The sequence below is a fragment of the Papaver somniferum genome, chromosome 3, assembly GCF_003573695.1.
Source record: "Papaver somniferum cultivar HN1 chromosome 3, ASM357369v1, whole genome shotgun sequence".
NCBI lineage: Eukaryota > Viridiplantae > Streptophyta > Magnoliopsida > Ranunculales > Papaveraceae > Papaver > Papaver somniferum.
Window position 1 is genome coordinate 1,039,484 of NC_039360.1, and position 72,089 is coordinate 1,111,572.

General features: G+C 36.1%; 1 protein-coding gene and 2 long non-coding RNA genes across 4 annotated transcripts; all 3 read left to right on the top strand.

Annotated features, from left to right (window-relative positions):
- The first annotated feature begins 10,731 nt into the window (after window positions 1–10,731).
- On the top strand, window positions 10,732–12,223 carry LOC113360838. The gene is made up of 4 exons (XR_003364826.1): window positions 10,732–10,950; window positions 11,086–11,165; window positions 11,486–11,573; window positions 12,149–12,223. It is a non-coding gene; the product is annotated as an uncharacterized LOC113360838 (long non-coding RNA).
- Window positions 12,224–29,116: 16,893 nt separating this feature from the next.
- Window positions 29,117–34,663, top strand: LOC113355120. Its single transcript, XR_003362130.1, has 6 exons — window positions 29,117–29,368; window positions 29,561–29,782; window positions 30,147–30,413; window positions 31,116–31,230; window positions 33,052–33,125; window positions 33,435–34,663. It is a non-coding gene; the product is annotated as an uncharacterized LOC113355120 (long non-coding RNA).
- A 28,484-nt stretch (window positions 34,664–63,147) lies between these two features.
- Window positions 63,148–66,869, top strand: LOC113360840 (AMSH-like ubiquitin thioesterase 3). 2 transcript variants are annotated; one of them, XM_026604286.1, is made up of 10 exons: window positions 63,148–63,318; window positions 63,838–63,981; window positions 64,136–64,263; window positions 64,540–64,864; window positions 65,007–65,096; window positions 65,174–65,236; window positions 65,546–65,620; window positions 65,853–65,915; window positions 66,040–66,092; window positions 66,414–66,869. In XM_026604286.1, exons 2-10 carry the CDS (start codon window positions 63,853–63,855, stop codon window positions 66,586–66,588), a joined length of 1,101 nt encoding a protein of 366 aa, XP_026460071.1. In that variant the 5' UTR covers window positions 63,148–63,318; window positions 63,838–63,852; the 3' UTR covers window positions 66,589–66,869. The 2 variants fall into 2 exon arrangements, with proteins under 2 accessions (XP_026460071.1, XP_026460070.1); XM_026604285.1 differs by lacking the exon at window positions 63,148–63,318 and adding an exon at window positions 63,592–63,725.
- Window positions 66,870–72,089: the final 5,220 nt, after the last annotated feature.

The following is a 72,089-nucleotide window of genomic DNA, read 5'->3' on the forward strand; positions in this document are numbered from 1 at the left end:
TCACATTCACCTTCCAAAGGCCAATCCTTCACTTTGGTTGGTGCGGCTGTGGGTTTGAGTAGACGAACCGCATCGGAATGATACTGTTAAACACACGGCATATTACAAAATAATTAGAATAACCCTTAATACTATTACGAAGAAAAAGACGTTGCGTTAATAAAAAAAGATACGATTATTACCTCGGTTTCATAAATTTCTCAGGCCCAGAAGTCTTTGTATCCAAATAAAAATGCTCCACCATCATCCGATAACCCTGGGATTTTGTCTTGTCGGATACCAAGAATCTTCAAATGAGAGGGGACAAGGTGGGATGCTTTCTTAGCGTTTCCCTTCCTTCTACCTTCTCCTTCCTCTTGGGTACCACTTGGTCCTCATTCTTGTACTCTTGGCACTGGAACACTTGGTTGTATTTCATCTTCTTCTCTAACACCTTGTGGAGCACTTGGTTCTAATCCTTCTTCAGTTTCATCCTTGCTTGGATTTCCTTTATCACTCCTTTCTCCCCTTGCACTGGTTGTTAATTTCTTACCTCCTTCCCGACGAGACCTTAGGACAGCTGTATCTTGGTGTTTCCTACATATCCTTTCCTTAAAAAACAAAATAGAGAACAATTGGTTCGTAAGTTTTTATTTTCTAATTGTATAATCAGGAGTAAAAGTACACAATCAATATCCGAATGTAAACAATCGATAGATAAAATAAATTCATAAAGCCGAATATATATAATCGGTAGCACTGGTTAGTGATTATCTACCGATTATAGCTCATTTTGATTAAAAAAATTCTAAGTCATAAGGAAACATATAATCGGAAGATTATTAAATAAACAATCAAACGATTGTACAACAATCAGACTGTACAAAAAAAAATTGCTTCCGATTATGATGCATTTTAGCACAGAAAAAATCTAAGTTGTCAAAGCAAGAATAATCTGAAGCATATAATCACACATATCTACCAAATACAATGTCGCCCAAAAATGTTTCAATTTCATAGTATTACAGTCGGAAGTTAACTACTATACAATATCGTTTGATTATGTTGAATCTATGTGTCTTTATATTTTCTAATCCTCTAGTATATACGGAAGAAAAAATAAAAACTAACTACCGTTATGCCCAATTTAGGGTTCAGTAACATACACGTTATACAATCGGAAGGAAACATATATATATATATATATAAATATATATATATATATATCTCTTGAATATGGTCAATATTCTTCAAAAATGAAAAACACAAGCATAATAGGGAGTTTAAATTCATAATTAACTTCCGATTCTGGGAAAATAACCGAAAACCCTAGATTTTTTTCATGGATTCATCGAAATGAAGCAATAAAAACTCAAAAAATGATGTTTACTTACCTAATTGGGCCATTTTAAGTTCCTTGAGAGTTTGGTTATCTGATTCACCAGAAGAGCCTACATCAGTGTCGGGTTGTTCTTCGTGTTCTTCACTTTCTCCATCATGTTCGGTAATAATTTCTTTGAATTTTAATCTTTCTCCAATTTTTGGATCGTCACCACGGTATATATTCTTCACTCGATCTCTATGGGGTTCATTAGTTCTAGTCATCTTTACAGAGAAGAATCAACGATGATTTGATTCGTCGATTAACGACACACGATGACTTGAAGTTGATTTGATGGAGGGAATTTTTTTTTTCCTTTGCAGTCAGTCGGAAGTCAAGAAGAATAGGAGAAGAAGAGTTGAAATGAAAATGGTATTTAGGTTTAGGTTTTGTATTTATACCTTGAATAGCTAAAGGGTATAAAGGTATCATAATCTACCTATTTCACAATCGGTAGTTTCGTGATGTTTATTATCTACCGATTGCACAATTGGAAGTTTCAGGATGTTTGTTATCTACCGATTGTGATAATAGCCCCAAATTCTAATTTTTCAAAAGTTAATAAAATTTCGAAATTCTCTACTTTAACAATCGGTAGTTTCATGATGTTTATTATCTACTGATTGTACAATCGACAGTTTCGTGATGTTCATTTACTACCGATTGTGATAACCCCCCCAAATTCAAATGTTTTCAAAACTGATTAAACTTCGAATTTATCTATTTCCACAATCGGTAGTTTAGTGATGTTCATTATCTACCGATTGTTATAGTAGCCCCAAATTCGATTTTTCATATGCTCTTTCGCAATCGGGAGTTTGACAAATTAGAAATCTACCGGTTATGCCTAATTTTATATAAAAACAAATGAATAACACAATCACAGTCGGTAGATAAAACCAAAACTAAACTACCGATTATGAAAGGGCATATATATGGGTATTTTATAAACTAATTAGGACATCCCATAACCAAATCATTGGGATGGGGATAAAAAATCTCCCCCAGTTCTTTTTGGGTCTCCCCTAAAGTGCCAGGTTTTTTAATCTCTATTCATAAGAGGCAATAATTTCATGCAATGTTGTGAAAAAACTTTTGTGGGGGTCGTTTGGATCTGATGTAATGGGCTAATCGCTGGTTTTTAGCGTGGATGATCTTCTTACCACATGTATCATTTTGAACGATAAAAATTGGCCGGCGTAATCATGTACTTTTGCCATATGTTCTCATTGATATGGATATTATCGCATGTCAATTTATTTACTGGGTATTTGTAATTTTAAGTGAATCGATGACTTGTGATTTTAAATTGATGCAAACCCAAATTGGATTTCCACTCGTAACTTCTAAACCGAAGAAGGAAATGTCTCTGGAGAAGATAGAGAGCATGTGGTGTTATTTGAACTGGTTTTTAACTGTATGATTTAACTAGGTAGTGACTCGGGGATTTGGTACTGTTTAACTAGGCCCGAGTCTTATAATTTAGGGGCTTGGATGTCTTTTCTCAGGCCATATTTATTTTCACGTATGCACTAATATTCGTTAGCTGTTTTTTAAATAAAACGGGACAGAAAGGTCAAACCGTGGATATTAAATTAATGTTGAAAAAATGTGGTCATTTTATTAAAAACTCCTATGTTTAATCTCTTTGTTGGAAAACTCTGCTTGACCACTAGTCTGTGGGTGACATAGGGTAACTACTTTGTGAGTAATATATTTCTTCGTCAAGATCCCAAATGGCCAATTACGAAAATATGGTCCTCCACACTAATTATATCGCGGTGTACCAGAACGTGCAAATATGTTATCATTCAAAAACTGGGAAGAAAGGAGAGAGCGATGGCCTGATAGATGTAGTGGCGGCAATAGGGTGTGGTGGGGAGAAAGACGAAAAGATAAAGTTATTATATAATGGTCCCTTTGGCATGCTTAAATCAGACGTAGGTGGAGGATGTAGTACAGTCAAAGAGAATAATCAAGGATTGCATTCAAATGTTGGGTGTTTGGCATGGATCCTACTACTTGACATAGCAACTCCATGTAGTTCCTAGTACCTCCAAAGGACTATATTAAATACATTCCTCTTGAATTGTGCATTGAATGCGATCCTGTATTACCCCTCCAACTACACAGTTAACAACTGTTGACCTTTTGTTTTATTTGCAAAATCAAATATATTTTCATTATATTCATTTTAAACTCTAATCTTCGATTGTTAAATATTCAATTTTAATTTTTTTGTTAATTTTTTCTTTTATTTTATTTCTCAATTATTATAATTATTATTTATTTATTTTATAATATGTTCAGTTTTAATTATTTATTTTTATTCGTTTTCTTTATTATTAGTTTTTTTTATTTTTTTTATTTTAATATTATTATGTTTTTCTTTATTAAATGTTCATTTTTAATTAATTTATTTATTTAATTCTTTTTTAATTTTTAAAAAAGTTCTTTTAATATTATTTTATTATATTTTCCAATATTTAATTATTATTTTATTTAATTTTATCAAATAATTATACAAAATTATGTTCTTGCCATGGAAGCTGTGCATAAACCCTGACTAAGAAAGGTAGAGCTGGATCAGTCCCGCAAGGATTTTCGTTCCATTTCAGATAATTATACAAAATTGTGAAAAAACATGGTCTCTATGGCGACGAAACTGGCGACTGAAAACCAGTCGGAATCACCATGATTTCTTCACCTGCATTTTTCACTTTTCTTCTTTTCACTGTTTTTCTTTTCGCAGTTTTTCAAAACCCTTTTTCCGTTGAGTTTTCTTTCATCCGTGTTTTTCAGTTTTAGGGCACAAGTTTTTTTATTTAAGGTTAAAGCACAACTTCCATGGCAAGAACAACCAGGGCTTCTTTCACTCGCAGTCAACCGCTATCACCATTCTCTTCACAGATGCAGCCGTGTACACATTCCTCTTATGAAGAACTTGTGCTTGTTGATGGTCATTATCATTGTCCATTCAAGAACTTTGATAGATGCCATGATGGAGTTAACGACAGGGGGTATGTCAAAGGCTCTCTTCTGAAACATCAGCAAGACAAACACCTCTATTCCAACGAAAACAAGACTATTTGCAGGGATTCGATCTCTAATAACTTACACATTTTCCTTGCTTGGGAAAGAATTCTCTGCCATCTGCAAATGTGATTGTGCGGTAGTTATGTATGCAGCTTCATGCTTTGAAGAATTCATGTAAGGGACAAGATGGTACGGTGCATAATGATGTTATTTCAGGACTTGGAGCAACTGAAATTTTTCACATCTATGGTTTGGTTAAACCATCTGATGTGAGTGATGTTGGGAGTACTACAGGGGAGGCAGTTTGCGAGTCATCTAGAGACGGTGTTTGTGATGATGTTGCGGGGGAGTTTGTGGTTTCCCTTTCAACATAATTGCTTAATTGCTATGTTCCAGCGGCAATTCACTACTGTAACATGTATCCCTGATCAATGCAGGCTCAGTTTCTCGAGAACTCTGAAGGCTTGCCTGGATAAAGTTTTCATCAATCCAGCAAATTTAGCTTCTTGGTTGCAGCTTATCCTCTTCCCCATCTGCACCCTGTCCTTATACAAACCAAAAAGCTCAGCTGAAGCTCGGTATGGCAATAGGAAACGACTGCAAGTTGCAGCTATTTTTCAAGCTTTAGATGTTTGGAAAGAACCAAATGGCTGTTTTATTTTGGTGAAAAAATTGCTGCAGCTGCCTATTCACAATGGGAGTAAGAAGGAAGACAAGAAGAGGAAGACAAGAATAAACAAGGGTTAGCTAATTTGATCACCTGCCAAAATAAATTGAGTTGCGGCCATTTTACTGCGGCAATCAGGATATTATATTCAAACGGAGTTGCTCCTCGTGACGAAGCTACATACGCTAAATTACAGGAAAAACACTCGGTTGCGCTTCCACCTGCCTTCCCTTGCGATGTTGTTACGGTTGAACCAATTGTTGTGGATTCACGGACAGTCTTTGGGACATCAAGAGCTTCCCAAAAGGCATATCTTGCGGCCGAGATGGGTTACGTGCAGAACATTTGGTCGACGTGTTGAGTGGGGAAGCAGTAGCAGTTGTGGACGACTTACTCTCCTCAATTATTGGGGTTGTCAACCTTTGGTTGGCAGGCAATTGCCCCAATGGCTTGGGAGAATTCATAGATGGTGCGCCATTAACACCCTTTCTTAAGACCGGTGGTGGTATTAGGCCCATTGCGGTTGGCACGGTTTGACGTAGATTGGTCTCTAAAGTGGCTGATTTCTCCGTTGGTAAGGACATGACATTGCATTTAGGTGAATACCAATTCGGTGTGGGTGTGCCAGCTGGGGGTGAGAATATTTTACATGTTGTAAATGGCCTAATGGAGCTGAAAGGTCACACAGGCAAGATTTCAATGTTGTTCATTGACTTCTCCAACGCATTCAATATGGTGAGTAAATCTCAACTCATCAAAGAGGTTCAGCTTCATTGTACATGTATTTCTCGATGGGTAGAATTTTATTATATGCGGCCTGCCATACTTTACTATGACCAATTTATTTTGTCTTCTGCACTCGGTGTCCAGCAAGGTGATCCTCTCAGTCCTTTACTGTTTTCTTTGACACTTCATCCCTTGGTAAAGTCTATTGCTTCTTGTTGCAAGCTTGATTTGCACACTTGGTATTTGGATGATGGCACAATTGTTGGTGATACACTTGAGGTGGCCAAGGCTTTGAGTATAATAGAAACTCAAGTGCCAAGTAGGGGTTTACATCTCAATATAAAGAAAATAGAGGTTTTTGGACTTCTATTGATCCCAGAAGTGTTACTGAGGGTGTATTCCCTCCTGATATTGGTAGACCCACTAATTTGTGTTAAACTTCTGGGGGACCTGTGAGTTTGGATTTGAACTTTATTAGTGACATGATGTTGAGCAGGGTGAACAAGACCATTCAACTTATGTTTGCCATCAAAAAGCTCAAGGATCCTCAGAGTGAGATGCTATTACTTCGCAATTGCATCGGTGTGTCCAGATTATATTTTGCAATGCGTACTACCAATCATGTGGCCCTACAGCAGGCTACTCACCTCTTTGATGACCACTTGTTCAAGTACTTGAGACTTTTAGTCACTGGCGATGGCGTGGTCTTTGGGCCTTTACAACATAGATTAGCTACTTTGCATATCAAGGATTGTGGACTTGGTATTTCCACCATGGAAGACACTCGCGCCTACTGCTATCTTGCTTCTCAGATTCAGAGTGCTTCGGTTCAAAATATGATCCTTGGTGACTTATTCTCAACAATCAAAGGTTCTGTTTATCAAGTGGCTCTTCAGAACTTCATCCAAGTATGTGGATTACCTTCTACCTTTCGCATCAATACTACTGCCCCCCATCTATGCACTCCTTGGCAGTTATGTATTTTGATGCAGTTAAGAAGCAAATCCCCAACCAATTTTCTATGTCTGCAAGGGATTCCATATTGTGGCAGTGTAACCAGGTTAAACATGCACAAGACTATTTATTAGCCGTGCCAATTAGTGGGCTTAACCAATGTCTCGCACCCAGAAAGTTCAGAGCTGTTCTTTGCTATCGCCTTGGCATCATACTGTTTGTTGAGAATGGTTAATGCTCAAGTTGCAACAGATCTATGGTTATCTTTGGGGACCACACGCTTCATTGTGTTAAATATGTTGGAATTAAGTTTCGACATGATCTTGTACGTGATATAATCGCTGATATTTGTTACAAGGCTGGTATGCCTGCGCGTAATGAGGTTTCTCTTGGGTTTCTGTCTGATAATGACAAGGATTTACGTCCTCCTAATATCCTTGTTCTAAACTGGGAGAATGGGAAAGATGTTTGTATGATGTCACAGGTGTCTCGCCTTTCACTGGTGAAGGGATTCGTTCTTTTGTTCCATTAAAAGCTACCTCGAGTGTTGTTTCGCGTAAATGTACTAAATACTTGGACAAATGTGTTTCGCATGGCTATGGTCTGGGTGTTTTAGCTTTCTCTACTTTGGGAGAACTCGGTGAAGATACCTTGTGTTTTTTTAAGTGTCTGAAAAACTGTCTAGTTAGTAATGATGCCAATAGTGGTTTTGGTAGGTTTATTTTTCATACACTAGGTGTTGCTATTCAAAAAGGTGTTGAAGCCCAGCTTGTTGTTAGGATGCCCACCAAGGCGTTGTATGATTGTTAATTTTATCAAATGTTTTGTTTTAATTTTTTATTAACTTTTTTTTCTAATTATTATTATTTTCATTTTTTATTTAGTTTATTATTAATATTTAAAAAAATTATTTTCTTTTTATATTTTTTTTACATTTTTTTATTATTCTCATTATTTAGTTATTTATTTATAATTTTTATTTTTTTCTTGTTGTTAGATTTTAAAGTTAGAAATTCATCGTTGTATTACATTCACCTTATTTTCATGCACTAAGCATTGAACTGCATGTAGTTCTAATGCATGACATTACAACTACATGTGATTGGGAGTGTCATGCATTGCTAATACTGACATGCCAAACAGACCCTAAATGTTAGGAAAATGAAGATTATAATAGTAATTTCGTCTAGTAATTTTTATTTTTATTTTATTTACACCCTCCGTTCCAGTTTAGATGAAGGTATTATGCTTTTTATAAGTCTCATATTACTTGAAGGTTTTCATATTTTTTTCCAGAAATTTCCTTGTTTGCCCTGCTTTGGAATCATATACAAACATAAAATATAATATAAGCTCAATTTCTCAAATGAAATTTTAAAATAATCACTAAATTCCAAATTCACACTGGAGGCTAGGAATTAAAAATTAAAAACTTAAATGTTTTAAGAGGTATTAAGGGGGTAGATTTGGAAGATATACATTCTCTTTCTTTTTTCTCAATATGTGTGAAAACACCTAAATTTTCATCTAAAATAGGACGGAGAAAGTAATAATTTCTAAACATAAATCAATATTTAACCGAGTCAATACTAGTCAATATGAAGTCCAAGTATCGAACCCTAAATTGGGCTAAAGTTAGACCAAACCCTATATCAAAAACCATTTAACATTTTCATGTAATAAATCTGATCCTCTCTTAACGTAATAATTTCTCCGTCCCATTAGATGAAAGTTTAAGTGTTTTCACACAAAATAAGAAAAAAGAAACAGGACTAAATATATTTTTCAAACCTATCCTTATTAATATTTCTTAAATTTTTAAGTTTTAGTTTTTAATTCCAGACTAGTGATGGATTTTAGTGGATAATTAAAAAAAATTCATTTCGGAATTTGAATTTATATTGTATTTAAAATTTTTGTATGATTTAAATACAAGGACAAATTAGTAAATTTTCGGAAAATATAGAAAAATCTTTAAATAATTTGGGACTTATGAAACCCTAAAATCGACAAAAGGAGTAACATTTTTTTATCTCTCTCATCAGTGGATAATTCACAATCGGCGGCCTCTTCTATTAAATCTGATCCAAACACATCAACAGTTCTACCATCACCGTCTTCATCAAGCCAAAATTTATATTCAATTCTAAACAATCCCGGTGAATCCACTTCCATTTATGGATCTGATTCTTCTTCTTTCTTTACTAGTTGGTTTTCTTCTTCTACCAGCTCTTCCATTGATTTCTCTTCAACTCCATTAGTACTTAAACAACAACCAGGTTCTAAGATTTCAAATCTTATTAGATGTAATTAATGAACCGTATGCTAGATTCGAAGATATTCGAAATCACTCAAACAAACAAAATATAGAAATCGATGAGAAAGTTGAACAAGGAGAAGCGTTAGTGAATTGTTTAAGAGAGGTTCGATCACTCTTTTTTGAAGAATATTTTACACTAGAAGGACCCTAAATAGTTCGATAAAGTCTCGTGAAGTTCTATAGTTAAGTTAATTTGAAATGTTAGTGAATTGTTTAAGAGAGGTTCCATCACTCTTTTTTGAAGAAGATTTTACACTAGAAGAAGGACCAACATTTCAAGTTGCATGTCCATTTAAATCAAAATGGGAAACTATAGAACTTCATGAGACTTTATCGAACAATTTAGAGTTGACTTAAATTTAGTGAAAGAGTTGTCTAATCCGTTTTCTAAAGCTCAAGAACAGTTGTATGGGTTAAATAGTGAGATTGATGAAGCTCATGAACTGATCCGTGAGTCAAAAGAGGCACTAAGACTTGCGAATAAGAAGTTATCTGAAGATGTAGCTGCTAGTAATAAACAGCTTCAAGATTTGAATTGGAAAAAGAGAGATTTGGTTGCTCTGCAACAGAAACTTATGCTTATTTCAGATGTTAATGAAAAGCTATCGGACTAAATATCGGTACGTTTCTTTTTGTTTCTCACTGTCGTTCTTTAAATGAATTGAATTATATTTGTGAAGTAGAATTAAATCTAGCAAAACAAATTTTAAACAGTCTAATGTAGCATGATGGGTGATTTAGCGAATAATGTGCGTTATGAAACATGTTTTAAGGTTAAGAACTGATAGGTATATATATTAGTCAATAGTTCTAGAATATACGTATTATATTTCTTGTGTAACTTGTATGTGTGATCCAATTTTGTGTTGCTAAACATGCACCTTAATGCTGATATTTGGATGAAAACTATTTGTGAAGGTCATAAGGCTGCTGAGTATATCGAACAATGTGGTTATTATTGTTGTTAGCCTTACACTTATATTTCTCTTACTTAACATACATTTTGGATGCCATGGGAAATTTGTGCTGATTATGGAGTCACTATGTATCTGTCCAAAAAAACTACTCATAATTAAACTCAAGTTTACTTGTTGATTAGTAAAACATTGTTGAGAAGTACGTAAATAAAACTCTTAGCTACTTCAACGACATTGCTAACAAAGAGCAGAATGTTTAAGACAAGCCGAAATATTTGCAGCATTGTGGAAACCGACACCACACGGCCGACTCTATTCCCTTTAGGTTGCTTTCCTAGCTAGTATTCAATGCGGCGGCACTCCTCATTACCACTGTGCAAACCTCAGATAATGAGCATGAACTGGTACTGGTACTCGATGTTAAGTGCCAAACCTGTATAACTTAATAGCAACTGCTGATAAGGAGCAGATTTCAATCAGTTCATATAGTCCCCTATTCTCAAAATTTATCAAACAAAAGCTGAGAAGAAGCTGTGTCCTGCGGGAACAACTCTGTGGATACTTCTTAAAGTTTCCGTCAATTCCTTCATCTTTTCATATATCTTTGTTATTTTCTTCCCAACACTTCTTAGGCTGGAAATTATTGTGTGAATACTCAAAATGATCACTAATGGGCCTTAAGATGTTAGAGGTTTGCAATATTCCAATTTATACTACTAAAGGTTCTCTGAGATTATCTTAATATGTTCTTGTGCTAATAATGCATGTTGCATTTTTGTTTTCTTGGTGCTAACAAAGTTGCTTCCAACACATATCAGTTATCCAGCATGCTCAGATGTTTGAATAAAAAACTAGACTGCAACTATTACACCTGTGTGAATGAGCATGTTTTTTATGTCTTTTACAGCTAGTTGCAGCAGCAGATTGTGCAAGAGCTTTGGATGTAATCGATTACTTGCGCAATTTACTGGTAATTTTAGCTCACCATTCGAACATGAGATAAAATGTCCCAGTAAAAACATAGTTATAGGAAGTGCATGTCCTAGATCCCCTTTTTTATTTTCTATTGGATTTTTCTTATTTCGATCTTCTTCATCTATGTCAGGATACTGACAAGCTTGCTGGTCTCAAATGCTTCTGTCATCTGCATGATCAGTTAGCAAGATCCATCCAGGATATAAACAGGTATGTTTACTGAATCTCAATGTAGTCATTATCGATTCCAATATCTGGATGCTCTTACTTTTTGACTGCTATTTGTATTATTTAACTCTCTTCCTTAATTAGCCTAGGTCTGCCAGTTTGTTTTGTGATGTTTGTATTTTCCAATCAATCATGTATCAAGTGCTAATTCAGTTGTCAGCTTTTACTTTTACATTATTATTTTGTTGTTTATTTTGTTTCACAGTATTCTCGTTTATCAGATTATACTGTCTCTTGCTTTTGTTGATTGTAGGGATTGCATATTCCTTCTAGCTTGTAACTTGTGAAATTCATTCTTGTAGCATTCTTTCAGCAGAGTTCAGACGTGCTTCCATGTACAATGTCAAAGATGGCATGCCTATTATTTTGGCTAGAATAGAAGCAAGGAATGTAAGTGTGGTTTTTAAAATTTTCATTTTCAGGTTTTAGACATAATGTTTTTGGCCCTTCTTTGGCTTGTAAAATTTGACCATTTTAGTGTCATTTAACTTCTTTGGCTCAAGAGTCAGCATTTTACTTATTGGCCCATCTCTGCCAAACATTTCATGTGGAGGATGTAAGAGTTGAAAGGAACACCACTACCCTTAAACTGTCATTCAGAAGACATTTTTAAAGGAAAATTTAAGAACACTCATTAGTTATTGCATTACATTGTTATTTGGGAGCAGGCTAGTGCTGATAATCCCGTTAACTTAATCAAATTATTAATTTATTAGACTAGTCTCACTGCAAGTGAAAATCTTTTTTCCTGCAACAAAAATGAAGATTATAGTATCAGCTTGATCCCTTTCTCAAAGCTATGGTTTGACTTTTGAGATAACCAAAGGAGTTTAAGTTTTTTCTCCCAGTCAGTGTTATATAAGTTTAATTGTTGACTTGATCATTTTTTATTATAACTTTAACAATAAGTCAATAAGTTGTATTGTGCAATTATAATTTTCTAATTGGAGCTTACATGGCTGAAGTTTGAGATGGACGAGGAAGAAATGTTTCGCCTTCGTGAACGTCTTCTACCTTCTGTCATTGGATTGCTCAGAACTGTAAGGCCATATCTTTATTATTTCTTTTCGTTTAACTCGTGTTCAACTATTCCCATATTTGAAAGTTCAATATTTTTTAGAACACTGCTTTCTTATCTGTTTGGCATGCACCTATTCAGAAAAAACTCCCTTCTGAGCTAAGGAACTACCATAACACATTAACTCTCAGTATGAAGTCGACACTTCGGACAAATACAAAGGAGTTACGCTCTCCTTTGGTTGACCAACCCATGGAGCCACTCACAGGTTTTCCTAGCCATGAACTCGAAGAATTCATTCAATATGTGTATGGTGCTTCCAAGGTTTTACAGGTAAGATAATGCTCGACTCTTATTTTTAGACATTGAAATTAGTTCACTTAATGTAGCATTAACCATGAGCACTCATGCCTTGATCTGGATTATCAGTAACCCGGCTCAACTGATAACGTAAACTAATAATAATTTTTGCTAAACAATAAAAATGATGAAAACAATAGACTACTGTTTTCTAGGGAACAGAGTAAAAGTAAAAGAACGGCAAACAAAGAAAATAAAACGAAGACGAAAAAAGGAACTGGATGCACATGTAACAAACATAGTACTTCTGTAACCTCAAGAGTGTATATTACTTTGTTTGTCTGCTTTAGCAACTGCATAGTATGAGTAATGTAATTTCTCTTTTTTACTGAATGCAGGTACAATTAGTATGGGCATCTGAAGTTAAAAAGGCTGTTGAGTGGATTGTGTTGAACCTGGATAGTTGCGATGCAGCCTATGCTACTGATTCTATTTCAGTGGCCAATGCGAAAGCATGTCAAAAACTCTCACCTTATTCGCTTCAGGAGAATGCTTCCAAGAGCCCAACTACATCGAGAAAAGCAAATGACATCTCAAGTTTCGATGTGTCAAGCAATTTACGGCAACTATTTTCTATTTATTCCTTAATATTAATAACCTGATCCCTAAAATGGTGGGAAATTTTCTTGTTGCTATTCGGGGTGAACCAGAAATACATGTATTCTAACTTTTAAACCATGCTCCCTCTCTACTTTTCTTCACTCAACAATACCTAAAATTCTCGTACATCCATATGTTTTAATTTTTTCCTTTACTTGTATGCCTCTCAAATTTGTTTGTTGCTTGTATTCAGTCCAATGTCATAAGGATACCTAGGATGTTCTTTTTTCCGTTTTTCATCCAAGGATTCTGGAACTGGCTTAGTGGATTAACTTGATCCATGGGGTAAACTATTACCGGGTTTCGGGGTCAGTTTTTGGCATACCTTCTGCTCAGTCGGCTCCCATGAACTGTGTGAAGTGTAATTGTAGTCTCCAGTTGAAATATTATTTGTGGCTTCCTGGGTTTTTATTTGCTTGTTCATTCTGAACTCTAGTGCCATTCATTGGTATAGAGTCAAAAGTTATGACATTGGACAGTAATTTGAGGAACTATTGTTGTCTACAGTGATGAAGTGCTGCTGGAAAACACCAACGCTGTGATTTTAGCGTGTCAGAGGGCTCATGAAAAATGGGAGTATGTCCTTCTGGTTCGTTATGCTATGGAGAATAAAGTATCGGAAGATTACTGGATCTTTTACAAACTCACCAAGGATGTTTTAACAGCTACAGAGACGGTATTACTTGTTCACCGGAAAAGACAAATTTCTTTTCATAAATTGATTTGAATTTGAGGTTTATGTTTATATGAACAGATTGGTGGTAAATTGACGAATAGCGTATGGTGTCAACTGCGGCTTCTGTCGGCAGACTTCATTTCCTACCAACATGATTCTATGGTCAGAAAGCTGTTTATGATCTTTAGCTTATTTACATTTATTTTTGGAATTTGCTTGTTGCTTATACTTCTCGATTTGTTACGGCAGATGTAGAAGATTAAGGCAGTTCTTGACCAAGAAACATGGACTTCTGTGGACGTCCCAGATGAATCTCAGGCCAGTATCATGTTGTTTCAATCTTCTGAAGTGTTGACTAATGACCGTCAAGGCGAAGCTCTTGGTAGCCCTGATATTTCTTCAAAAGCTGATGGTTCACCTGTGGCGCTACCATCTCAGCTTGTTGGGCAGAACGAGTCCAATGAAACCTTTGTTGGTGGCACAGAAAGTAATAACAACACAAAGGAAAAAGCACAATTTACATCTCAAACCCTCACTTATGGTGCCGTTGGCTATCACATGGTGAACAGGTTAGTTTATTTTTCCCACCCTAGCCAGCCTCTTCTAGTTTTCATTTGGTGTCTTTACAACTGGGCTAGAATCGTACAGCAAATGTTTCTTAATTTTAATGGACATCAACCTGTTTTTCCATCAGTCATCAGCTGTTCGATCTTCAACTGTAGCATATCATGAAATTTCAACACAATAGTTAAATGCTTATGCAGTGAAAAGAGGCTCCTTATTTAGTTATTTTGTTTTGAACCATGTACAGGAGGATCTTTCTTCTGCAAAGCTGTTACGGATTGATGCTTTATTTTTTATTTTAAAAAAAAAATAAATAAATTCTTTATAATAGTCAGCAGTCATGTAGAGCTAGAACCTATAAAAAGTCTAGCATATTTTTTCCTTCCCTATTTCAGTGAAGATTGTATTCTCGGGAAAACTAACTTTGATGGTTGTTTGGCTTCTTTTTTCAGTGGTTTAATTCTTTTGAAGATGTTATCTCAATACGTTAAAATGGCTAACTTTTGGCCAGAAGTGACACTTGAAATTACCTCACATGTTGGGAAACTTTTAGAATTTTTCAACACAAGGACGCGCCAGCTTGTTTTAAGAGCTGGTGCCATGCAGGTATAGTTGGTCGTTACGTACTTTTTATGAAATTAATGCACTTGTGTTTTAACCTTTTAGGAATTTATAAGTGGTTTTCATGGTTCTGTTAATTTGCATGCAGGTGTCAGGGTTGACGTCAATAGAAGATAAACACTTGGCTCTAGCAAGTCAAGTGATCAGTTTTGTGCATGCGATTATTCCTGGTAAATTTATAATTGTGGTCAATTAATTGCATATGCATAATTTACTTGATAAAACAGAAGGGTATCATGGTTCCATACTGACATGGTTCTTTGTGTGTGGAATAAAGAAATCGAAATGTTTCTTTTTCGGAAACGGGGATTAAATGAGCTTTTCAAGCCATCAGCAATGTGTGATGTTGGTCAAGTAGCCGAGGTATGTTGTCCTAATTTATCGTTATTATCTTTTTAAACCATGCTGTCATTTCTAGTTGGGAACTTTTTAAGTTTATTTTTATAGCTCACATATTCTGGTGTTGTTGTTAGCAGTTCTTATATACTTACGGATGGGTTGGGGGGTGGTATCACATATTCTGTTGTTAGCAGTTCTTATATACTTACGGATAATGAAGATTAGTAGTCGATACTATTCAGATGCATATTTCATGCAGTATCTTACAAGCCAGCAACAAGAGGGCTGGTGCAACAAGTAGAGTTCTCGTTTTTATATAGTGTGTTCATTTGTACTGCGGAGTCACGATGCGAGGTAACTTTTTGTGTTTATCGATTTTATGTATTGGTTCATGGCACAATTGTAGGTATAAATTTGTTTCTTTACATTTAAATCGCGTAAATATTGAAGTTGTTATATTAGACGAATCTGTGATGCAATGGTAGCACAACTGGTTCCCAGTCAGATAATGCGTGTTCGATTCACGTCAGGTTCACTCAATCGAGTATGTCAATTTTAGTTGTGGACACTAGATTTTGATATTTATCCATGGTACGCTCTGTGAAATAAAATGTCTAGAGTAGTCATGAATTGCATGTCTGACTTAAGTACTAGTTGATTTTCTTTTACTTCCCTTGTTTAGTTGGACTATGCACCTGATTCTGTTAGATGCAATTGGCTTTCCAGCATATGACCAAAAGCTTTACAAATCCATATGATTGATTCCTAACTATAATTCATCCAATGGTTTAGCTAATTTCTTGATCGAGACATAACTAATGCCCTGTTCCTCTTTCTTGTGGTCATGTGCCCCCAACGCTGCAACTGCTGTTTGGCAATCAAGAAGTGTCTCTGTCCGTCTGTTTTAGCTTTTTCCAACTCTTTCCGACACAAAATCCTTGACTTTTTTTTTTTAATTTTTTTTTCCTTTTTAGAGTATGTCAGCTCCTCGGCCTTACAATCCCATTGGTGTTTATTTGTAATCATAGCAGATTCGGTGGTCTCAAAACCCCAGTCAGTATAAACCACCGCGAAATACACTTTATTCAGTGGTTCTCCTCACGTGACGTGGGTTTCACTCCTGAGAAAGAGTCTTTTTCTTGCAGTAAATTGGACGTACTACTGTATTGATATGGACATAAAAGAGGGATTAAGTGGAACGAAATTGACGGGATGGCAGAGTTGTGGAAAGACTTGTTTCATCCATATTTTTGATCTTAGCTACATGGAACAATATGCTAATGCTGAAAGATAGAAGAATTGAAATCTTAGATCAAAACACTATGTATGAATGGTGTATGAACTGCCTAAACAAGAATTGTTGAACGACTAAACAACCGGAGCCTATTACTCGTTACATCAAAAAAATTCCATTAATGAAATATGTAAATCCATTGGAAAATAAAAAATACACATGTCTGATGAAATGGTTCTTGCTATCTGCTCCAATAATGAATCATTTCATTGGTTTAACAGAATAACTAACTAAAGTTGATAGACCTTTCTCTTCGTCTCAAGTCAACGGATCTTCTCAATTGAAAGATCTCTTATATGGCTAATACACATTCCAGTTGACCGAGCCTAATTCTAATTGTTTTGCTCCAAAGCAAAGATATTCACGGGGCCGGTTCGTCCTATTCAGATATTCACACGACCAAGAGGTATTGGATTTTCTTGCCCTGAAAGGGTAAGAAAGGCTAGGTATTGGATTTTCTTGTCCTGAAAGGGGAAGAAAGGATGGAACGCCAACATACGTCTATCATCGAATTCATCCGAACTGATAGTACCCATTTTGGGAACGTCCAGTGCCAAAATAATTGGATGGGTAAGTCGCCAATCCCTAGAACGGACTATGTAATTTACTTTATCTGTTGGGTTATGGGCGGGCCTTTTATCAGAGGTTTTTATTGTATCAATTTATCCTTGTGTGATTCCCGTTGAAGCATATACTCGGGGGATAGTGCAGGGCGGACGATCTCAAAGTGGACTCCCCATTCATTAGATAGAGAAGATCTCCAAAATTTAGTGATACACTGCCGAACTTATTCCAATTTCAACAGCTCGGACTCGGATCATAGGGATCGCCGGAATACTTCATATCAACAGATACTCGGTCTATCAATATCGATTCGATCCGAAATCTCTTATATAATTGCTCATTTAATGAGCATTCTCAATATTATTCCTTAAAGAAGACTCGAACCTCCACGCTCTTCAGCACGAGATTTTGAGTCTCGTGTGTCTACCGTTTCAACATCAATGCATTTTGAAAGTGAATCGTATTCCATGAATATGATATCTATCTAGTGTGATGTATGGGGATATATGACAAGGGTGGAGTGTTGGAGTATTTCTATCGATCGGTCATGTTATATAGGCCCGGCTCGGACATCCAATTGCTTCGATTTGAATTATCCGGAGGATACCTTAGATATATCAAAACGATGTACAATCAAACCTACTTCTCGATTCAATAGAAGCCCCGAAAAGTGAATATGATAGCCAAATAACGAGAAATATGTAAAAACCAGGTCCGATTACACCTATTCTAATCCTAAATGGAATGTAACGACGCGGGTTTCCTATGTAAACATAGTATCTATTTACATACGCTCGAATTCCCCCTTCTCATAATGAGAATGTACATAACCCTATTTCGATCTGGTCCAATTAATCCATGATATATATCTGCCGTGAATAACAAAGGGCTATCACAACAGCTTAATATTGTATAAAATTTAATATAACGTAGGTATGCCTCTTCGTCGGAAAAGGAAACAATTGTTGGGATCTTAAAATTGAATAAGAAGGAAAAAAAGATGATGAATTAGTAAAAAATTTTGACGAGTTTTTAAATAAATATTTCCTGTGTTTCTGAAAAAATGTTATTTTCACTTTTTTAACTTGGCCTATTTTTAGTCTAAAATGAAAGGTGAAAGTATCTCTTCTTCCAAAACGGAGGTAATATTTGATTAGTGTGAAAAAACAGATTCCTTTACCGCCAATTTTAAATTAAAAAATATTTAAAATATGGTATCCCAACCTATTAGTGGTTCTACATGTTAACCATGCCAATGCACCAGTAGATTGAAATTTCACATTATGTACTTAATTCAATTCATCTAAAAACGTCTTTTATGCGAACTATTTTGCCCATCTCCGATGGTGTTTGGAATTTGCATTCACTCTGATTTGTTTCAAGTTAGAGGCATCTCATAGTTACTGTAAAAAATCTCGTAGTTACTGTAGAATAAACAGTTAGTACTATTTTACTGGTTTTGAAAGAACATGTACCAATTGCGTTAGTCTGACTGCTATTTGCATTACAGGTGAGATGCTAATGAGATGTGCGTTTGGTGATGCAAACAAAGCTCCACCCCCGCTTCAAAAACTAACTCCAGATAAAATAATATATGCCTTCTGGAAAAGGGAGGATTGAGGAATTACTTCAGTTAGTGCATGCGTCCTCATGTAGAAAAGAATTTATTAACTGATTTAATGTCCAAGATTCAATCCCGATCCATCAGGTTCTGATGATCTCATGGGAGAACTTCAGAAGTCTCTGTTATGGTATGAAGCACTTGTGTCCATTTTTCATTGCAACCTGTGATTAAGTGCACAGCTTCGCTAATTCTTCCTTTAGTAACATTTTAAGTTGAGTTCCCTTTCCGTATCAGCGCAGCCATGATGCAACAGCTGATTTAATCCATATATACAAAATGCCTTTTTAGAGTGAGTAGTTCTGACTGATCAATTTAAAATTGTTCATGAATTAACAAATACACGAGAAACTTTTTTCTTCGCTATGCTTAATTATCAATGTGTCCACGGGGAATTTGTGGGACTCTTGTCTACATTAGTCCTCCCAAGTACTCGGGTATTTTTGGTTCGGTTCCCAAACATATGTTGAAAACTATTGTTCGGGTCCCAAATCTAATCAAACTATTGTTTTGTGCAACGTAGAGCAGAGCAATGGTAAAAATTTTATGTGTGAAAATAAAAATATACATATTCAAATATTGCTACAGAAGTATGCAATGCATTAAGGGTTTTGCACGTGCTTAATGCGGGAAAAGAGAAAAAAGATGTAGTATAAATTATTTCAGCTCTACAATGTTGACCATAAATCCCACATACTACACCCCATGAATAATTTCTAGATTTAAATATTATTCAACATCAAAATATAAACCAAGTGTTAGAAATATAAAGAGTTTTTACATTCGATCTATAATGAGATCTACATCTATGATTCTTATGGTTTGAGGTTACATTGGATTTACATGAAAACTCTGTTAAAGAGTTTTTGGTGGAAGTTCTAGTTCTAGCTTGAAAGAGGAAGAAAAAGATAATAATAATAATAATAATGAGCCTACCTTCTCTCTCCTAATTTATTTCTTTATATATTAGGGTTGTTAGGAAAGAAAATTACATTTGTATCCTTAAACAAACTAGGCTAAGATGTGATGTATACAATCCTATATTACTAAGTAACTTCGTCTTTCACATTGCGCCACGTCTCGAGTCACATCTTTTGTATCTACATTTTGCCTCTTTTTTCTTGAGGTAGCTTGAAGAACGATCCTTAAGGAAAAGAAATCAACCTTGGTATAGTTCTTGGAGAGAGACGTGTGGTGCTTGAATCGATGGTTGAGAGATTTGTGAACTTTGATCTCCGTTGCTGAAGGAACTGAGCGAAAGAATATGTCTTGTTTCAAAAGTATATATACTTGCCCCTATTCTTACGTGAAGTTCCGATTATGACAGAGATTCAATGATTGTTGTGTCCTTGTATTTGTTGTTGTTGATCTTTAGTTGCGGTAGCGAAGTGATTAGATGTCGTGTCATATCTTGACGAGATAACTTTTGCTTCATATGCCCATACTTTGTTGTTGTCGAAGACTCTCGTTTTTCTCGAGCGAGCTTCTTTTTCTGGGATGATTCTGACCAAGAAGGTAAAGAACACAAATATATTTTTGTTGTAAGGATTCGCAAGCTCGTTAACGCTATTAGACCAGTCAAGAGACGACTTAGTCGCTAATGACTTGATTAGTTTAACACAAACGTTAATTATTAGAAATTCTTGTAGACGTTAACTAATTTGAAGGGTCGTCCGGTAAATTTTTTGAAGTCGTTAGAAAATTTGAAGGGTCGTTTTGTTTTATAAAGTTTTCCTGCCGACCCTTTATATGACACATTGAAATGAATGTCTAATCGGATTTTTTTTTTGGTCTTTGACCTATTGTAGCAAGAATAAAGATATGTTTCCTATGATAACTCCTCCTTCCAAACCTCCCCGCCAAGATAAATACTTAATTGTCGGTCCATTCCACGGAAAAAAACCGTGCGAGGTAGCCTTGTCTATCCACGAACCAAGGGACAAAGGTGATTCGTCGTCGGATTCGTCGGCTTCATCCTCTCCTGTTGTGTCTGCTACTGGAAGTGATGAAGATGAAGTTTCCGAACATGAAGAAATTCCTTTAGGAGGTGAATATGTTGCTGATGATGATGATGGTAATATTGGAAAAGATGGTAATGGTGGTAATGATGGTAGTATAGAGGAAGATGAGGATGAGGATGAAGATGATGCTAATGATGGTACTGAGGGAAATGGTGGTGACAGTGGTGACGAGGATGAGGATGATGCTAATGATGGAAATAACAGTAATGATGAGGATGATGCTAATGATGGAAATGACGAGGATGATGAGATTCAGGAGGAAGAAGAGCCTCATGCTAAACCGACTGTGCAGGCGAAGCGTACAACACCAATTGCACCCAGCGCGAGACACATTCCACTCATTCGTATGCGGCTTACCTGTCTTAGCAGTGGGAAAGCTAGAGGTGAATCTAAGGATGACGACAAGGTTCTATTTGGATATGATAGCACATGGGCTCGCATCATCTACGAGACAATCGTAACAATCTCAACTTTGATTTTCATATGTTGTGTTGATATTTAGTTTCTTTTGTTTGATTATCTACTTGTTTCTCTTTTGTATGATCATAAGAATGCCATACGTCTTTTTAGACACCAATCTTCTTATGCAAAAATGCAAAAATGGTCGCTAGAAGGTGAATGTGCAAGAGTGAGAGATATTGTTGAGAACTCAGGTTTGTATGCTGCGGTTGAGAACTCAGTGATTGCGTATGAAAAGGCTGCAGTATCATGTTTTTGCGAGAGGTATTACGGTAAAGTCGATACATTCCAATTTCCTTTTGGCGATATGGCATTGATTCCCGAAGATGCAGAAAAAATTCTAGGGTTGCAGGTTGAAGGAAAATCCATTGGTGACAAGTTCAGGAAGAACCTTACTTGGAAAGAAATTTATGCACTGACGGAGAAGTTGTTCGGATGGGATGAAGAGACGACTCTTAGTCATTTTGTCATGGGAAAGAAGTACCCAAAGAAAGAGTTTAAACTTAAAACCATTAGAAAGATGTATGCTGGGTCACTTGAGAAAGACGGAGACAATGAACTATTATCTGATTTGGAAGTTCGTGCGACGGAAGACGCATATTTGCCGTATGTCCTTGCTTCGGTTATATTTTTCGATAGCAAAGGAAACAGAGTCAGCGTCAACCTTCTTCATCTTTTGGATACGTTGTAAGAGGTGAGTAGGTATTCGTGGGGGACTGCCATAGTTGCACATTTGAATGCACAACTTGCAAAGGCATCCCGAGAACGAACTTCTCAAATGAACAAGAATTTTTCTCTACTTCAGGTAATTTAAGTGATCAAATATGTTGTGTGTTTGTGATTTCTTTTGTTCTATATTTTTAGATTTATCGTGTTTTCTATTGTTTTGATGGTGTTTTAGGTAGGGTCGTCAAGTTGTAAAATTTAAAAAGAGCGACTCTTTACGAATGGTTGACGACTCTACATGGTTGTCTAACGACTCTTCAGAAACATATGTACAACTTTCTGCATTGTTTTCATCTAGAGTCGTTCGGGGTTATATATCAAACCTGACGACTATTTATACAAAGTTTTAGAGTCTTTCAGGTGTTGAAGTAATTCTCTAACGACTCAAGATGGTATTTGCATTTATTTCATAATTTGAAATCAACCAAATTTGGTTGAGTCGACCAACGGTAAAAAATTCAAAAAATTGTCAGTTGGGTCGTTCAGTTCTATAAATAGAGACTCATATCTTACCTCATACTCACACAAACCACAATTCTCAACCAAGATGAAAAAGAGGAGAATACAAAATGACTACTCCCTACACTCCCGAAGAGAATTGTGCCATTGCGAGAGCTTTGTTGACAATTACAAACCACTTTCAAGATCAAGGAAAAGAAATCGATGAAACTACCGATTTTTGGTGGAACCGTGTATTCATCGTTTTTGTGGCGTTAGACGGAAATGGAAAATCAAGGTCTTTGAAACTTTTCAAGGATCGGTTGAAGGATATATCCTTTGAATGTGAAGTTTTCAAAGGAGAATTGAAGGCCGTGAGGGAAGCCTTACCCAATATGTTGGGTGCTATAAGAGGTAAAACTTATCCAAATCTTTGATCGATACTAACTTAATATGTTTGCTTTTTCAGTTGAGGAAGGTGTATGCCCATTACGAGGTGCTTCGTGGGAAAAAGTTTGAGTTCGACGATTGTTACTTCATCTTGGAAGGAAACATGTGTAATTACATGCTTTATGATTAAGTGTATAAGTGCACCGCTGTTATGTATTGCGTTTCATTTCCTTCAAAGTAATCCTATGAAAGATGTATTCCTTTTATTATTCAATGAAATGATTCTATGAAATCAACAATATAAAAAAAATGTGAAAGAGTCGTTTGGTTCTAAACATATTAAGTTGACGACTCTCACTAATATATGAAGTGGCTCAAAAGGGTCGCCAGTATATAGGAATGACACATTAACGACCCTAAAAGTAACTTCTTCAGTGAGTAAAAGGTTTTAGAGTCTTTCGTATCTAATCATATTAAGTTGGCCACTCTAATTAATCTATAAAGTGGCTCGATAGGGTCGTCATTATATAGGAATGACAGATTAACGACCCTAAGAGTAAGTTATTCAGTGAGTACAAGGTTTTAGAGTCGTTCGGATCTAAACATATTCACCCAATGACTCTAAGTTGGAGTCGTCAAGTATGTCACACTTGGTTGACGATTTTTCATAACCTGCAAAAGTTACAGGATAGAGTCGTCAAAGATTTCGTCAAATCATTGCCGACCCTTTAGGGTCGTTGGTTTATTACACTATTGACCTAACAACGCTCACTCTGAGTAGTTGCATGGGGTTCATGAATCGACCACTTGGAGAACCATTCATGCAATTTGAAGAGTATAGGAAGTTTACCTGATTGTTTTGAGCTCCGGGTTTTTCATATGGAGGATTGGTTCCTTCATTTTGAGCAATATGATCTTCATTTGCATCATTTACCAAAGCTTCTTCTATTAACATCTCTTCATCAAACATCCAATCCATATGATTAGTTGAGACAATCTTACCATCAACACAATCATGTATGTTGTTAGAACATTCACCAACATCACTTCCTCCACTAAAATCACTCATTTCAAGTAACCCTAATTTCCCCCCCTAAAAGTCACCCTCTTCTTCTCCACAACACAAAAACAAAAAATTTCTTTTATCGAAATTTTATCCCTAAATATGATTTTAATCCAACTAAACTATTTAACAACTTAATAAACCTAATTATTACTAATGATATTAGAGTAGTTTAGCCATTTAAAAAAATTTGGGATAAGGGATAAGGCTAAGTCCTATGGGCTAGATTGGCCAAAAAGTGTTGCAAATCATGAAAAAAGTGTGGGAAAAAAGTTAACACTCTTTATGGCTACTTCTCTCTCCTAGCATTTGCTCGCAGTCGAACTATCAGCGAGATTGAAACGCTGAATGGTGCGGCGCTCAAAAAGTAACCAAAACTCCGAATGGTTCGGCGCTCAAAGAAATGTTGAATGGTTCGGCGCTCAGGGATGACGTGTCTTGCTAATCTAGCAGCTAGATATCTATCCCATAAGACTTAGGAGGTTGCCCAAGCTGACTGAATGTCCAATCTAGCAGCTAGATATCTAGCCCATAAAACTTAGCCTAACCACCAATTACTATTTCATGACCTTTTTTGTCCTGTAGTGTGAGGTCTCTTATTAAAATTTGGGGCCCCCAAATGATTTTTTTTTTAAAACCAGGGGTGTAAAATAATTTTTTATTCCCATTAATATCAGGCTTGCCATTCAATGATGTTTCCATTGTTCTGTTTTTAAGTCGGGAACAATTCGAGATGGTTATGGTACTGTAGAAAGGATGGCAGAAAACAGAAAAAAGCTTATTTTAGTTGGTTTCATTGTTAGAAATAATTTTATTGCATGTGGCAACACAATTCTTTCTTTACTTCCTAAACATGTCCTGGCAAATTGGATATTGCTGGGTTTCTTCATTTCTTTCCCATTTCTCATCGTTATTCACCACAGATTAGTTCTCTTACTAGGGAAGAGTTGTCATTTATCAGGTGTACTAGACGCTGAAGAGTTATTTTTTATAAGTAATGGAATGAGGAAGGCATCACCAAGCATGTTACGGGGAATCCACCACAACAACAACTTCAATCAATCAGGTATCATCTCTGGAAACCCATAATGTTTGCACGTCTCTGTTTAATTAATATGCATGTAGATGCCCTTACTGGACTAGAGAGATCACAAAATTGTGGCCTATGTAGCTGCCCGTTATATATAAAGAGGAACAATACAAATTGTCAAGTGGAGGGAATAGAGTTTCGTGTGTAAAAATTGCAATAAATTTTGTTTCATCCTTTTACTGGTGAACTAGTGTTTTCGGATTTTGGATATGTTGGATAAATATCTGTGTTACTGATTCTCCAATAATAAAACTCGTATATTATCCATCGATCCGTTACAACTATTTGTAACACGGTTTTCACTTATGTATTCCATGTCGTAATCCCAACAACAAAACAAGAAAAGAATGATAGAAAAGATATGGTCAATCACAAAAATTAAACAGATTTACTTGGGTGTATTGAGGCGAGTAATCTTCTTGCTTAAGATATTTGATGCCCTGTATATGATGTTGTTACAAGTTTAGCGGAATATGTCTCCAACATTCAACAATATCTCGATGTTTTTCACAACAATTCGATAACACTGAACATCGAATGCGAATAAATGTAGCACAAACACTTCTTTAACCCGTGAAGACACATGCAAACTCTTAAATTTCTAGTACTAGTTTTATGACTCTAAAAACACCCTTGCAATGGAGAATGGGTGGGGTTTATATAGGTTTAGAGGTGACTATTGGAGAAATCCTTTCATGAAGAGTCACAACCCTTAGTGGAGAGTCGCATCCCATGAGATAAGACATTACATATTGAAAAGATTTAAGTGAGTATACACATCCGTTCATAGTAACTATCTAACTCATATTTTTATTCAAAATTCCAACAGGGTAACAAAAATGAAAATTGTCCATTACGAGAGCCTGGGAGGGCAAGAAAGATGCACATGAAGAGATTTATTCCCACATCCATTCACGAAGAATGTTGCTATTATGATAGTATGCCACATTAGTTATGCCACGGGTCTACAGTTCTTGTCTGTTCCAATAGCGAAGCCAGGTTTTGAGATTAGTGGGAGCTAAAAATATTTTTAACAAATTGTATGGACTAAACACTCAAACTTTCTTTAAAAGGGGGACTAAATTCTAAAATATGGAGGGTTGCACATAAAATATTAACGTATTTAAAGGCTACTTAGAGATTATTATGTGTGTGTGTGGGGGGTTGTACTTGTATTGTCTAGAACATTATCAAGGCAATCTTGGAATCAACAAGCATGTTCGTGGACAAATTATGTATTTGTATTATGCATCGACCACATTTTTTTAAGACCATCATACTAATAAAAGTCAAAATAAGATTTCCCAGTTTAGAAAACAGAAACTATGAACTGCCGATGCTTAGCACCACAAATATAAGAAAATGATGTACACGGATGATATAGATAACTTATCAATTCAAATACATGTGTATAACATATGAATTATCCAGCCAATGACATCCCTAGAATTCGTGCTAAATGATACCAAATAATTGCAATAATCAAGCTTACAAGAAGAATTGTGAATAAAATCAATAGCAAGATATTGTACCCCATCGATGAATAAATCCCTAGGGTGTGGTTCTACCACTTTTTGTTATACTAAACTTTTAATAGCCTGCATATCAATTTAAACTAGTTAAATCCTTGAACTTGACAAATAAATAACAATTGATTGAAATATCCAAGAAACTCTTATGAGAAAGTATACCTTGTTTATGCATCCATCACCGAGATATTTTTCTTCTTACTCGCTTACATATACTATGTTCTCGTTTTTCAGAAATTGTCTCATAGAGATCGTGAAGGATTAGGTCATAAAAATCATACTTATCAATGATCATTTTGCCGAAAAACCTACATCGCGTTTAAAAAATAGATAAAACCAACCTAGATCTTCTCCTTTTTAAGAACCTCCCTTTTGGGGAGCGGCACATACACTTGTTTTTCATGATCGGTTTCTTCTGAAAAGCTTTACTTCTCTGATCCTTGTCACCGCTTTATAATTATGGGAACTTTTCGCAACGCTTTTAGGGGCTGTGATCTTTAGTCTTGAAATTTGTGCGTATCTATTCTCTCTGACTCTTTGCAACAGTTTTGGACACTGTGGTCTTTTCTTCTGAACTTTTCCTCCACGGTTTTTCTACTCTTCTGGAACCTTTTGTGATGCTTTTTTGGATGATTTCTCTAGGGTTTGCAAGAGCCTAAAGATGTGGGCAACTAGAAAACCCTGCGAACTTCACAGTAGAGATTTTGACATCTTATAAACTCGATTTTGATATCTTGTAATGATGCAGTTCCAGTGCCTTCCGAAGGTCATGGATTCATGAAACCTCGAACATCGAATCTGGACTGCAGTAGTTGCGATCAACTGGACTGCAGTAACTGCGATTATCTGGTCTAAAGCAGCTGCGATCAGCTGGACTACAGTAATTGCGAAAAACTGGACGGCAGCAATGATTTTTGACGATGTCCAAACTGCTTTCCCACAAACACGATTTTGAAGTTTTTTATGCTACTTTTCTCAATGGGAAAACACGATTCCTTTTCTCGTATTCCCCTTAGTCGGCGCCAATGTTTGTAACCAGAAATATTTCCAGGCACTAAACACGATGATTTTAGTAATGATAATCAGAGCTAGAAATTTAAGAGTTTGCATGTGTCTTCAAGGGTTAAAGAAAATTTTGTGCTACATCTATTCTCATTCGTTGTTCGGTGTTATCGAAGTGCTGCGAAAAATATCGAAGTATTGTTGAATGTTGGAGACATATGTCGCTAAACTTGTAACAACACTATATACAGGGCATCAAATGTCTTAAGCAAGGAGATTACTCTCCTCAATACACCCAAGTAAGTCCGTTTAAGGTTTATGATTAATCATCTCTTTTCTATCATTCTTTTCTTGTTTTGTTGTTGGTATTACGAGATGTAATACATAAGTGAAAACCGTGTTACAAAGAGTTGTAACGGATCGATGGATAATATTAGTTGTATTATTGGAGAATCAGTAACAAAAATATTTATCCAACATACCCAAAATCCGAAAACACTAGCTCACCGGTAAAAGTATGAAACAAAAGTTATTGCAATTTTTACACACGAAACTATTCCCTCCACTTGACAATTTGTATTAAGAGTTTGCATGTGTCTTCAAGGGTTAAAGAAAATTTTGTGCTACATCTATTCTCACTCGTTGTTCTGTGTTATCGAAGTGCTGCGAAAAATATCGAGGTATTGTTGAATGTTGGAGACGTATGTCGCTAAACTTGTAACAACACTATATACAGGGCATCAAATGTCTTAAGAAAGGAGATTACTCTCCTCAATACACCCAAGTAAGTCTGTTTAAGGTTTATGATTGATCATCTCTTTTCTATCATTCTTTTCTTGTTTTGTTGTTGGTATTACGAGATGTAATACATAAGTGAAAACCGTGTTACAAAGAGTTGTAACGGATCGATGGATAATATTAGTTGTATTATTGGAGAATCAGTAACAAAAATATTTATCCAACATACCCAAAATCCGAAAACACCGATAAAAGGATGAAATAAAAGTTATTGCAATTTTTACACACGAAACTCTATTCCCTCCACTTGACGATTTGTATTGTTACCCTTTGTAGATAACGGGAAGTGACATATGCCACAATTTTGTGATCTCTCTAAAGTATCTAAATTGGTAATGACCCATGCATTCATTCACTAAATTTTCATTCTGAGCTCCCAAAAGTGCAACAAATGCATTATGCAGTACCGGAGCAATCCATGAAATTAATATATTTCCTAATGTTAAAACCAAATTAAGCGATGAAACTGATTTTCCGGAATTAAAACGTGCATCATAAACCCAATATTGTACCCATCAAATTATAGAAACTCCATAAGTTTATTTTCCTTGACCATGTTGATACTAGAAAACCTGGCCTAAAATGAAGTGAAAATAAACACTTGCATCCGATTCACATATTGTGTACTAGTGATGTAAACCAAGTGTAATAATAATACAGCAGGGGGTCACGTGGTTTTGGGGAACTCTGGGATCCTACGACCTGGAAGGGTACTTTCAAGGTTACATTTGATTCAATCACTCACTTAGTTCTTTTTCTCTCCCTCATCTTCAGCGCTTCTTGTTCACGCCGCCTCTAAACAAAACAACCTCAGATCAGATCATCATGGATTCTGATGATCACCAACATCAACAAACACACGATCGCACAAAGATTTATAATACCTTGCTTCTCTTCGTCTCCGTTGGGGTAGAAACCCTTCAAGGCTTTACCACTCGATGCAACCATCCACGGATCACAGAATCAGTGCTTTGCTTTACTTAGGAAATGCAACCTCTCATTCTCTGTTGATGTAAGATTTAATTACTGAATATCTTCAACTCAATATGATTAGTAGATAGAGGATTCCATAGACTCTCTGAATCTTAATAGCATCTTCCTCAACTGTAGGAGAAAGCTTTTGTGATCTTGCCTTAGAAGCTTAGAGCACAACAAAATATTATTGTTGTCTTAATTAAGATAATTTCATATTTGTCAATTGCAGAGTACCTTGAATCGAGGCCAAAACATGGGCAAAAGTACTTAAAAAACATGGGCAAGGAATTTGATGAGGCAAAACAAAAAGGCTAAGAACTAAGAAGAATCCAATTTCGTGAATCAATATGACATTTTTTGCCGAATCATTGAATTTGAAGTTCCATATATTTGACAGGGGCGAAGCCAAATTGAGAGGTGGGTGTGCAATTGCACTTTCAGCCCCTCAAATGTGAGCTCTCAATCCTAATTTGAGCTATTTTATCCAATTTTTAGTCATTTTAACCCTTTTGCACCCCCTCAAACATGCGTTATAACTTGCCCACCCATTTCTCGAATCCTGGCTCTGAGATCTTTCAACTCAGGACTTTCATATTTCAGTCATTTGTTTTAGGTCTTACATTTTTTCCAAATCATTGAATTTGAAGTTCCATGTTTACTAGACCACGTAAATTTTGACACTTGGGTGCTTAACTTGAAATAAAGAGTGCATGAATATTCTCAAAGAATCACCCTCTGTTAACATTGGCACGAAATCACTACTAGTACTTATCTTGCTTCGTCTAATGATGTTTTTGTGCACAACTTTCCCACAGGAAATGACCATAAAAATGTACATATTACTCTAGTGTTGCTGTCAAGAACGACCATGAGATTCATAGTAGATGTTATCGAGACAGTACTATTTACATAGATTTGTTTGAGAATGTATATCGATCAACTAAGTCACTCGCTATTCTCCTGTACAAGCCGGTGACTCAACGAGAGAAAAAAGGCAATATTGAAAGAGGAGATGCAAAAATTGAGCTAATCCAGCTTGAATTTTCCAAACTGTGTAATGAATAAACAAGGCATAAGAAAAGGTAAAAACTTCTGTTTTTTGTTTTGCCTATCTTATGGTGAACGTCTACAGTGAAGCATTTTCTTTTCCTTGTGCTCTTGACCTAAGCTAAAGGTGCCTATCACTTTTTCTTCAAAATGATATCAATATTTGTATAATTTCCATTTATGAGGTACCGTGTTCCTTCATTTCTCTGGTTCCCCAGTCCGCTGATAAAAAAGACTCTTACATGCACACATCCATTTTTATAGATCATTTTGTTACATTTGCAGTGCTAAGCCTTGACAGTCCATAGACTATAGACACTTATTCAAATAATGGAAAAACAGTGCAAGTATGAATACGAGAATAATACACTCATTCACACAACTTTGCAAACATGCTTTTATATGGTTCCACACATTGAACATTAAACCAATTAGACAAGTTGATTTGTTTGAAGAACACTATTTTTATCCCCTGAACCATCGTTTTTATTTCCTTCAATGTCCAACCACTAAGGTTTAGTTTACTTGTTTCTTCTTCTTTTCTTTTGAATTTTTACCACATTAGATGTACTCGATATAGTTTGTAGTAGAAACACCTTATATGTCTGGAGACTCTCTGAATCTTAGTAAAACCTTCCTCAACTGTAGGAGAAGCTTTAATGTTAGAAGCTTAGTGCAGAAAAAATAATTAGTGTGGTTTTAAGACTTGTTTTGATTTTCGTATTTGTCAATTACAGGTACCTTGAATCGAGGCCAAAGCATGGACAAAAGTGCTTAAAAGGACATTTAGAAGAGATAGGAATTTGACTGCGAGGAAAACAAAAAGGCTAGGAAGAAATTTCGTGACCAATGGTGAGTTTTATATCCATATGACCGTCTATGAATCAGATTTTGAATCTGGTTGATGGTAAACCATAAGACAAGATAAGATGTACATTTGAAATGAAAATTTGACTTGGTACTGTATTTGATACCAAATGAATGTCTTGCCTCAGCCAGCCAAACAAAGCATAGATGATGATTAGCTTCCAATTTAAGCATGTATTTTCTGGAGTATCATTGTGTATTTTAATGTAGTCTATCAATTATAAGGAACTAGTAAAATCGACAATATTCCGTAAATAAAGGATGAGAGTGTTTTAATTTTTATTAGAATTATTTTGAAGCAATCAATTAACAACTGAAAGATAGATTAGGTAGACGTCGTACCTGTGTTTCTTGCCAAATGTTTATTTGTGGGGATATTTCTTGTTTCAGCGCAACTCTTGATTTTTTTTTGAAGCATGCGCAACTCTTGATGATTATCATGTTACCATTTGCTAGTCATGTTTTTATAAAGCCTGGATTCTTGGTCCAGTGAGCTTGGTTAGCATGGGTTTCATCCAGATGATGTGGGGAAATTTAAGATGTTGGGTAGCAGAGTTTGGATTAGGAGACTGGTTGTTGGCATGTCAGTTTCCAAAGATCCCACATAGCGTGAGCTATATTGTGAATAAGGTTTATATGGATGATTTTGTAGCTTACATTTCATAGGCTGGTAGGCCTACAGTCTGCAGCTGTTTATGGATGTAAACGCTTTAGGTATTAGAATTTGATATGTATGATTTAGGTTCCTCAGCAAGTATGAACATCATGTTTCTCTATAAAGCCTGGATTAGGAGAGATCCAGTGAGCATGGTTAGCATTAGCAGCACTTATAGGAGTAAATGCAGAATTGGTTTCATGCATGTAAATAATGTGAGGAAATTATAAGAGGTAAATAATACGAAGGCAGAGTTGGAATTGTGTCTTATATCCAGCCATTTTTACCTGTAAACTCCCAAATCGTTATGCATACAGTACATGTTCATCGAATATGTTAGTCCCTTAATTCCGTCCTAGACTGATATTCCTTTCAACTATTCTACACTATTTGTTGTTAGTCTCATACTTCACACATGTTCTTGATTACAACATTCTCTCACTGGCATGAGTGATGATAATCTGTAGCTAGCTTTGCATGGTTCTTGTGCAATAATGGTTCTTTTAGCTAACCTCTGTTGATCTCTTAATGTGCTTTTTGTTGGTATCTGATTTCATTGCAATCTGAGAATGCAATGCATAGTTTCGTAACTTGTCTTGGTTGTAAAAATCATAGTCAAGTAAATTTCATAGAATTGGAAGTCTGAATAGGATACAAAACTAGAATTTTCTCATTATTAATCAGTAAACATTGTTAGGACAACAAGGCAGATTTCTGCCTCATCGCAACACTAGAATTTTCTCATTATTAATCGTAAATTGTTTTGTGTTGTATGTGTGGTAGCGGATAAGTGTTGTGCACTGATTCCATTTAATATAAGTCTTTTTGAATCTTAGTAACACCTTCATCAACTGTTGGAGAAAAAGATAATGGACCGCCCAAGGAATGATGTGATGCCCTTCGAGCTACCACATGCATGCAGTTGTACTCACTTTAGTTGGTGAGGAGATTAGAGAAATAAATAATCCACTTCAAGTACAATAGACGGCCCCTAAAAAGAAGAAAACAGTGGTCCCATCGATCATTAATTCACCTCATATAACAATCTTAGACTAATATTGGACCTCCACATAAATTAAGATCATGTTATATCGTTGTTCACTGTCTATTGTGTTGTGCTTACATTTTTTTTTTTGGAACAACCGGGATAGTAGGACTGGTCTAATTTTGGGACAAAGGGGAATGACTGAGATTGGCGGCAGGGTGGAGAGGAGAATGATCAAAGGTTTGGATTCATTGTCCCATGTTTAGCCCATATTAATTGTCTAAGCTTTAACATTTTTCTATTTTCATTCTCTTTAGACTTAGCTAATTTTAATAACAAGGTTGCCAATAGAGGGTACTAACCACATATTTGCTTGGTCTCAATGGCAAGGTGGGTGACTTATTTGTATAAGAAAAAAAACGATTCTGAGTATAGTTCACATTTATTTACTAGACACTGGAATCCACAATTATATGTTAGTAGGCTTTTTATCGAAGGTTAAATATGAAAAATGATAGATTCATTTTTTTGTATTGTATTTTATCGAAGGTTTATAGGTGCACTAACAAAAGTATCGGTAGGCTCATGGTCAAGAGCAACCAATGGCGGCTGTTTTACATTGTGAATTTGTGATATCCATCGGCTGGAGCTGGGTGATATACCATAAATATGGTGTGCATGGTGTACATGACAGTGACCATGAGCAAGTGGACGTACTAAACAATCTCTTGGTGCGCACCTATTACGTTTGCAATCCATTTACTAAACAATTTCGGTTTGTTGTGAGTGGATCTCAGGGAAAAGAAAAGGGTTTTGATGCCTTTTCTAGTGTAGCTTGGCTTACAATTCACGTAATTCACCCCACTACGAAGTTGTTTGCATTTGGTTTACGAAACAACCACAAGATGCTGACACCAATTGGAGATATACTCATCTGACACTGCTACTTGGAAGCTTTCTGGAGATGTTTTTTCTGCACCTCGTCGTAGCTTCCTCTATAAAAGTGGAGTATTTTGGAAAGGTTGGTTGCACTGGATTGACCCATCGATAGAAGGGAATTCTTTTTATTTCAATGTTGATCAAGAATTAAGAATGAAAATGCCAGACTACCGTTTTGTTCCTAATGTAGAGGATAAAATGATGGTTAGATTCTTCGGGGAGTGTAGGGGTCACTTGCATCTAATTGTCAGTCCTGCTTCACTTTCTAGTTTTGAAGTTTCGGAATTGGAGACCGACTACATGGGATGGAATGTAAAATATCATGTTTCTCCCCAAGAATTGATAATTTTGTATCCACGGCCCCCTGACTTTGATGTATTGCTGGTATAGGAAGTAGAAAGCAATTCGTCGAAGATGGTATTACTAATCCAAGATAAAGTTTTTTCTTATGATATACAGGACAAGAGCTTCAAGGAAATTCATAACCAGTTTGGTCGATCCAATTTTTCTTTTCAATACATAATTGCAGGCTTAGGTGTGTACAAGCACATCTAATTATTTGTTCTGTGTGAATTTTATCTTTTGCTTACTATCTTCATGAGTGCTAGTTGTTGCATTAGCATTTGAATTCTCTTATTTGGGGTTTGTATTACCGTCTGTGTATAAGTGATGATTGTTAGTGCAGTAATTTTCAACGGATGCTATTATGAAATCAAATGTGAACCTTGCAGAAAACCTCTACAATAGTTTTTCTTCTTCATGTAGCTATTCAGTAGTATCACCTTGTTTCTCTGGTGGGCATGGTGATGGTTCTTTGTGTCTAATCAGCCTCCTTGATGTTTTCCCCTATTTCATATAATTTCTGAAAAATTCTTTTCTTCCTGTAGCTATTCAGCTGGGTCTTGTGTGTAATCTTGGTCTGAGGTTTTTTTTTTAGAGACTGCAAGATGAGCCTGAGTTGCATAGTGGTTCTTGAGAGTTTTTGGAGAATTTTCAATTTAAAGTGTGGGTATTTAATGATTCTCTAATATGATTCCCAACAAAAGATTTCACCTTTCATTTCCATCCGTCTCCTCCTGTAATGGTTTCCTATGAGATGGTAGTTACTACTATCTTATATGGGGTGAATTTTGAATTGCATAACTTTCCTGTGCTACGGTTTTGCCAATTTCAGGTGTGGAGGGACAGGTATTTCAGACCCTTTGGAATGATTTTCCTAGCACTTCTGAAGATTAGACTATCCCCTAAAAAACCAGTAAATTACAATAATATAAACATAAGTGTATCAAGTTGACATCAGAGCCTATGAGCTCGCATTTTGGTTTTCATTTCATCTTTTTTGTTGTTTGTTATTGTATCATCTTTTAGCTTGCTTAGATGATACAATAACATTTATTTAGTCTTATTTCCAGTTTCTTTGTGAACCAAATTTTTCTCACTTCCTCCTTTCCTAAAATGAAAAATCTGAGTGTAAATCACCCTGTTATTTGTTTATTACAAGTTCTCTCTGTGGCCTCATTCTTAGTTACTTTTCTATTCTTTTTTAGTGCTTTACTATTTAGTAATCTCAATTTTACTGGTCTCCCGCTGGGCCTATAAATAATCATGAAATTATTCCGGGGCATTGGTTCTTCAATCACTAAGGACTATCTAAATTATCTATGCCAATATTATAACCCAAATATCGTTTTTTTATCCGAAACTAAAGGCCCGTTTTCAAAATATGGATAAAAAAAATCGTATTTTCATGATTGGTTTTGTAGTTCCATCTGTGGGTATAGCTAAGTGGTTAGCGATTGCTTGGCATAACAATGTAGAACTAAAACTAGTTTCATCACACTTAAATGTTTGTCATTTTGAAGCGTCATTGACTGAATAGTTAGTGCCATTGACTCAAAAAAGTTGTAGTATTCATGATTTCACCAAAAAATCAACACACCTAATTAGTTAGTGTATTGACTGAATAGTTAACCAAGTCATTATTTCAGTGTCACCTAAAAAGATAAATAGCTGAATGATCACAGTTCTCACTTGGTTGTAATAATTATTCATCCATATCTCCTTGTATCATCATAAGAAACTTTCTTGATCTGGCTTAAAAAAATGGGGATAGCTGTGACATTTGCTATCTTTGCACGTCTACTAGTAGTGCTGTGTGTTCTTTCTCTAGGTGCTGCAGCCCGCAATTTGAATGACCATACTACTATCAATGGTAATATACGACATTTCACCTATATCTCATGATTGTTTGATGATCAATTTCTCTTCCATATGTGGGTCCAGATCATAATTAATTCTTTTGTTTAGCCAGCAATAAGAATGAATTTGTGTTCTTTTTGTTATTTGTTTACAATAATTCTTTAAAGACAGAGATTTTAAACTCCTTAAAAATCGTTTTCTATGTGGATCTTTGAATTTTAAATTTGCTTTTCGTCGATTATTAGTACTCAAAAATAAAACTGATTCATAGTGTTTACTACTTATGGTTTACAGAAAAACAAAAGTTAAACTATGGTTTTGATTTTAGAAAACCGTTAAAATGAGGGCAAAACTATACTCTTGTTAATTCTTCATCATGTCGGTTGTGATAATTGATTTACTTAAATCGTAAAGAAAATTAGAGGTAAAGACGAAGAGTCGTCGTTTCGTTTAGAGAGAATAAATTTTATAACAAATTTAGGAAGATTTTGGGCTGAAGTGACAGACACACGTGGAAATACGTGAAACAGTTTTGAAGAACTATTAATTTGTTTGATGTTTGTGTTTTGTGGGTCCAGATAATCCCAAGAAGTCAGGCTCCTCATCAAGTATGGTACTGAATCTAGCCTCCATAGAATTGATCATACCTGAATTCAACAAGACCATCACACTTCCTGTACTGGTTTCCTTGCCGGCGGAAGTCATTGACATGTTTGGAGGGAAGAAAGAAAAACATACGATTGAGTACATTTTTTTAGGCGCAACAGCAGCAGGGGCGCTGATAGCGTCACTAGCACCGTATATTACCGGGTGGCGGAAGAGTAAAAAAATCAAAAAGAAAAAAGTCATCAAAGTTAACAACAAAAAAAAAGTCATCAAGGTCGGTATCTATTGGTATATTTAGTTTCTCGTTTTGTCTTTTTTATTTAACGGAAGAAAGAAGACTGAGAACCAGAACGACAAATTGACTATTATGCCCCTATGGTGATGTACACCTACCTTTGGAAGTAGGTGAAATTAAAAATTCTTTTTTACGTTTTATACACGCCATGAACAAAAGTTCCTGAAAAACCAAATATTTCTCTCTGTTCTTCTTCACTGTTCTAGTTCAAAATTTAACCCTAACATTTTTTTTATCATCAGGGCATACGATGGTCCAATCGATTTAAAAGCCAAGACGGAAATATCGATGTTCCACTTCGTGATTACTATCGAACCGCTGGTTCTCTCCTTGAACAGGTTTAATTTTCTTAATCTGTTGGGATCCTAGTCCCACATTGGTTAGATGGGGCTTAACTGGTAGTTTATAAGTTAATGGGTTCCCTCATCGAGTCAACCGGTTTTCGAGTTGAGTTCTACCCATGGGCTTATTTGTCAACAACTAATAGGGTTGCTTATAAAACAAGTGTCAGAGGGTCAAATGCTTTTAAAATGGTCAATTGTGTTAGACGTGAGCTTATATTAGATTATTAAAATTGTTGCTCAAAGACTCCGAACAACATGAACTACTCTTTGACATGTGCCTAACAATCCGTCTCACTTGGACTCAACAAATTTATAGTATTCACGATTTCACCAAAAAATCAACACACCTAATCAGTTAGTGTCATTGACTGAATAGTACGCCTGGTGTGGGGAGAGAACTTTATGCACGCCTGGTGTGGGCGGGGACTTTATGCCCGCCTGGTGGTGGGGCGTTAACTATACGTTCGCTCGACTATATTTGGTTTTGGTCTTGGTCTTGGCCCAAATATAGTCTGAGATTTGGTCTTTGGTCCGGAATTTAATCGATAGTCTGTCCGCTGTGTCTCGTTTTTTGACCAAATATTTGGTTATACTCGCCCACTGTGGTTGCTCTAAGGACCATCTAAATTATGTATGCCAATATTATAACCCAAATATCGTTTTTTTTATCCGAAACTAAAGGCCCGTTTTCAAAATATGGATAAAAAAATCGCATTTTCATGATTGGTCTAGTAGTTCCATATGTGGGTATAGCTAAGGGGTTAGCAATTACTTGGCGTAACAATGTAGAACTAAAAATAGTTTCATCACATTTAAATGTTTGTCAGTTTGAAGCGCCATTGACTGAATAGTTAGTGCCATTGACTCAAAAAAGTTGTAGTATTCATGATTTCACCAAAAAATCAACACACCTAATTAGTTAGTGTCATTGACTGAATAGTTAACCAAGTCATTATTTTCAGTGTCACCTAAAAAGATAAATAGCTGAATGATCACAGTTCTCACTTGGTTGTAATAATTATTCATCCATATCTCCTTGTATCATCATAAGAAACTTTCTTGATCTGGATTAAAAAAATGGGTATAGCTGTGACATTTGCTATCTTTGCACGACTACTAGTAGTGCTGTGTGTTCTTTCTCTAGGTGTTGCAGCCCGCAATTTGAATGACCATACTGCTATCAATGGTAATATACGACATTTCACCTATATCTCATGATTGTTTGATGATCAATTTCTCTTCCATATGTGGGTCCAGATCATAATTAATTCTTTTGTTTAGCCAGAAATAAGAATGAATTTGTGTTCTTTTTGTTATTTGTTTACAATAATTCTTTAAAGACAGAGATTTTAAACTCCTTAAAAATCGTTTTCTATGTGGAGCTTTGAATTTTAAATTTGCTTTTCGTCGATTATTAGTACTCAAAAATAAAACTGATTCATAGTGTTTACTACTTATGGTTTACAGAAAAACAAAAGTTAAACTATGGTTTTGATTTTAGAAAACCGTTAAAATGGGGGCAAAACTATACTCTTGTTAATTCTTCATCATGTCGGTTGTGATAATTGATTTACTTAAATCGTAAAGAAGATTAGAGGTAAAGACGAAGAGTCGTCGTTTAGTTTAGAGAGAATAAATTTTATAACAAATTTAGGAAGATTTTGGGCTGAAGTGACAGATACACGTGGAAATACGTGAAACAGCTTTGAAGAATTATTAATTTGTTTGATGTTTGTGTTTTGTGGGTCCAGATAATCCCAAGAAGTCAGGCTCCTCATCAAGTATGGTACTGAATCTAGCCTCCATAGAGTTGATCATACCTGAATTCAACAAGACCATCTCACTGCCTGCACTGGTTTCCTTGCCGGTGGAAGTCATTGACACGTTTGGAGGGAAGAAAGAAAAACATACGATTGAGTACATTTTTTTTGGCGCAACAACAACAGGGGCGCTGATAGCGTCACTAGAACCGTATATTACCGGGTGGCGGAAGAGTAAAAAAATCAAAAAGAAAAAAGTCATCAAAGTTAACAACAAAAAAAAAGTCATCAAGGTTGGTATCTGTTGGTATATTTAGTTTCTCGTTTTGTCTTTTTTATTTAACGGAAGAAAGAAGACCGAGAACCAGAACGACAAATTGACTATTATGCCCCTATAGTGATGTACACCTACCTTTGGAAGTAGGTGAAATTAAAAATTCTTTTTTACGTTTTATACACGCCATGAACAAAAGTTCCTGAAAAACCAAATATTTCTCTCTGTTCTTCTTCACTGTTCTAGTTCAAAATTTAACCCTAACATTTTTTTATCATCAGGGAATACGATGGTCCAATCGATTTAAAAGCCAAGACGGAAATATCGATGTTCCCCTTCGTGATTACTATCGAACCGCTGGTTCTCTCCTTGAACAGGTTTAATTTTCTTAATCTGTTGGGATCCTAGTCCCACATTGGTTAGATGGGTCTTAACTGGTAGTTTATAAGTTAATGGGTTCCCTCATCGAGTCAACCAATTTTCGAGTTGAGTTCTACCCATGGGCTTATTTGTCAACAACTAATAGGGTTGCTTATAAAACAAGTGTCAGAGGGTCAAATGCTTTTAAAATGGTCAATTGTGTTAGACGTGAGCTTATATTAGATTATTAAAATTGTTGCTCAAAGACTCCGAACAACATGAACTACTCTTTGACATGTGCCTAACAATCCGTCTCACTTGGACTCAACAAATTTATAGTATTCACGATTTCACCAAAAAATCAACACACCTAATCAGTTAGTGTCATTGACTGAATAGTACGCCTGGTGTGGGGCGAGAACTTTATGCACGCCTGGTGTGGGCGGGGACTTTATGCCCGCCTGGTGGTGGGGCATTAACTATACGTTCGCTCGACTATATTTGGTTTTGGTCTTGGTCTTGGCCCAAATATAGTCTGAGATTTGGTCTTTGGTCCGGAATTTAATCGATAGTCTGTCCGCTGTGTCTCGTTTTTTGACCAAATATTTGGTTATACTCGCCCACTGTGGTTGCTCTAAGGACCATCTAAATTATGTATGCCAATATTATAACCCAAATATCGTTTTTTTTATCCGAAACTAAAGGCCCGTTTTCAAAATATGGATAAAAAAATCGCATTTTCATGATTGGTTTAGTAGTTCCATATGTGGGTATAGCTAAGGGGTTAGCAATTACTTGGCGTAACAATGTAGAACTAAAAATAGTTTCATCACATTTAAATGTTTGTCAGTTTGAAGCGCCATTGACTGAATAGTTAGTGCCATTGACTCAAAAAAGTTGTAGTATTCATGATTTCACCAAAAAATCAACACACCTAATTAGTTAGTGTCATTGACTGAATAGTTAACCAAGTCATTATTTTCAGTGTCACCTAAAAAGATAAATAGCTGAATGATCACAGTTCTCACTTGGTTGTAATAATTATTCATCCATATCTCCTTGTATCATCATAAGAAACTTTCTTGATCTGGATTAAAAAAATGGGTATAGCTGTGACATTTGCTATCTTTGCACGACTACTAGTAGTGCTGTGTGTTCTTTCTCTAGGTGTTGCAGCCCGCAATTTGAATGACCATACTAATATCAATGGTAATATACGACATTTCACCTATATCTCATGATTGTTTGATGATCAATTTCTCTTCCATATGTGGGTCCAGATCATAATTAATTCTTTTGTTTAGCCAGAAATAAGAATGAATTGGTGTTCTTTTTGTTATTTGTTTACAATAATTCTTTAAAGACAGTGATTTTAAACTCCTTAAAAATCGTTTTCTATGTGGAGCTTTGAATTTTAAATTTGCTTTTCGTCGATTATTATTACTCAAAAATAAAATTGATTCATAGTGTTTACTACTTATGGTTTACAGAAAAACAAAAGTTAAACTATGGTTTTGATTTTAGAAAACCGTTAAAATGAGGGCAAAACTATACTCTTGTTAATTCTTCATCATGTCGGTTGTGATAATTGATTTACTTAAATCGTAAAGAAAATTAGAGGTAAAGACGAAGAGTCGTCGTTTCGTTTAGAGAGAATAAATTTTATAACAAATTTAGGAAGATTTTGGGCTGAAGTGACAGACACACGTGGAAATACGTGAAACAGTTTTGAAGAACTATTAATTTGTTTGATGTTTGTGTTTTGTGGGTCCAGATAATCCCAAGAAGTCAGGCTCCTCATCAAGTATGGTACTGAATCTAGCCTCCATAGAATTGATCATACCTGAATTCAACAAGACCATCACACTTCCTGTACTGGTTTCCTTGCCGGCGGAAGTCATTGACATGTTTGGAGGGAAGAAAGAAAAACATACGATTGAGTACATTTTTTTAGGCGCAACAGCAGCAGGGGCGCTGATAGCGTCACTAGCACCGTATATTACCGGGTGGCGGAAGAGTAAAAAAATCAAAAAGAAAAAAGTCATCAAAGTTAACAACAAAAAAAAAGTCATCAAGGTCGGTATCTATTGGTATATTTAGTTTCTCGTTTTGTCTTTTTTATTTAACGGAAGAAAGAAGACTGAGAACCAGAACGACAAATTGACTATTATGCCCCTATGGTGATGTACACCTACCTTTGGAAGTAGGTGAAATTAAAAATTCTTTTTTACGTTTTATACACGCCATGAACAAAAGTTCCTGAAAAACCAAATATTTCTCTCTGTTCTTCTTCACTGTTCTAGTTCAAAATTTAACCCTAACATTTTTTTTATCATCAGGGCATACGATGGTCCAATCGATTTAAAAGCCAAGACGGAAATATCGATGTTCCACTTCGTGATTACTATCGAACCGCTGGTTCTCTCCTTGAACAGGTTTAATTTTCTTAATCTGTTGGGATCCTAGTCCCACATTGGTTAGATGGGGCTTAACTGGTAGTTTATAAGTTAATGGGTTCCCTCATCGAGTCAACCGGTTTTCGAGTTGAGTTCTACCCATGGGCTTATTTGTCAACAACTAATAGGGTTGCTTATAAAACAAGTGTCAGAGGGTCAAATGCTTTTAAAATGGTCAATTGTGTTAGACGTGAGCTTATATTAGATTATTAAAATTGTTGCTCAAAGACTCCGAACAACATGAACTACTCTTTGACATGTGCCTAACAATCCGTCTCACTTGGACTCAACAAATTTATAGTATTCACGATTTCACCAAAAAATCAACACACCTAATCAGTTAGTGTCATTGACTGAATAGTACGCCTGGTGTGGGGAGAGAACTTTATGCACGCCTGGTGTGGGCGGGGAATTTATGCCCGCCTGGTGGTGGGGCGTTAACTATACGTTCGCTCGACTATATTTGGTTTTGGTCTTGGTCTTGGCCCAAATATAGTCTGAGATTTGGTCTTTGGTCCGGAATTTAATCGATAGTCTGTCCGCTGTGTCTCGTTTTTTGACCAAATATTTGGTTATACTCGCCCACTGTGGTTGCTCTAAGGACCATCTAAATTATGTATGCCAATATTATAACCCAAATATCGTTTTTTTTATCCGAAACTAAAGGCCCGTTTTCAAAATATGGATAAAAAAATCGCATTTTCATGATTGGTTATCAATGGTAATATACGACATTTCACCTATATCTCATGATTGTTTGATGATCAATTTCTCTTCCATATGTGGGTCCAGATCATAATTAATTCTTTTGTTTAGCCAGAAATAAGAATGAATTTGTGTTCTTTTTGTTATTTGTTTACAATAATTCTTTAAAGACAGAGATTTTAAACTCCTTAAAAATCGTTTTCTATGTGGAGCTTTGAATTTTAAATTTGCTTTTCGTCGATTATTAGTACTCAAAAATAAAACTGATTCATAGTGTTTACTACTTATGGTTTACAGAAAAACAAAAGTTAAACTATGGTTTTGATTTTAGAAAACCGTTAAAATGGGGGCAAAACTATACTCTTGTTAATTCTTCATCATGTCGGTTGTGATAATTGATTTACTTAAATCGTAAAGAAGATTAGAGGTAAAGACGAAGAGTCGTCGTTTAGTTTAGAGAGAATAAATTTTATAACAAATTTAGGAAGATTTTGGGCTGAAGTGACAGATACACGTGGAAATACGTGAAACAGCTTTGAAGAATTATTAATTTGTTTGATGTTTGTGTTTTGTGGGTCCAGATAATCCCAAGAAGTCAGGATCCTCATCAAGTATGGTACTGAATCTAGCCTCCATAGAGTTGATCATACCTGAATTCAACAAGACCATCTCACTGCCTGCACTGGTTTCCTTGCCGGTGGAAGTCATTGACACGTTTGGAGGGAAGAAAGAAAAACATACGATTGAGTACATTTTTTTTGGCGCAACAACAGCAGGGGCGCTGATAGCGTCACTAGAACCGTATATTACCGGGTGGCGGAAGAGTAAAAAAATCAAAAAGAAAAAAGTCATCAAAGTTAACAACAAAAAAAAAGTCATCAAGGTTGGTATCTGTTGGTATATTTAGTTTCTCGTTTTGTCTTTTTTATTTAACGGAAGAAAGAAGACCGAGAACCAGAACGACAAATTGACTATTATGCCCCTATAGTGATGTACACCTACCTTTGGAAGTAGGTGAAATTAAAAATTCTTTTTTACGTTTTATACACGCCATGAACAAAAGTTCCTGAAAAACCAAATATTTCTCTCTGTTCTTCTTCACTGTTCTAGTTCAAAATTTAACCCTAACATTTTTTTATCATCAGGGAATACGATGGTCCAATCGATTTAAAAGCCAAGACGGAAATATCGATGTTCCCCTTCGTGATTACTATCGAACCGCTGGTTCTCTCCTTGAACAGGTTTAATTTTCTTAATCTGTTGGGATCCTAGTCCCACATTGGTTAGATGGGTCTTAACTGGTAGTTTATAAGTTAATGGGTTCCCTCATCGAGTCAACCAATTTTCGAGTTGAGTTCTACCCATGGGCTTATTTGTCAACAACTAATAGGGTTGCTTATAAAACAAGTGTCAGAGGGTCAAATGCTTTTAAAATGGTCAATTGTGTTAGACGTGAGCTTATATTAGATTATTAAAATTGTTGCTCAAAGACTCCGAACAACATGAACTACTCTTTGACATGTGCCTAACAATCCGTCTCACTTGGACTCAACAAATTTGTAGTATTCACGATTTCACCAAAAAATCAACACACCTAATCAGTAAGTGTCATTGACTGAATAGTACGCCTGGTGTGGGGCGAGAACTTTATGCACGCCTGGTGTGGGCGGGGACTTTATGCCCGCCTGGTGGTGGGGCGTTAACTATACGTTCGCTCGACTATATTTGGTTTTGGTCTTGGTCTTGGCCCAAATATAGTCTTAGATTTGGTCTTTGGTCCGTATTTTAATCGATAGTCTGTCCGTTGTGTCTCGTTTTTTGACCAAATATTTGGTTATACTCGCCCACTGTGGTTGCTCTAAGGAACATCTAAATTATCTATGCCAATATTATAACCCAAATATCGTTTTTTTATCCGAAACTAAAGGCCCGTTTTCAAAATATGGATAAAAAAATCGCATTTTCATGATTGGTTTTGTAGTTCCATATGTGGGTATAGCTAAGGGGTTAGCAATTACTTGGCGTAACAATATAGAACTAAAAATAGTTTCTTCACACTTAAATGTTTGTCATTTTTAAGCGCCATTGACTGAATAGTTAGTGCCATTGACTCAAAAAAGTTGTAGTATTCATGATTTCACCAAAAAATCAACACACCTAATTAGTTAATGTCATTGACTGAATAGTTAACCAAGTCATTATTTTCAGTGTCACCTAAAAAGATAAATAGCTGAATGATCACAGTTCTCACTTGGTTGTAATAATTATTCATCCATATCTCCTTGTATCATCATAAGAAACTTTCTTGATCTGGATTAAAAAAATGGGTATAGCTGTGACATTTGCTATCTTTGCACGACTACTAGTAGTGCTGTGTGTTCTTTCTCTAGGTGTTGCAGCCCGCAATTTGAATGACCATACTAATATCAATGGTAATATACGACATTTCACCTATATCTCATGATTGTTTGATGATCAATTTCTCTTCCATATGTGGGTCCAGATCATAATTAATTCTTTTGTTTAGCCAGAAATAAGAATGAATTGGTGTTCTTTTTGTTATTTGTTTACAATAATTCTTTAAAGACAGTGATTTTAAACTCCTTAAAAATCGTTTTCTATGTGGAGCTTTGAATTTTAAATTTGCTTTTCGTCGATTATTATTACTCAAAAATAAAATTGATTCATAGTGTTTACTACTTATGGTTTACAGAAAAACAAAAGTTAAACTATGGTTTTGATTTTAGAAAACCGTTAAAATGAGGGCAAAACTATACTCTTGTTAATTCTTCATCATGTCGGTTGTGATAATTGATTTACTTAAATCGTAAAGAAAATTAGAGGTAAAGACGAAGAGTCGTCGTTTCGTTTAGAGAGAATAAATTTTATAACAAATTTAGGAAGATTTTGGGCTGAAGTGACAGACACACGTGGAAATACGTGAAACAGTTTTGAAGAACTATTAATTTGTTTGATGTTTGTGTTTTGTGGGTCCAGATAATCCCAAGAAGTCAGGCTCCTCATCAAGTATGGTACTGAATCTAGCCTCCATAGAATTGATCATACCTGAATTCAACAAGACCATCACACTTCCTGTACTGGTTTCCTTGCCGGCGGAAGTCATTGACATGTTTGGAGGGAAGAAAGAAAAACATACGATTGAGTACATTTTTTTAGGCGCAACAGCAGCAGGGGCGCTGATAGCGTCACTAGCACCGTATATTACCGGGTGGCGGAAGAGTAAAAAAATCAAAAAGAAAAAAGTCATCAAAGTTAACAACAAAAAAAAAGTCATCAAGGTCGGTATCTATTGGTATATTTAGTTTCTCGTTTTGTCTTTTTTATTTAACGGAAGAAAGAAGACTGAGAACCAGAACGACAAATTGACTATTATGCCCCTATGGTGATGTACACCTACCTTTGGAAGTAGGTGAAATTAAAAATTCTTTTTTACGTTTTATACACGCCATGAACAAAAGTTCCTGAAAAACCAAATATTTCTCTCTGTTCTTCTTCACTGTTCTAGTTCAAAATTTAACCCTAACATTTTTTTTATCATCAGGGCATACGATGGTCCAATCGATTTAAAAGCCAAGACGGAAATATCGATGTTCCACTTCGTGATTACTATCGAACCGCTGGTTCTCTCCTTGAACAGGTTTAATTTTCTTAATCTGTTGGGATCCTAGTCCCACATTGGTTAGATGGGGCTTAACTGGTAGTTTATAAGTTAATGGGTTCCCTCATCGAGTCAACCGGTTTTCGAGTTGAGTTCTACCCATGGGATTATTTGTCAACAACTAATAGGGTTGCTTATAAAACAAGTGTCAGAGGGTCAAATGCTTTTAAAATGGTCAATTGTGTTAGACGTGAGCTTATATTAGATTATTAAAATTGTTGCTCAAAGACTCCGAACAACATGAACTACTCTTTGACATGTGCCTAACAATCCGTCTCACTTGGACTCAACAAATTTATAGTATTCACGATTTCACCAAAAAATCAACACACCTAATCAGTTAGTGTCATTGACTGAATAGTACGCCTGGTGTGGGGCGAGAACTTTATGCACGCCTGGTGTGGGCGGGGACTTTATGCCCGCCTGGTGGTGGGGCATTAACTATACGTTCGCTCGACTATATTTGGTTTTGGTCTTGGTCTTGGCCCAAATATAGTCTGAGATTTGGTCTTTGGTCCGGAATTTAATCGATAGTCTGTCCGCTGTGTCTCGTTTTTTGACCAAATATTTGGTTATACTCGCCCACTGTGGTTGCTCTAAGGACCATCTAAATTATGTATGCCAATATTATAACCCAAATATCGTTTTTTTTATCCGAAACTAAAGGCCCGTTTTCAAAATATGGATAAAAAAATCGCATTTTCATGATTGGTTTAGTAGTTCCATATGTGGGTATAGCTAAGGGGTTAGCAATTACTTGGCGTAACAATGTAGAACTAAAAATAGTTTCATCACATTTAAATGTTTGTCAGTTTGAAGCGCCATTGACTGAATAGTTAGTGCCATTGACTCAAAAAAGTTGTAGTATTCATGATTTCACCAAAAAATCAACACACCTAATTAGTTAGTGTCATTGACTGAATAGTTAACCAAGTCATTATTTTCAGTGTCACCTAAAAAGATAAATAGCTGAATGATCACAGTTCTCACTTGGTTGTAATAATTATTCATCCATATCTCCTTGTATCATCATAAGAAACTTTCTTGATCTGGATTAAAAAAATGGGTATAGCTGTGACATTTGCTATCTTTGCACGACTACTAGTAGTGCTGTGTGTTCTTTCTCTAGGTGTTGCAGCCCGCAATTTGAATGACCATACTAATATCAATGGTAATATACGACATTTCACCTATATCTCATGATTGTTTGATGATCAATTTCTCTTCCATATGTGGGTCCAGATCATAATTAATTCTTTTGTTTAGCCAGAAATAAGAATGAATTGGTGTTCTTTTTGTTATTTGTTTACAATAATTCTTTAAAGACAGTGATTTTAAACTCCTTAAAAATCGTTTTCTATGTGGAGCTTTGAATTTTAAATTTGCTTTTCGTCGATTATTATTACTCAAAAATAAAATTGATTCATAGTGTTTACTACTTATGGTTTACAGAAAAACAAAAGTTAAACTATGGTTTTGATTTTAGAAAACCGTTAAAATGAGGGCAAAACTATACTCTTGTTAATTCTTCATCATGTCGGTTGTGATAATTGATTTACTTAAATCGTAAAGAAAATTAGAGGTAAAGACGAAGAGTCGTCGTTTCGTTTAGAGAGAATAAATTTTATAACAAATTTAGGAAGATTTTGGGCTGAAGTGACAGACACACGTGGAAATACGTGAAACAGTTTTGAAGAACTATTAATTTGTTTGATGTTTGTGTTTTGTGGGTCCAGATAATCCCAAGAAGTCAGGCTCCTCATCAAGTATGGTACTGAATCTAGCCTCCATAGAATTGATCATACCTGAATTCAACAAGACCATCACACTTCCTGTACTGGTTTCCTTGCCGGCGGAAGTCATTGACATGTTTGGAGGGAAGAAAGAAAAACATACGATTGAGTACATTTTTTTAGGCGCAACAGCAGCAGGGGCGCTGATAGCGTCACTAGCACCGTATATTACCGGGTGGCGGAAGAGTAAAAAAATCAAAAAGAAAAAAGTCATCAAAGTTAACAACAAAAAAAAAGTCATCAAGGTCGGTATCTATTGGTATATTTAGTTTCTCGTTTTGTCTTTTTTATTTAACGGAAGAAAGAAGACTGAGAACCAGAACGACAAATTGACTATTATGCCCCTATGGTGATGTACACCTACCTTTGGAAGTAGGTGAAATTAAAAATTCTTTTTTACGTTTTATACACGCCATGAACAAAAGTTCCTGAAAAACCAAATATTTCTCTCTGTTCTTCTTCACTGTTCTAGTTCAAAATTTAACCCTAACATTTTTTTTATCATCAGGGCATACGATGGTCCAATCGATTTAAAAGCCAAGACGGAAATATCGATGTTCCACTTCGTGATTACTATCGAACCGCTGGTTCTCTCCTTGAACAGGTTTAATTTTCTTAATCTGTTGGGATCCTAGTCCCACATTGGTTAGATGGGGCTTAACTGGTAGTTTATAAGTTAATGGGTTCCCTCATCGAGTCAACCGGTTTTCGAGTTGAGTTCTACCCATGGGCTTATTTGTCAACAACTAATAGGGTTGCTTATAAAACAAGTGTCAGAGGGTCAAATGCTTTTAAAATGGTCAATTGTGTTAGACGTGAGCTTATATTAGATTATTAAAATTGTTGCTCAAAGACTCCGAACAACATGAACTACTCTTTGACATGTGCCTAACAATCCGTCTCACTTGGACTCAACAAATTTATAGTATTCACGATTTCACCAAAAAATCAACACACCTAATCAGTTAGTGTCATTGACTGAATAGTACGCCTGGTGTGGGGAGAGAACTTTATGCACGCCTGGTGTGGGCGGGGAATTTATGCCCGCCTGGTGGTGGGGCGTTAACTATACGTTCGCTCGACTATATTTGGTTTTGGTCTTGGTCTTGGCCCAAATATAGTCTGAGATTTGGTCTTTGGTCCGGAATTTAATCGATAGTCTGTCCGCTGTGTCTCGTTTTTTGACCAAATATTTGGTTATACTCGCCCACTGTGGTTGCTCTAAGGACCATCTAAATTATGTATGCCAATATTATAACCCAAATATCGTTTTTTTTATCCGAAACTAAAGGCCCGTTTTCAAAATATGGATAAAAAAATCGCATTTTCATGATTGGTTAGTAGTTCCATATGTGGGTATAGCTAAGGGGTTAGCAATTACTTGGCGTAACAATGTAGAACTAAAAATAGTTTCATCACATTTAAATGTTTGTCAGTTTGAAGCGCCATTGACTGAATAGTTAGTGCCATTGACTAAAAAGTTGTAGTATTCATGATTTCACCAAAAATCAACACACCTAATTAGTTAGTGTCATTGACTGAATAGTTAACCAAGTCATTATTTTCAGTGTCACCTAAAAAGATAAATAGCTGAATGATCACAGTTCTCACTTGGTTGTAATAATTATTCATCCATATCTCCTTGTATCATCATAAGAAACTTTCTTGATCTGGATTAAAAAATGGGTATAGCTGTGACATTTGCTATCTTTGCACGACTACTAGTAGTGCTGTGTGTTCTTTCTCTAGGTGTTGCAGCCCGCAATTTGAATGACCATACTGCTATCAATGGTAATATACGACATTTCACCTATATCTCATGATTGTTTGATGATCAATTTCTCTTCCATATGTGGGTCCAGATCATAATTAATTCTTTTGTTTAGCCAGAAATAAGAATGAATTTGTGTTCTTTTTGTTATTTGTTTACAATAATTCTTTAAAGACAGAGATTTTAAACTCCTTAAAAATCGTTTTCTATGTGGAGCTTTGAATTTTAAATTTGCTTTTCGTCGATTATTAGTACTCAAAAATAAAACTGATTCATAGTGTTTACTACTTATGGTTTACAGAAAAACAAAAGTTAAACTATGGTTTTGATTTTAGAAAACCGTTAAAATGGGGGCAAAACTATACTCTTGTTAATTCTTCATCATGTCGGTTGTGATAATTGATTTACTTAAATCGTAAAGAAGATTAGAGGTAAAGACGAAGAGTCGTCGTTTAGTTTAGAGAGAATAAATTTTATAACAAATTTAGGAAGATTTTGGGCTGAAGTGACAGATACACGTGGAAATACGTGAAACAGCTTTGAAGAATTATTAATTTGTTTGATGTTTGTGTTTTGTGGGTCCAGATAATCCCAAGAAGTCAGGCTCCTCATCAAGTATGGTACTGAATCTAGCCTCCATAGAGTTGATCATACCTGAATTCAACAAGACCATCTCACTGCCTGCACTGGTTTCCTTGCCGGTGGAAGTCATTGACACGTTTGGAGGGAAGAAAGAAAAACATACGATTGAGTACATTTTTTTGGCGCAACACACAGGGGCGCTGATAGCGTCACTAGAACCGTATATTACCGGGTGGCGGAAGAGTAAAAAAATCAAAAAGAAAAAAGTCATCAAAGTTAACAACAAAAAAAAAGTCATCAAGGTTGGTATCTGTTGGTATATTTAGTTTCTCGTTTTGTCTTTTTTATTTAACGGAAGAAAGAAGACGAGAACCAGAACGACAAATTGACTATTATGCCCCTATAGTGATGTACACCTACCTTTGGAAGTAGGTGAAATTAAAAATTCTTTTTTACGTTTTATACACGCCATGAACAAAAGTTCCTGAAAAACCAAATATTTCTCTCTGTTCTTCTTCACTGTTCTAGTTCAAAATTTAACCCTAACATTTTTTTATCATCAGGGAATACGATGGTCCAATCGATTTAAAAGCCAAGACGGAAATATCGATGTTCCCTTCGTGATTACTATCGAACCGCTGGTTCTCTCCTTGAACAGGTTTAATTTTCTTAATCTGTTGGGATCCTAGTCCCACATTGGTTAGATGGGCTTAACTGGTAGTTTATAAGTTAATGGGTTCCCTCATCGAGTCAACCGTTTTCGAGTTGAGTTCTACCCATGGGCTTATTTGTCAACAACTAATAGGGTTGCTTATAAAACAAGTGTCAGAGGGTCAAATGCTTTTAAAATGGTCAATTGTGTTAGACGTGAGCTTATTAGATTATTAAAATTGTTGCTCAAAGACTCCGAACAACATGAACTACTCTTTGACATGTGCCTAACAATCCGTCTCACTTGGACTCAACAAATTTGTAGTATTCACGATTTCACCAAAAAATCAACACACCTAATCAGTTAGTGTCATTGACTGAATAGTACGCCTGGTGGGGGCGAGAACTTTATGCACGCCTGGTGTGGGCGGGGACTTTATGCCCGCCTGGTGGTGGGGCGTTAACTATACGTTCGCTCGACTATATTTGGTTTTGGTCTTGGTCTTGGCCCAAATATAGTCTAGATTTGGTCTTTGGTCCGATTTTAATCGATAGTCTGTCCTGTGTCTCGTTTTTTGACCAAATATTTGGTTATACTCGCCCACTGTGGTTGCTCTAAGGACCTCTAAATTATCTATGCCAATATTATAACCCAAATATCGTTTTTTATCCGAAACTAAAGGCCCGTTTTCAAAATATGGATAAAAAAATCGCATTTTCATGATTGGTTTGTAGTTCCATATGTGGGTATAGCTAAGGGGTTAGCAATTACTTGGCGTAACAATATAGAACTAAAATAGTTTCACACTTAAATGTTTGTCATTTTGAAGCGCCATTGACTGAATAGTTAGTGCCATTGACTCAAAAAAGTTGTAGTATTCATGATTTCACCAAAAAATCAACACACCTAATTAGTTAGTGTCATTGACTGAATAGTTAACCAAGTCATTATTTTCAGTGTCACCTAAAAAGATAAATAGCTGAATGATCACAGTTCTCACTTGGTTGTAATAATTATTCATCCATATCTCCTTGTATCATCATAAGAAACTTTCTTGATCTGGATTAAAAAATGGGTATAGCTGTGACATTTGCTATCTTTGCACGACTACTAGTAGTGCTGTGTGTTCTTTCTCTAGGTGTTGCAGCCCGCAATTTGAATGACCATACTACTATCAATGGTAATATACGACATTTCACCTATATCTCATGATTGTTTGATGATCAATTTCTCTTCCATATGTGGGTCCAGATCATAATTAATTCTTTTGTTTAGCCAGAAATAAGAATGAATTGTGTTCTTTTTGTTATTTGTTTACAATAATTCTTTAAAGACAGAGATTTTAAACTCCTTAAAAATCGTTTTCTATGTGGAGCTTTGAATTTTAAATTTGCTTTTCGTCGATTATTAGTACTCAAAAATAAAACTGATTCATAGTGTTTACTACTTATGGTTTACAGAAAAACAAAAGTTAAACTATGGTTTTGATTTTAGAAAACCGTTAAAATGGGGCAAAACTATACTCTTGTTAATTCTTCATCATGTCGGTTGTGATAATTGATTTACTTAAATCGTAAAGAAATTAGAGGTAAAGACGAAGAGTCGTCGTTTAGTTTAGAGAGAATAAATTTTATAACAAATTTAGGAAGATTTTGGGCTGAAGTGACAGACACACGTGGAAATACGTGAAACAGTTTTGAAGAATTATTAATTTGTTTGATGTTTGTGTTTTGTGGGTCCAGATAATCCCAAGAAGTCAGGCTCCTCATCAAGTATGGTACTGAATCTAGCCTCCATAGAGTTGATCATACCTGAATTCAACAAGACCATCACACTGCCTACTGGTTTCCTTGCCGGCGGAAGTCATTGACATGTTTGGAGGGAAGAAAGAAAAACATACGATTGAGTACATTTTTTTAGGCGCAACAGCAGCAGGGGCGCTGATAGCGTCACTAGCACCGTATATTACGGGTGGCGGAAGAGTAAAAAAATCAAAAAGAAAAAAGTCATCAAAGTTAACAACAAAAAAAAGTCATCAAGGTTGGTATCTTGGTATATTTAGTTTCTCGTTTTGTCTTTTTTATTTAACGGAAGAAAGAAGACTGAGAACCAGAACGACAAATTGACTATTATGCCCCTATGGTGATGTACACCTACCTTTGGAAGTAGGTGAAATTAAAAATTCTTTTTTACGTTTTATACACGCCATGAACAAAAGTTCCTGAAAAACCAAATATTTCTCTCTGTTCTTCTTCACTGTTCTAGTTCAAAATTTAACCCTAACATTTTTTTTATCATCAGGGCATACGATGGTCCAATCGATTTAAAAGCCAAGACGGAAATATCGATGTTCCACTTCGTGATTACTATCGAACCGCTGGTTCTCTCCTTGAACAGGTTTAATTTTCTTAATGTTGGGATCCTAGTCCCACATTGGTTAGATGGGGCTTAACTGGTAGTTTATAAGTTAATGGGTTCCCTCATCGAGTCAACCGGTTTTCGAGTTGAGTTCTACCCATGGGCTTATTTGTCAACAACTAATAGGGTTGCTTATAAAACAAGTGTCAGAGGGTCAAATGCTTTTAAAATGTCAATTGTGTTAGACGTGAGCTTAATTAGATTATTAAAATTGTTGCTCAAAGACTCCGAACAACATGAACTACTCTTTGACATGTGCCTAACAATCCGTCTCACTTGGACTCAACAAATTTAGTATTCACGATTTCACCAAAAAATCAACACACCTAATCAGTTAGTGTCATTGACTGAATAGTACGCCTGGTGTGGGGCGAGAATTTATGCACGCCTGGTGTGGGCGGGGACTTTATGCCCGCCTGGTGGTGGGGCGTTAACTATACGTTCGCTCGATATTTGGTTTTGGTCTTGGTCTTGGCCCAAATATAGTCTGGATTTGGTCTTTGGTCCGGATTTAATCGATAGTCTGTCCTGTTGTGTCTCGTTTTTTGACCAAATATTTGGTTATACTCGCCCACTGTGGTTGCTCTAAGGACCATCTAAATTATGTATGCCAATATTATAACCCAAATATCGTTTTTTTATCCGAAACTAAAGGCCCGTTTTCAAAATATGGATAAAAAAATCGCATTTTCATGATTGGTTTGTAGTTCCATATGTGGGTATAGCTAAGGGGTTAGCAATTACTTGGCGTAACAATGTAGAACTAAAATAGTTTCATCACACTTAAATGTTTGTCATTTTGAAGCGCCATTGACTGAATAGTTAGTGCCATTGACTCAAAAAGTTGTAGTATTCATGATTTCACCAAAAAATCAACACACCTAATTAGTTAGTGTCATTGACTGAATAGTTAACCAAGTCATTATTTTCAGTGTCACCTAAAAAGATAAATAGCTGAATGATCACAGTTCTCACTTGGTTGTAATAATTATTCATCCATATCTCCTTGTATCATCATAAGAAACTTTCTTGATCTGGATTAAAAAAATGGGATAACTGTGACATTTGCTATCTTTGCACGTCTACTAGTAGTGTGTGTGTTTTTCTCTAGGTGTTGCAGCCCGCAATTTGAATGACCATACTACTATCAATGGTATATACGACATTTCACCTATATCTCATGATTGTTTGATGATCAATTTCTCTTCCATATGTGGGTCCAGATCATAATTAATTCTTTTGTTTAGCCAGAAATAAGAATGAATTTGTGTTCTTTTTGTTATTTGTTTACAATAATTCTTTAAAGACAGAGATTTTAAACTCCTTAAAAATCGTTTTCTATGTGGAGCTTTGAATTTTAAATTTGCTTTTCGTCGATTATTAGTACTCAAAAATAAAACTGATTCATAGTGTTTACTACTTATGGTTTACAGAAAAACAAAAGTTAAACTATGGTTTTGATTTTAGAAAACCGTTAAAATGGGGGCAAAACTATACTCTTGTTAATTCTTCATCATGTCGGTTGTGATAATTGATTTACTTAAATCGTAAAGAAGATTAGAGGTAAAGACGAAGAGTCGTCGTTTAGTTTAGAGAGAATAAATTTTATAACAAATTTAGGAAGATTTTGGGCTGAAGTGACAGATACACGTGGAAATACGTGAAACAGCTTTGAAGAATTATTAATTTGTTTGATGTTTGTGTTTTGTGGGTCCAGATAATCCCAAGAAGTCAGGATCCTCATCAAGTATGGTACTGAATCTAGCCTCCATAGAGTTGATCATACCTGAATTCAACAAGACCATCTCACTGCCTGCACTGGTTTCCTTGCCGGTGGAAGTCATTGACACGTTTGGAGGGAAGAAAGAAAAACATACGATTGAGTACATTTTTTTTGGCGCAACAACAGCAGGGGCGCTGATAGCGTCACTAGAACCGTATATTACCGGGTGGCGGAAGAGTAAAAAAATCAAAAAGAAAAAAGTCATCAAAGTTAACAACAAAAAAAAAGTCATCAAGGTTGGTATCTGTTGGTATATTTAGTTTCTCGTTTTGTCTTTTTTATTTAACGGAAGAAAGAAGACCGAGAACCAGAACGACAAATTGACTATTATGCCCCTATAGTGATGTACACCTACCTTTGGAAGTAGGTGAAATTAAAAATTCTTTTTTACGTTTTATACACGCCATGAACAAAAGTTCCTGAAAAACCAAATATTTCTCTCTGTTCTTCTTCACTGTTCTAGTTCAAAATTTAACCCTAACATTTTTTTTATCATCAGGGCATACGATGGTCCAATCGATTTAAAAGCCAAGACGGAAATATCGATGTTCCACTTCGTGATTACTATCGAACCGCTGGTTCTCTCCTTGAACAGGTTTAATTTTCTTAATCTGTTGGGATCCTAGTCCCACATTGGTTAGATGGGGCTTAACTGGTAGTTTATAAGTTAATGGGTTCCCTCATCGAGTCAACCGGTTTTCGAGTTGAGTTCTACCCATGGGCTTATTTGTCAACAACTAATAGGGTTGCTTATAAAACAAGTGTCAGAGGGTCAAATGCTTTTAAAATGGTCAATTGTGTTAGACGTGAGCTTATATTAGATTATTAAAATTGTTGCTCAAAGACTCCGAACAACATGAACTACTCTTTGACATGTGCCTAACAATCCGTCTCACTTGGACTCAACAAATTTATAGTATTCACGATTTCACCAAAAAATCAACACACCTAATCAGTTAGTGTCATTGACTGAATAGTACGCCTGGTGTGGGGAGAGAACTTTATGCACGCCTGGTGTGGGCGGGGAATTTATGCCCGCCTGGTGGTGGGGCGTTAACTATACGTTCGCTCGACTATATTTGGTTTTGGTCTTGGTCTTGGCCCAAATATAGTCTGAGATTTGGTCTTTGGTCCGGAATTTAATCGATAGTCTGTCCGCTGTGTCTCGTTTTTTGACCAAATATTTGGTTATACTCGCCCACTGTGGTTGCTCTAAGGACCATCTAAATTATGTATGCCAATATTATAACCCAAATATCATTTTTTTTATCCGAAACTAAAGGCCCGTTTTCAAAATATGGATAAAAAAATCGCATTTTCATGATTGGTTTAGTAGTTCCATATGTGGGTATAGCTAAGGGGTTAGCAATTACTTGGCGTAACAATGTAGAACTAAAAATAGTTTCATCACATTTAAATGTTTGTCAGTTTGAAGCGCCATTGACTGAATAGTTAGTGCCATTGACTCAAAAAAGTTGTAGTATTCATGATTTCACCAAAAAATCAACACACCTAATTAGTTAGTGTCATTGACTGAATAGTTAACCAAGTCATTATTTTCAGTGTCACCTAAAAAGATAAATAGCTGAATGATCACAGTTCTCACTTGGTTGTAATAATTATTCATCCATATCTCCTTGTATCATCATAAGAAACTTTCTTGATCTGGATTTAAAAAATGGGTATAGCTGTGACATTTGCTATCTTTGCACGACTACTAGTAGTGCTGTGTGTTCTTTCTCTAGGTGTTGCAGCCCGCAATTTGAATGACCATACTACTATCAATGGTAATATACGACATTTCACCTATATCTCATGATTGTTTGATGATCAATTTCTCTTCCATATGTGGGTCCAGATCATAATTAATTCTTTTGTTTAGCCAGAAATAAGAATGAATTTGTGTTCTTTTTGTTATTTGTTTACAATAATTCTTTAAAGACAGAGATTTTAAACTCCTTAAAAATCGTTTTCTATGTGGAGCTTTGAATTTTAAATTTGCTTTTCGTCGATTATTAGTACTCAAAAATAAAACTGATTCATAGTGTTTACTACTTATGGTTTACAGAAAAACAAAAGTTAAACTATGGTTTTGATTTTAGAAAACCGTTAAAATGGGGGCAAAACTATACTCTTGTTAATTCTTCATCATGTCGGTTGTGATAATTGATTTACTTAAATCGTAAAGAAGATTAGAGGTAAAGACGAAGAGTCGTCGTTTAGTTTAGAGAGAATAAATTTTATAACAAATTTAGGAAGATTTTAGGCTGAAGTGACAGATACACGTGGAAATACGTGAAACAGCTTTGAAGAATTATTAATTTGTTTGATGTTTGTGTTTTGTGGGTCCAGATAATCCCAAGAAGTCAGGCTCCTCATCAAGTATGGTACTGAATCTAGCCTCCATAGAGTTGATCATACCTGAATTCAACAAGACCATCTCACTGCCTGCACTGGTTTCCTTGCCGGTGGAAGTCATTGACACGTTTGGAGGGAAGAAAGAAAAACATACGATTGAGTACATTTTTTTAGGCGCAACAGCAGCAGGGGCGCTGATAGCGTCACTAGCACCGTATATTACCGGGTGGCGGAAGAGTAAAAAAATCAAAAAGAAAAAAGTCATCAAAGTTAACAACAAAAAAAAAGTCATCAAGGTTGGTATCTATTGATATATTTAGTTTCTCGTTTTGTCTTTTTTATTTAACGGAAGAAAGAAGACTGAGAACCAGAACGACAAATTGACTATTATGCCCCTATGGTGATGTACACCTACCTTTGGAAGTAGGTGAAATTAAAAATTCTTTTTTACGTTTTATACACGCCATGAACAAAAGTTCCTGAAAAACCAAATATTTCTCTCTGTTCTTCTTCACTGTTCTAGTTCAAAATTTAACCCTAACATTTTTTTTATCATCAGGGCATACGATGGTCCAATCGATTTAAAAGCCAAGACGGAAATATCGATGTTCCACTTCGTGATTACTATCGAACCGCTGGTTCTCTCCTTGAACAGGTTTAATTTTCTTAATCTGTTGGGATCCTAGTCCCGCATTGGTTAGATGGGGCTTAACTGGTAGTTTATAAGTTAATGGGTTCCCTCATCGAGTCAACCGGTTTTCGAGTTGAGTTCTACCCATGGGCTTATTTGTAAACAACTAATAGGGTTGCTTATAAAACAAGTGTCAGAGGGTCAAATGCTTTTAAAATGGTCAATTGTGAAAGACGTGAGCTTATATCAGATTATTAAAATTGTTGCTCAAAGACTCCGAACAACATGAACTACTCTTTGACATGTGCCTAACAATCCGTCTCACGTGGACTCAAGAAATTTGTAGTATTCACGATTTCACCAAAAAATCAACACACCTAATCAGTTAGTGTCATTGACTGAATAGTACGCCTGGTGTGGGGCGGGAACTTTATGCACTCCTGGTGTGGGCGGGGACTTTATGCTCGCCTGGTGGTGGGGCGTTAACTATACGTTCGCTCGACTATATTTTGTTTTGGTCTTGGTCTTGGACCAAATATAGTCTGGGATTTGGTCTGTGGTCCGGATTTTAACCGATAGTCTGTCCGCTGTGTCTCGTTTTTTGACCAAATATTTGTTTATACTCGCCCACTGTGGTTGCTCTAAGGACCTTCTAAATTATGTATGCCAATATTATAACCCAAATATCGTTTTTTTATCCGAAACTAAAGGCCCGTTTTCAAAATATGGATAAAAAAATCGCATTTTCATGATTGGCTTTGTAGTTCCATCTGTGGGTATAGCTAAGGGGTTAGCAATTACTTGGCATAACAATGTAGAACTAAAACTAGTTTCATCACACTTAAATGTTTGTCATTTTGAAGCGCCATTGACTGAATAGTTAGTGCCATTGACTCAAAAAAGTTGTAGTATTCATGATTTCACCAAAAAATCAACACACCTAATTAGTTAGTGTCATTGACTGAATAGTTAAACAAGTCATTATTTTCAGTGTCACCTAAAAAGATAAATAGCTGAATGATCACAGTTCTCACTTGGTTGTAATAATTATTCATCCATATCTCCTTGTATCATCATAAGAAACTTTCTTGATCTGGCTTAAAAAAATGGGGATAACTGTGACATTTGCTATCTTTGCACGTCTACTAGTAGTGCTGTGTGTTCTTTCTCTAGGTGTTGCAGCCCGCAATTTGAATGACCATACTACTATCAATGGTAATATACGACATTTCACCTATAACTCATGATTGTTTGATGATCAATTTCGCTTCCATATGTGGGTCCAGATCATAATTAATTCTTTTGTTTAGCCAGAAATAAGAATGAATTTGTGTTCTTTTTGTTATTTGTTTACAATAATTCTTTAAAGACAGAGATTTTAAACTCCTTAAAAATCGTTTTCTATGTGGAGCTTTGAATTTTAAATTTGCTTTTCGTCGATTATTAGTACTCAAAAATAAAACTGATTCATAGTGTTTACTACTTCTGGTTTACAGAAAAACAAAAGTTAAACTATGGTTTTGATTTTAAAAAACCGTTAAAATGGGGGCAAAACTATACTCTTGTTAATTCTTCATCATGTCGGTTGTGATAATTGATTTGCTTAAATCGTAAAGAAGATTAGAGGTAAAGACGAAGAGTCGTCGTTTAGTTTAGAGAGAATAAATTTTATAACAAATTTAGGAAGATTTTAGGCTGAAGTGACAGATACACGTGGAAATACGTGAAATAGTTTTGAAGAATTATTAATTTGTTTGATGTTTGTGTTTTGTGGGTCCAGGTAATCCCAAGAAGTCAGGCTCCTCATCAAGTATGGTACTGAATCTAGCCTCCATAGAGTTGATCATACCTGAATTCAACAAGACCATCACACTGCCTGTACTGGTTTCCTTGCCGGCGGAAGTCATTGACATGTTTGGAGGGAAGAAAGAAAAACATACGATTGAGTATATATTTTTAGGCGCAACAGCAGCAGGGGCGCTGATAGCGTCACTAGCACCGTATATTACTGGGTGGCGGAAGAGTAAAAAAATCAAAAAGAAAAAAATCATCAAAATTAACAAAACAAAGAGTCATCAAGGTTGGTATCTGTTGGTATATTTAGTTTCTCGGTTTGTCTTTTTTATTTAACGGAAGAAAGAAGAATGAGAACCAGAACGACAAATTGACTATTATGCCCCTATGGTGGTACACCTACCTTTGGAAGTAGGTGAAATTAAAAATTCTTTTTTATGTTTTATACACGCCATGAACAAAAGTTCCTGAAAAACCAATATTTCTCTCTGTTCCTCTTCACTGTTCTAGTTCAAAATTTAACCCTAACATTTTTTTTATCATCAGGGCATACGATGGTCCAATCGATTTAAAAGCCAAGACGGAAATATCGATGTTCCACTTCGTGATTACTATCGAAACGCTGTTTCTCTCCTTGAACAGGTTTAATTTTCTTAATCTTTTGGGATCCTAGTCCCACATTGGTTAGATGGGGCTTAACTGGTAGTTTATAAGTTAATTGGTTCCCTCATCTAGTCAACCGGTTTTCGAGTTGAGTTCTACCCATGGGCTTATTTGTCAACTACTAATAGGGTTGCTTATAAAACAAGTGTCAGAGGGTCAAATGCTTTTAAAATGGTCAATTGTGTTAGACGTGAGCTTATATCAGATTATTAAAATTGTTTCTCAAAGACTCCGAACAACATGAACTACTCTTTGACATGTGCCTAACAATCCGTCTCACCTGGACTCAACAAATTTGTAGTATTCACGATTTCACCAAAAAATCAACACACCTAATCAGTTAGTGTCATTGACTGAATAGTACGCCTGGTGTGGGGCATGAACTTTATGTACGCCTGGTGTGGGCGGGGACTTTATGCCCGCCTGGTGGTGGGGCGTTAACTATATGTTCGCTCGACTATATTTTGTTTTGGTCTTGGTCTTGGACCAAATATAGTCTGGGATTTGTTCTGTGGTCCGGATTTTAATCGATAGTCTGTCCGTTGTGTCTCGTTTTTTGACCAAATATTTGGTTATACTCGCCCACTGTGGTTGCTCTAAGGACCATCTAAATTATCTATGCCAATATTATAACCCAAATATCGTTTTTTTATCCGAAACTAAAGGCCCGTTTTCAAGATATGGATAAAAAAATCGCATTTTCATGATTGGTTTTGTAGTTCCATCTGTGGGTATAGCTAAGGGGTTAGCAATTACTTGGCATAACAATGTAGAACTAAAACTAGTTTCATCACACTTAAATGTTTGTCATTTTGAAGCGCCATTGACTGAATAGTTAGTGCAATTGACTCAAAACAGTTGTAGTATTCATGATTTCACCAAAAAATCAACACACCTAATTAGTTAGTGTCATTGACTGAATAGTTAACCAAGTCATTATTTTCAGTGTCACCTAAAAAGATAAATAGCTGAATGATCACAGTTCTCACTTGGTTGTAATAATTATTCATCCATATCTCCTTGTATCATCATAAGAAACTTTCTTGATCTGGCTTAAAAAAATGGGGATAACTGTGACATTTGCTATCTTTGCACGTCTACTAGTAGTGATGTGTGTTCTTTCTCTAGGTGATGCAGCCCGCAATTTGAATGACCATACTACTATCAATGGTAATATACGACATTTCACCTATATCTCATGATTGTTTGATGATCAATTTCTCTTCCATATGTGGGTCCAGATCATAATTAATTCTTTTGTTTAGCCAGAAATAAGACGAATTTGTGTTCTTTTTATTATTTGTTTACAATAATTCTTTAAAGACAGAGATTTTAAACTCCTTAAAAATCATTTTCTATGTGGAGCTTTGAATTTTAAATTTGCTTTTCGTCGATTATTAGTACTCAAAAATAAAACTGATTCATAGTGTTTACTACTTATGGTTTACAGAAAAACAAAAGTTAAACTATGGTTTTGATTTTAGAAAACCGTTAAAATGATGTCAAAACTATACTCTTGTTAACTCTTCATCATGTCGGTTGTGATAATTGATTTACTTAAATCGTAAAGAAGATTAGAGGTAAAGACGAAGAGTCGTCGTTTTTTTTAGAGAGAGAATAAATTTATAACAAATTTAGGAAGATTTTGGGCTGAAGTGACAGATACACGTGGAAATACGTGAAACAGTTTTGAAGAATTATTAATTTGTTTGATGTTTGTGTTTTGTGGGTCCAGATAATCCCAAGAAGTCAGGCTCCTCATCAAGTATGGTACTGAATCTAGCCTCCATAGAGATGATCATACCTGAATTCAACAAGACCATCTCACTGCCTGCACTGGTTTCCTTGCCGGTGGAAGTCATTGACATATTTGGAGGGAAGAAAGAAAAACATACGATTGAGTACATTTTTTTAGGCGCAACAGCAGCAGGGGAGCTGATAGCGTCACTAGCACCGTATATTACCGGGTGGCGGAAGAGTAAAAAAGTCAAAAAAGAAAAAAGTCATCAAGGTTGGTATCTGTTGGTATATTTAGTTTCTCGTTTTGTTTTTTTTATTTAACGGAAGAAAGAAGACTGAGAACCAGAACGATAAATTGACTATTACGCCCCTATGGTGATGTACACCTACCTTTGGAAGTATGTGAAATTAAAAATTCTTTTTTACGTTTTATACAGGCCATGAACAAAATTTCCTGAAAAACCAAATATTTCTCTCTGTTCTTCTTCACTGTTCTAGTTCAAAATTTAACCCTAACATTTTTTTTTATCATCAGGACATATGATGGTCCAATCGATTTAAAAGCCAAGACGGGAATATCGATGTTCCACTTCGTGATTACTATCGAACCGTTGGTTCTCTCCTTGAACAGGTTTAATTTTCTTAATCCCATCTTTTAATTGCTTTGTTTGGTTTGAATTTCACCTCTATTCAATTAATTTTCTTAATCCCATCTTTTTAATTGCTTTGTTTGGTTTGAATTTCACCTCTATTCAATTAACTTTCTTAATCCCATCTTTTTAATTGCTTTGTTTGGTTTGAATTTCACCTCTATTTAATTAATTTTCTTAATCCCATCTTTTAATTGCTTTGTTTGGTTCGAATTTCACCTATATTTAATTTGTTGTTTCAGTTAGTGTTTATTTAATCCTTCCTTGAACTTAGGAACAAACTAGTCTATAGGTTACAGTATGTGTATCCATGTTGGCAAAGGAAACTATTCCATGCCATCCAGATTACCTTGACACACTTGCAATGGAAAGATCTGTTTATAGGAAAGTGAGTTGATTGAAATTCTACACTTGTTTCTCTCTGATTACTTCTTTTTAGGTAGCTCTTTTTCAAATGCATGCATTATAATGCTGCCCATTTGGTATCTGTTTCTTTTCAGAAACTTTCAGCTGTGATGTCTGAGCTTCGATCTATCAAGGCGGATGTTTATCGTGGAGTGACAGAATTGAATAAAGCTTATTATCATTCACAATCTGCTGATTCGACTAACCAGAAAATTACGTCTGACCTGGAGACTAGTCAGGTCTGCTTCCACCGCCCCCACCCCCTTTCCATAAACTAAATTTAGCAATTGAAAGCCTCAATTTTCACTGTTTTTTGAATCATTAGTATCATGTTATTATTTTGCAATGTTTGTTTCTTATTTGAGCTAAAAATTGCCCATTCTTTTTATTTAGCTGTACCCAACTGGCAGAAGCGCATCTCAGGCCTCATCAAGGCACAACAACCTTTTTTCAAGGCACAACAACAGTTTTCAGACTGTTTCATCAAACAACATGCACACTGAGATGCAGTTTCAAAAGATGTATGTATCCTGTTTTACTTTACATCAAGACATGTTTCCCACAATTTTTAGTTAATTGTTTGATTATCCATCGTTTTTGGCTTTTTGCTTGTATAACAAGACAACATTTGTGTGTGCCAATAATAGATTTTCTGAACATTTCTCATACTATTCATTTAACTCTGAAATTTCATGACTTCTTTAGCATGTTTTTTGTGGTTCTTCTCGCCAATCTGCCAGTGATAACATTGCTAAAGTTGGGCCAAGTGCTTTTCTTACTGATGGTTTTATCTCCAGATCATTCATCCTACTTCCTCCAAAAGAGGAAACATTGTCCAGGCGTCCAATTTTTGGCCCAAATGGAGTTGATAAGTCTACAATGGACACGGTTCTTCCCTTGGATGATGGTAGATGGTCAAGATCTGCAGAGGAATCATGTTCTAGTGGTATCATCATAAAAGAGCTTCTTCAAGTGAATAAGATCAGGCAACCTTTGCCACCACCAGTTCTTGCCGAGCTGAAGCAGCATGATCCATCACAAGTTGCTGATCCAAGACCAGGACCAGCAAAATCTATGCAGGATGAGATATTCGACTCTAATTCTTATCAGCATTTACACATCGTAAGACTCAATCCCCTTCAACCTACACCTTCTCTTCTTCCTGTAGTTTTTTCTAAAGTATTGGTTCATCAGCTGTTGGGTAGTTTCATTGAAAGGTTGTTTACTTAATCTTTATAGCGTGAAATAATTGCGCATTTTGCAGCCTGCAAATATGATGGAAGGTTTCTTGAGGTTGGCCCTAGAAAATACAAAGAAAAATTTAGAAACATGTGGAGTTCTTGCTGGTAAAATGGTAAGTTCTTCTGAACGTTGAAGTCAACAAATTGTAATGAATATTACATCTATTCTGACTTTTGCTCCCAATTTCAGGAAAACAGAGTATTCCATATTACCACACTGATAATTCCAAAGAAGGAGGCAACTTCAGATTCCGTAAGTAATATTTTGCTCCTGTGTTCTCTTTCACCAATTTGACAATTTTTGGCAGTGTCGTACTCCAGTTCCAGTCTTCTTTCCAATTAGATGATCTCTGCCAATTTACTTAAATTATTTGACTTGCCTGGGGTGCCAGTCTAACTTCATGTAATCAAGATGAAACTATCCACATAGTTCACTAAATCAAACAAAAACTTATTTTGTATGTTTTGCGTTCTTCCTTAATCTATGGCACCTGCATGTGATTCACTTCTTAGTTAAATGCTATTTAAATATGTGAACGTGAAGTGTTTATTGTTTGTCCAGTGCTTGGCGATGAAAGAAGAATTATTATTTGAGTTTCAAGATAAGCTCTCCCTTTCCCCCCTTGGGTGGATTCATGTAAGTGGGAAAAATCACCTTTCAAGTACTCGTGCTGTTTTTTGTTGAAGGACTTATTATCATCTAATCCTTGTCTCACTTTGGGAAAATAATGTGTCTATCAATACTTCAACTTGACATGAATTGTATGATATCATGCACATCCTTAATCCTTGATTTTTGTTGTACTAATCACAAAATTGTATGGTCACTTCACTCTAAAGCTTAATTAAGTTCCTGGTTTGTTTTCCAGACACACCCTTCACAGACTTGCGCTATGTCTTCGGTCGATCTTCATACACAGTACGCATACCAGGTAAGGATAAGCTATTTTGGAGTTGCTATTATATGCATGTAGACATCAATATACTTCCCATCCCTACTTCATCTTTTGCAGTTAATTTGAATCTAACATGGATCGTACGTGGCTTTTTTATTAGATAATGTTACCTGAAGCTATTGCGATTGTCATGGCCCCTTCAGATACTTACAGGTAGAATTTGTCTCTCCCTTTGTACCTGAATTATTACTATTACAGTGACTTCGCATAGTCTTGCTGAACCCAAATAGCAGTTGGTTACACCCATTACCCACACTGCTTTTCTATCCAACAAATTTTCTGCTCTGTGGGATAGTAGAACTGAAGTAAACAAAAAAAGAAAAGGGAGTTTAAAAACTGGATCATGAAAAATGATTGTTACTGTGTAGTAGTCCAAGACCGCCCGTTCTTCATTATATCGGTCGAACGAACTAACAACTTTGTTTTAAACATTCAAAGATTACAGACTATCACCTACTCAATTATTACTTGCAGACAGCATGGGATATTCCATTTATCTGATCCTGGGGGTGTCTCCTTGATTCGTCATTGTCAACAACGTGGCTTTCATGCACATGAGGAGCCTTCTGACGGTAGTCCTATTTATGAGCATTGTTCACATGTTTACATGGATCCTAAATTGAAGTTCGAGATTGTGGATCTTCGCTGAGGTCAAAGCTCAGTTTTTAGTAATAACAACAGTAAATATTAAATGTTTGTTCTTGACAAACTTACATAGAAAGTGTGAAGTTAAGACACACTTGACACTGGAATCGTGGATCCATTTGGAAACTTCGTTATCAACTCTGTATACACATTCCACACTGAACTGAAGAAATATATAAAACAGTGAACTGATTTTTATTCCTACAGTTTAAGCTGTTATGAACTGCTATTTACTTTCAACATTTTTTTTTGCGTTATATGTATATGCAGCAGGATCATGTACAATCTCATCTACTATAGCTGCTCTTTAACAGTATGTCGTGCACACTCATGGTTTTTGTTGCTTGTGCTTTCATATATACTAGTTGTGACTATTACAGTGACTTCGCATAGTCTGGCTGAACCCAAATAGCAGTTGGTTACACCCATTACCCACACTGTTTTGTTAAGCTGAGACCACTGGATCCATCATACATAGGGTGTCAATGATGTTGCTCCTGCAGAGTAGATATGTTTATTATAGTATCTAAATTGGTCTTTCTCTTCTTTCATGGAGATATGCTCCGCTCCAGATACACCTTTGCAGCTTACATTTTATCAGTCTAATTATGAGAAATGTCACTGCCTAAAGTTTATCAAAGATCACGAAAACTCACCACCATAGCATCAGTCGATGACGCAGGGATAAATAAACTGTCTTTGGTTCCAAGTGTACCAAAGATGATGGGGACAAGTCCACAGACACCACTCCAAAACATGCATAAATCAATGCCAACAAACTTTAGGTGGTTAAGTGCATAGCAAAAACGTGATTTATACAGTAATTTCTATACAGTAGAAACTCTTTTAATTAATACTTGATTATTTAATGAACTTTCTTAAATAATATTTTTAGCCGGTTCCAAATTGGAAACAACGTGTCCAATTAATAATTCGCTAAAATTATAAAATAATACAACTATGTATGCCCAGATGAAATATAAAATAATAATTCATTATATTTTTATTTAAATATTAAATAAATAAAGAATTACTATTATAAAGTTTTGGTTGGCAACCTAGCAACAAGCTGGGCACCAACACCTTTTTGAATAGTAATATCTGGCCTATGAAAAAATGAAACTACCAAAACAACAACTGACATCATTGCTGACTAAACAATTCTTCAGACGCTTAAAAAAACATAAAGTATCTTCGCCGAGTTCCCCTAAGGTAGAGAAAGTCAGAACACCCAGATCATATCCATGTGAAACACACTTGTCCAAGTATTTAGTACGTTTACGCGAAACAACACTGGAGATAGCTTTGCCTGGAACGAAAGAGCGAATACCTTCACCCGTGAAAGGAGAGACACCTGTAACATCCATGCACACATCTTGACCATTTTCCCAGTTCAGAACGAGGATATGAGCAGGCCGTAAGCCTTTGTCATCATCTGACAGAAACCCAAGAGAAACTTCCTTACGGGAAGGAACACCAGCTTTGTAACAAATATCGGCGATGACATCACGTAAAAGTCTTGTCGAAACTTAATCCCAACATCCTTAGCACAATGGAGTGCGTGATCCCCAAAGATATCCATAGATTTATTACAACTTGAGCATAAACCATTTTAAACAAACAATGGGATATCAAGGCGGTAACAAAGGAAAGCTCTAAATTGTCTTGGACCGAGGCATTGGTTAATCCCACTAATTGGTACATCTAATAAATAATCTTGTGCATACTTAACTCGGTTACACTGCCACAAAATGGAATCTCTTTCAGACATAGAAATTTGGCCTGGGATTTGCTTCTTAACTGCATCAAAATAAGTGACTGTCAGGGAATGCATGGAAGGAGGGGGGGGGGGCAGTATCATCGACGCAATAAGAAGAAGGTGGTCCACATACCTGGATGAAGTTCTGAAGAGCCAACTGATAAGCAGAGCATTTATTTGTTGAGAATAAGTTACCCAGTATCACCTTTTGCACTGAAGTAGTCTGGTTATGAGAAGCTAGATAACAATAAGTGCGGGTGTCTGCCATGGTGTAAATTCCCAAGCCACCATCCTTGATGGGCAATGTATCTAATCTTCGTTGTAAAGGGACGAAACCAGGACCATCTCCAGTAAAAAGGAGTCTCAAGTACTTGAGCAAATGATCGTCGAAAAGCTCAGTGGCTTGATGAAGGGCTGCAGGTTTGGTAGTACGCATTGCAAAATATAGCCTAGATACACCGGTGCAATTGCGAAATAATATCATCACTTTCAGGATCCTTGAGTTTTTTAATGGCAGACATTAGTTGAACAATCTTGTTCACCCTACTCAACATTATATCACTAATAAAGTTCAAATCCAGACTCACGGGACCAAAAATTTAACACCATTAGAAGGTCTACCAATATCAGGAGGGAAAACACCATCAACAGTACTTCTGGGATCAATCGAAGGTCAAAAGATTTCCCTTTTCTTTATATTGAGATGTAAACCTCTTCCTAGTCCTTCAGTTTCGATCAAGCGTAAGGCCTTGGCAACCTCAAGTATATCACCAATGATTGTACCATCATCAAGGTACCATGCATGTAAATCGAGCTTGCAGCTGGAAGCAATGGTTTAAGGGATGAAGTGTCAAGGAAAACAGCAAGGGGCCGAGAGGATCACCTTGTTGGACTCCGAGAGCAGAAGATAAATATATTGGTCGTAGTAGAGTTTAGCAGGTCGCATATAACAAAATTCTACCCAGCGAGAAATACCTGGACAGTGAAGATGAACCTCCTTGATGAGATGAGATATGTCACCATGTTGAACGCGTTCGAAAAGTCAATAAGCAATATTGACATCGTTTCCGAGTGACCTTCAACTCCAATAGGCCATTTATAGCGTGAAAAATACTCTTCCCCCAGCAGGCACACCAACACCGAAATGGTAATCACCTAAATAGGAAGTCACATCCTTACCGACAGAGAAACCAGCCACTTTAGAGACCAATCTACGCCAAAACGTGCCAACTACTATGGGCCTAAGACCACCACCATGCTTAAGTAACAGTGTTAAGGGCGCACTAGCAATGAACTCGCCTAAACCTTCAGGGCATTTTCCATCCAACCAAAGGTTGACAACCCCTGTAATAGAAGCAAGTAAATCATCTGGAATAGCAGCTGCAGGCTCACTCATCACATCAACTAAATGTTGTGCCCGTAGTCTATCTCGTCCGCATGATGTACCCTTAGGAAAGCTCTTAATAGCTCCCAGAACTGCTCGACAATCCACTGTAATCAGGTCTTCTATAATATCATCACAAGGGAAAACATGAGGAGGTGTTGTAGTATTTTTCGTGCGGTAAATAATAGTTCGTTGCTCGGACTTGAAAAGATTTATAAATAAAAATATATACACAATATTTGTCACAGGATCAAGAGACACTAGGACTCAGGATTCCACCATTAATCATTCACACAATTCATATATTTATTCCAAACAATTATAGATCAAATGATATCGACTCTTATTCTTTCCAAAGTAGATTTTTAGAAGATTTATTGTATATCACTAGCATGACGCATCAAAAGCACTAAAACCAAGCATACATCATCATACAATATCACAACCAATTAAGAAAAATCATAAAACAATTTATAAAAAGTGCAAGTAGTCAAAAAAGAATTAAATATAATTATTGTATGCGTAAAGAACGGCTTCCTCCATCATCCCAGTGTTGGGATTTAGCTACTCATATTAATAATGTTCTCAAAATACATTTTTATAGCTCAAAAAGATGAGAAAATGCTAAAACAGAGATTCGCAACAGTTATAAGCGTTACAGTTCGCTGTATAAAACAAAACTGATGTGTAGCAAACAAAAGATACCACCTCAGCGCTGTAAAGCGACACTTCCGCTGTGCTGTTGATAAAACTCTTGATAAAACTTTCTCTGACTCAAAGGAAGCTTATTTATACGTAACAACCCCACCAAATCTCACGGAATATCTCCCAATATCTTCTTTTATTCTTCACGGCTACGTCCGAAATTCCTTTCCCTGTGGACTTTGTTTACGCGTTAATAACAAATATTTTGTTATTCAATCTTCTAGGATCGATATATATCCTCCTAGGTACAATATCTTCCCTCTTTACTCGAGTATCTTCCAAAAACACAACTCGATATTCTCTCTGTTTCCAAAATATCTCTCTTCCCTGTTCGACTTAGTCTGGCTATTCTAGCCCAATGTGATCGATCCAAACGCCCTTGCAGACCTTGTTTAGCCTTAACATGCCTAGCCCAAGAGAATTCAGCGATTGAATCTCTTTAAAAATCGTCCACAAATCAAAACCCAAATCTGCTGCGTGCATGGTTCTTTCCGCCAATTTTCATAATTCGAATTTGAGAAGGAATGCCCCCTATCCAGAGTAGGGGTGCGAATAGCAGCTGCTTTGGGGGTGACCTGGGGGTGCCCCTTAGTAATTAGGTTACCCCTTATCCAAAAGCAAGAGTCTGAATAACACTTGTCCTCCGGGTGCCAAAATCAACTTTTCGAGCCAAATTTTCCAAAAATGTTTATTTCCTAAAAATACATAAAAACACAATATTAGTACAAAAATAGAGTTCCAACAATACGGACATTGAGGACAAATTAGACACAAAAATGTGTCTATCAGGAGGCGCTGCTGGGTGCTTATCTTGCAATGCATAGTAAGTTTTTTCATTACATGGAGCCACTCCACTTGAAGAAAGCACTCGAACTGCGGCAGCAAAATGGCCAGAGCTCATTTTCTTTCGGCAAGCTGTCATATTAGTCATACCCTGCCTCTTCTCTAATTTTTACTTAGACACACTACGAACAGGAAGCTGCAGCATCTTGTCAACCAGTAAAAAGCAACTGTTAAGCTCTTTCCAAACTGTTAAAGCTTGGTTGATATCAGCTACTTGTAGACATTTCCTTTTGCCTGATTTCGCCTCCGCTGAACTTCTCGGCCTGTAAAGTGCTAATGTGCAGATGAGAAGCAGAATTAGCTGCATCCAAGCAGTCTCATTAGTTCGATTAGCGAGGACCTTGTCGAGGCAGGCTTTCAACGATCTCGATGGGGAATACTTGTTACAGTCGTAAACTTCCTTTGAAACGCGGTATTAAGCAAGTCTATAGAAAGAGAACCAAACGACTCTACCATAGCAACACCATCCTCTTCCAAAACATCACAAACTGAATCACTCGGAGCACCCATACAGATAACACTTACCTCGACAGGCTGAGCTAAGCCATGAAAAAGAAAATCCGCACCTACTCCGTTGAATGTCCCTGGAACAACGTCTCCATGACCGCCACTTCGTTTCCTTTGCACGATATCTTCCAGGCATGTAGATGCATACATCTACATCATAGCCACATCCATAGGAAGCTAGGAACCTTCTCCCAGGCATGACGGTATATGTTGATGTTTTGCAATCAACTCTCTGCAAGATGCCTTGTTCGCGTCAGAAACAAGGTGTCTATCAAATCTCTTGAATGTGCAATGACAGAAACCGTTA

Excerpts from the sequence above, each read along its gene's own strand:
- LOC113360840 (XM_026604285.1), top strand. The coding sequence starts at position 63,648 with ATGTTGGCAAAGGAAACTATTCCATGCCATCCAGATTACCTTGACACA. Across the intron at positions 63,982-64,135 it reads CTGACCTGGAGACTAGTCAG|CTGTACCCAACTGGCAGAAG; the intron begins GTCTGCTTCCAC and ends CTTTTTATTTAG. Across the intron at positions 65,097-65,173 it reads GAGTTCTTGCTGGTAAAATG|GAAAACAGAGTATTCCATAT; the intron begins GTAAGTTCTTCT and ends TCCCAATTTCAG.